Source organism: Vicia villosa, linkage group LG6, assembly GCF_029867415.1.
Source record: "Vicia villosa cultivar HV-30 ecotype Madison, WI linkage group LG6, Vvil1.0, whole genome shotgun sequence".
Lineage (NCBI taxonomy): Eukaryota > Viridiplantae > Streptophyta > Magnoliopsida > Fabales > Fabaceae > Vicia > Vicia villosa.
The window spans coordinates 30655710-30727798 of NC_081185.1; the positions used below are offsets into that span (position 1 = coordinate 30655710).

The window sequence follows — 72089 nt, forward strand, 5'->3', positions numbered from 1 at the left end:
ATAGTCTAGGTATGATATGCACGTTTATTTTTAAAATGATAAAAAAATCAACAATATACTTTTTTTATATAAATTATATAATTTATATCATTTTTTATATAAAAAGTATTTAAATCAACAATATTTTTTTTATATAAATATTAATATTACTTAGAAAAATATTTAAACCAACAGTAAATTTGTTTTCGTTATTATTTAATTTTTTATCATTAATTTCATATTGAATAATTTATTCAAAAATATATAAATAAAAAATATTATTTTAATTTGACATTTTAAAAAAATAATAAGTTGTAATTTGATCAAAATTTGTTTTTTATATTTGATTAGATCAAGATCATCAAAAATATTAATAACAATAAAAATCTTAAATTACAAATAAAATTACATATTAACTAATTAAAATATTTGAATCTACAATATATTTATTTTTCGTACATAATATTATTTTATTTTTGATATTAATTATAAAAATACTTTAATGAATAGTAAACTTATTCCCGTTTATAAAAATTACACTGATTAAATAAATGAATTAATTATATTTTTTCAGTTTTACAATATTTTAATTAATGGTTTATTCTTACCATTTTATATAATTTTCACAAAAAGTAGAAAACAAAATTTATTAAAATTTTATTACATTTAATTCACTATAAGAATAAAAAATTATTAAAAAAATTGTATGAGCAATTTAAATAATAAAATAACAAATATATATACTTTAAAAATGAAAATTATAGAGGAGTGGAACAAATCCAAACACCATCAAACTCTCCTCATATCTTTAAATTTTTTTATAAAAATAATACAAAAACTTAAATATCTCCATTTTATTAGTCTTTTTAGATATGATAAATATAATTAAAAAATCATATATTTATTTAAATTTATTTCCAAAATCTCTCTTTCTTCCATATTTGAAAATATATAGAAATAATGATGATTTATTAATATTTGGTTTTATATTTGCTAATTACATTTTTAAAAATGATCGATAAATTTATTTTTTTTTACAAATAGTTATTTCTTTTAAAAAGGTATTTAACTTAAGCTAAAAATAACTTAATTTTTTTTTAAAAGTCAATCGATTGTACAAATGTTTAAAGTTGATTTTAAAAAAATTTAATAGTATCTTAAATGGAAAATAATTATTATTAGCGATCTATTTATCTTGCTTCAAATGTTCTCGTCCCAACAGAGACCTAGTTCCTCTACAGAGTTTACATCTTCGACACTGCCGGTTCGCCGATACTTCTCTTTTTTCCAAACAGGGTTACTCATCTCCCTTATCACCAGTCAGGGTACATCAAGATCAATCATTCGAACTACTTTCATCCCCAAACAGAAATCATAAATCCCCAGCTATCTTCAAAACAAGATGAAGCATCAGGGCCCCGATCAAGATACTTCATATGACATAAACCACATTCACACATCATACAAACATATCCATACATTGCATATACTGCCTCATGATAAACTCATACACTGCATGCAGGTTTCTCATTTATTTTGAGAAACTCATCACATAATACATGCATCATGACATTGCATAAAGACTAACTGTACCTATTTCAAAATACAGGTACAAACATATAAACAAAATCTCCAATCTTCCAAGATCTAATTCAGTTACTACGAACGGTACTGACACGGTCAACTCTCAAAGATCTAATTCTATCATCACGAACGGTGTAGACACGATCATTTTTCCAAGATCTAATTCAGTTACTACGAACGGTGCTGACACGGTCAAACTTTCCAAGATCTAATTCAGTTACTACGAACGGTACTGACACGGTCAACTCTCAAAGATCTAATTCTATCATCACGAACGGTGTAGACACGATCATCTTCCAAGATCTAATTCAGTTACTACGAACGATACTGACACAGTCAACTCTCAAAGATCTAATTCTATCATCACGAACGGTGTAGACACGATCATCTTCCAAGATCTAATTCAGTTACTACGAACGGTGCTGACACGACCGACCTTCAAAGATCTAATTCTATCATCACGAACGGTGTAGACACGATCATCTTTCCAAGATCTAATTCAGCTACTACGAACGATACTGACACGATCAATCTTCAAAGATCTAATTCTATCATCACGAACGGTGTAGACACGATCAACTTTCCAAAGTCTAATTCAGTTACTACGAACGGTGCTGACACGACAAACTTTCAAAGATCTAATTCTATCATCACGAACGGTGTAGACACGATCAACATTCAACAACTACTTCTCAATACAAAGGATCCAGTCTAACGCACGACTCATCCTGGGATACTACCTGACGTACAGTGTATTCTGACAACTATCAACACAGGGGATCCGGTCTAATGTACGACCCATCCTTCAGCCTAACGCACGGCTTTCCAGACATTTATCAAATGTAAATTGGATCCGGTCTAACGTACGACCCATCCTTCAGCCTAACGCACGGCTTTCCAAACATTTATCAAATGTAAATTGGATCCGGTCTAACGTACGACCCATCCTTCATCCTAACACACGACCTTCCAGACATTTATCAAATGCAAATTAGATCCGGTTTAACGTATGACCCATCCTTCTATCTAACGTACGGCTTACCTTGACACTTATCAATACAGTAGATTCAGTCTAACGTATGACTCATCCTAAGTATATCCTTCAGATGGAGCCTAACATACGATGTATTCTGACCCTCAAGTCTATCAAGCTAGATTGCATCTATAAGCCCATCTCAATCAAGTATCTCAACATCCTGGTGGCATCTCTAAGCCCATATCCGATAATAATCTGTCAAGATGGCATCTTTAAGCCCATCTCCGAAAAGTCCCTACATCATCAAGGGCAAATTTCTTGGTATTCTAGTGTTCAATCCTCTTCCACCTTCAGATTCCGACAGGCACACAAGCTAATCTACATCCTCAAGTGTAAGAAGATTAAACAGGGGCAGCTGTCATACCCCAAAATTTTCCCATCATATTATTTACTGTTAAGCTCATTCAAGTATCAAAGGCTCAGGGGTGGACTAAGTGCACACCCTCCTAATCAAAGGCTTCATAATTAGGGTTTAGCTTCTCTCAAAGATCGAATCAAGTTCTAAGACCTAAAATGGATCCCATGGCCTCTCATATGCTTCAAAGGGTCCTCATGCCAAGTTTCAAGCTCTGATTCATAAGATTGGTCAGTCCACTGCTCAAATGGTCAACAGTCGACCAATTGGACCTAAAAGTCAACTATGGTCAAAGTATAGTCAAAATTCCTTTTTTTGGTCAACATCCTCATTTTTAAGTATCATTCATCATTTGATCAAGGGTTGATCATGATTCATCAAGAAAAGTTCATAAATCAAGAAAATCAAAAGTTTCTAAATTAGAGTTTTTGCCTAAAAATCAACTGAACTTTGATCAACCATATCTCCCACATGCTTCATCAGAAATTCCCCAACCAAAGCTTATTCTCAAGGAAATTCAATTCTCTACAACTTTGATGTTGGACTCAAGGTCAAGAAATGCTTCCGCATAAGAGATATGAGCCAATACATTACAGGTCCTTCTAGAAGCTCGCAAAAAGCTGTTTTTTGTCAGAAGCCATATCTTCAAGATAAAATCCTCAAATGGAAAAAAGGTTCCAAATTGGCTTGTAGAAGACATCTTGGGCTTTCCAAAAAGTCCTAGAACATCTTCATATGATAAATATTGAGAGATTTATGGCTTGCACAAATTGGGCGATTTTGAGAAAATGCACAAAAGGCAAAGTGAAGAATTTTGAGTTTTTAACTAAATGGGCTTATAATTTTAAACCATCCACGTGATAGCAAGCTCATTAGAGGCCCAAAGATCATAGGATATTTATTTTATGATTTTTTCTTTTATTTAATTTGAATTTATTCATTTAAATTCATTTTAAGTCAAAAGTAAATCAAATAAAATCATAAAAAAATATGTTATGAATCTTTCTCATTCATTTGTTCAGATCCCAATCATCATCCAAGGGCATATATCACGTAAAAAGGCATAGAAATAGAATTGGACAAAAAAAGAAAGTTTTGGTTCAAGAATCAAATCAAATTTTTTCCAATCAAGAGAATGATTCTTTGCCAATTCTCTCAACCCTAATTCCATCTCCTATATAAAGCCAAAGGAACTCTGATCATGGGGAGAGAAAAAAAAGAAAGGAGCAGCTAGGGTTCCATAAGAAAAAAATCTCAAAAAGAGGTGCAATTTCGATACACAGATTTAATCGAGTTTCAAGCCAAACCAACGATCCCATCCAACTCGTGACAGTCCCAGGAGCTCACTCTCGTCTTCGTTAAAGCCCAGAATGCGTGGAGAAGCTTCATACGAAATCACGGTTTGTGTGTAAACTTTCAAAAATTCAAACTCATCACTCATGCAATATAAAAGAATCTCATGTGTGCGTTTATGTTCCTGACAATATTTAGAATAGTTTTGAGTCATCATTTCTGAGTTTGAGCACAGGATTCACGTGAAGCCATGGCTAGGGCGAGGAAGCTATTGGGCTTCGTATTCACGTTTGCAGAAGGTTTCAGACTAAATGGGCATCACTATCGTATTCAGGAGATAATTTTAAGGGGATCTGGGTCGTTTTAATATATTGATGCTATTGTTTTTAAGTGTTTTTGAATTGCAGAAATTTTGAAGGATTTTCCGCGGGTAAATCCGCAGGAAAATTCCTAACAAATTCCGCAGGAAACATGGAGAAGATGATGACTCAGCGTGGTTGACCCCTAAGCTACGTGTGTGGAGTTTTGAATGGCTGGTCAGAAGTCCATATTCTCTCCCCTCATTCCATTGGACAGTCAACAGTCAACCTCTCTCTCCCTCTTCGCGTGATTGGGTATTCGTGACACAAAAAGGACCCACCTCTGACTGTGTTTGATTTTGATCATTATAGTTTTAATATATATTATTTCTTGTTTAATCCAGTAATGAATAAACGTTCAGGTTGAGTTGGCAATGAAGGGAGGCATTCTATCGTTTGTACCCCAGCTCGATCCCTGCTCGGGACATTTTGCTCCATTATTTTTCTTTGATAATTGTTGTCTATAGATCCAACGCTTCGCCTCCCTTGCACGCCTACGATGCGCCACCATTCACTAGCCAACGGATCTGCTACGACCAGATCTAAGGGCCCAGGAGATGTGTTCCATGGTACACCCTTAGAATGTTGCAACATCAGATCCAGCGCCCAGGTATGTCCAATTCTTTCAATTTATTTATTTTATTATCATTTATTTTACTTTTACTACTTAGTTTCTTTTCTTTTATTTTTTATTTTCTTTTTAATTAATCCTTTTCACTTAATTCTTTTTTTTTAAATAGTAATAATAGTAATAAAATAGAACAAATGTAATGATGATAGTTTTTTTATTTATTTGACAAAGTTAATTTTTAGGGTTAATTAGTTAGTTAACTTAGTTTAGGTTAATAAAATAATTAGGGTTTATTTTAGGCTAACTAGTTTAATTTTTAGGTTTATAATATTTAACTTTGGTTTTCATTTCTAGGCTCGTTAAAATTAACTGTAATCATAATTTTAGGTTTTCTCTTAACCTGTAAGATTTAAGACTTATCACCATGAACACCACAAATTGTTTTTAAACATAGAATTTCTTCAAACGCAATTCTATTCTCGCCCCATACTCTATGATTGTCGCGTGCCTTTAATTTTAAATATCTATTTTATTCAAATTTCGTTTTGTTATTTAAATTATTTACTTTATTTTAATTATTTACCTTTTTATTGTTTTCCTTTATTTTCGCGCCCAATTCTTCCTCTATTTTGTATCTGCCTTGCATTCCTTCTATATTTTGCCTCTATCTCCCTGCAGGTGTTTATTGTAATGGTTTAGGCTTATATCTCCGCCTTTATTTTTTTGCCCACAGGTGTTTATTGTAATAGCGTAGGACTTTTAAATTCTGCTTTTAATTTTTGTATTTTTTTAAAACTGCGTGGTTAGTAATCTTAGGGAGTGCAAGCCTTGAACTGAATTAGCATCACTTATTACAAGATAATATAACTGAATTGAACCACCTGATTATGCCACACACACACCTGTAGGGTAACCCTCTCTTGTTGCATTGTTGCCTTGTTGCCTTATTTGTGGAAAATAGTCAAGTCCCTCGATTCCGAGGATACCTAAAGCAAAGATTGCCTTTAAAGTTATCGAAATCATCATATGAGATCTAGTCCCTCGAAGTTGCCTCGGTAAAACATGACGATTGTCCCAATTGCTAAGGTATCCTCGCATGATGCCTAAAAAAGATTAATGACTATTATATCCTTCCCTTAGACTACCTACCCTCTTTATGGTAGGGACAGTCTTGTGGCGAACGATAACTTCGATGACCCTTCAACATCCAATTGAAAGACTTCCTGCCCTCTTATGGTATGGATAGACCCTTTCGCCCGAAAGACTTAAAGAACAAAAAAGACAATCTTATGGTAGGTGTTCTTAAATGCTTGCTCATATTCGAATTCAAAATTCAAAATCTTTTCCCACTCCTTTTCAAAGAATCTTTTCAAAAGACTACGCTTATTTACAAGCTAAAGTTCTTCTTCAAAGTTTTTACTATTCACACACAACACTTCAAACATTTCAAACAATTCAAAAGTGAGCTAGGCAATTAAGAGCCCATGGATAACCATGGATACAAAGGGTGCTTAATACCTTCCCTTTGTATAAATTACCACCCGAACTCAAAATCTTTTTTTAAAAAAAGGTTTTTTTCTGTTCTTTTAGCCTTTTGTAGCAACCTGCCTAAAAATTTAATGTTTAGAGAGTCGCCACCTATTCTGAAGGGCGAATAGGAAACCCTACGCAGTATAGAGATCAGGGTAAGATACTATATTCAGGTCGAGGGAAGGTGTTAGGCACCCTCAACCCTTTCCTATGGCTTTGAATCTAAGGTCAACAATTTTATGGCTAAGAGTATTAAGGTAAGGTTTATGCTTTCGAGGGTTAAATAATTAAGGGAAATAAATCGGGAAAAATGAGATTTAGAAGGAAGGGGACTCGCCTTGTTGCCAAGTGCCTACGTACCTCCTTATGGAGGATCAGAGTCTACGTAGTTCGGGGAAGGGTTGTACGCCCTTAGAATTAGAATTTTGATTTGAGATGGTTTGAAGGCTTTTTGAATGGCCTATCGTAGTTTTGAATAAGGATGAAAATCCGTAGTTTGAAATTTGTGGTTTTGAAAGGTTTGGAAAGTGTTTTGAGTGTTTTAGAATTTTGGGCGTACAACCCTGGTTTTAATTTGTACCATTAACCGCGATAATCGATTGATTCAATTACCATAGTTAACAGATTAATAGTTGTATCATCACCAATTTTAATCGATTGATTCGATTATCACTAATAATGAATTATAGTATTTTTTAGAAGTTTTAATGATTTAATTTGTATCATTACCCTTCGTAATCGATTGATTCGATTAAAAATGATAATGAATTAGAATAAAGAAAATAGGCTAATCATCGCAACCAATACGATGGTTGAAACCCTTTAGCCAAATATTATGTATTTGAATTATATTAATTAAATGACCAATTATTACCCATCGCGACCGATTAATACGGTCGAAACGAATAATAAAATTCATGGGATCTGGCAAACCCTAATATCTTATATCACCGTTCTAGGGTTTTTGTGATTTATAAATAAAATTAAATGATTTAATTAAACCGAATAATCGGGAAAATAATCGGGAATAATTATGGTCCTAATCCTATTTATATCATTCCCTAATTACATTCCATTCATAATTAAATAAATTAAGAATATTAAACCATGTAATTAAATTATTAATCAATCTAAATATTAAAATAATATAATAAATAAACATATAGAAAACCTGGTTTTTGTAGTGTATGGGCAAGCTTTGAGGGTGCATGGTAAGCCCTTGCAATCCTGGTACGTTAGATTGGATCATAGGAGATCTTGCGGCTGATAACGAGGATGTACTATAGATCCCTTCTGGCAGCGCACATAGGATTTGCAAGAGGATTAATTCAACAAAATAAATGTTGGGACCAAGAATCAAACTCACGCCACTAACGTCACACGCCATTAGCCTGTACCAACTGTGCTGCTGATTCTATTTGTCAATAAATGGTTAGTAATAATTAAATATGTAGACAGAAAGCAAATGGGAATTTCAAAGCGGTCAGACCATGGGGCCCATATGTCTCTCGCGTGTCCCTTTATTACTGGCAATAAACCTTAAATTTTATTTGCCGTCCAATCAAATGAAGAGAGAAGAATTGGAAAGTCTTGCTGGCCAATGAGGAAACGTGAACCGGCCACATGTGATGGTCAACAAATCAACATTACTATTCATCGTCTCTATCCTCTGCACCTGCGGAATTTCTCGCGAGTTTACCTATGGAATTACCTGGGGATTTTCTGTAGTTTTTTTCTTTTCAATCTGCAAGAATCAAAACCTACATAAAAGCGTTACACCATGTTCTAAACCGCCCAGAACACGTAAATAAGACCCTGTGAATCCAATGGTATGATTGGTTCGGACTAAAAAGCGCTGCATGTGAGAAAACGAAGGTGTTGAAGCTTAGAGCTTCAATAATGGTGAAGCCTTGATCCAGCACTGAAACCTGCAAGCTAGGCATCCAAACAATCGTGAACCTGAATATAAACATGAATACATGCTCTAATATAATTTATGGAACACGATATGGAAGTTTAAAGGAAGAGAAAATTTCAAACAATGGTGCACATTTGAAGGGGACGATCCAGGAGGTTGCAGCCTGCACTTTCGGTCGGGAACGATTCCTGAGAGCCTTGGGACGCGATTCTGATAATCATAAGTGATTGAAACTGGCCGAGGATCTCTTTCTCCCATGCCCTAGTTTTTTACGTTTTTTTGTGTTCATGGAACCCTAGCCTCTCCACAATTTTTCGTCCCCCTCTCTCTCCTCCATCATTTAGAATATATATGTGTATTCTAGGGTTTCTCATTGGGCTTTAATTATTGAGTTTTAATCCCTTGATATTTTGTATGAATATGCATGGAAAAAATCCCTTCTAATTTTGGTTAAAAAACCTCCCCTTCACATTTGGACCTCCTTATGACATTTGTTGGGCCTTTGTGTGATCCATATAATTAATACATTTGTCTTGATATTTTTGTAAATTTATTTGATATTTAAATGAATAAAAATTCAAATAAATAGTAAATAAAATTATAAAATGATAAATATGGATTTAGAAGTCTCCTACAAAATCATGACCATGTTTGAAGTAAAAATATTAGGCCCATTTGTGAAAGTATCCATTTTAAACCTTGAATATTCACAACCCTTTGATAAAAATGAAAACTCTAGTTTTGGAGATCTTAGATTAGGAGAGAGTGGCTTGAACAAGCCTTTGAACCTTGAGCTATTGAAGATAAGCAGAAGAGGCAAATTTTGGGGTATGACAGCTGCCCCTGTTCAATCTTCTTAAACCTGAAGAGTCAGATAGACACGTCTGCCTATCGTGATCTAAAGGTAGAAGATGATTGAACACTGAAATGCCCTGAAATTTGCGTGTGTCAGGAAAAAGTTCCGTGGGGGATGGGCTTAAAGATGCCACCCAAAATAAATACCCTCCTTCAGAATGTGAAGCATATGCTTTCTGGAAGGGGCCCTGTACTTTGATTGTTGCATAGCCTAAAAAGGCAACCTGAAATTTATGCAATGTTATGATGCATGCAATGTATGATGCAACGAGCCTCTCAAAATAAATGAGAGTGATGTATGCATATGCATTATGTATGAATGAAGTATGTAAGTTGAATGATGCATAACTATTAGCTATGTTAGTAATTCTGAAAAGAAAGATAAAACCTTTGCGTGTTATTGGTGATGTTTTGGAGAATACCACTGCCGAGGGACTAACGTGATAAACCCAATTGAGGAATCGTTTGAAAAATCTTGTATGCCTGGAAAAGCTCCTAGAAAGGATGGAATACGTCTTGAAGAAGACTTCCTGGAAAGGTTCCTGAAAGGGAATAGCGAGGACCTTTGTTGGTTGTGTAATTGGCTTGCTATGGCCAGCAAGCCTTCGCAGTTTACGAACCCCTACTTACTATAGTGCTAGTAAGTTAATCGCAGTTTGTGAACTTCTCACTTACCATAGTGCTGGTAAGCTACTCGCAGTTTGTGAACTTCTCACTTACCATAGTGCTGGTAAGCTACTCGCAGTTTGTGAAATTCTCACTTACCATAGTGCTGGTAAGCTACTCGCATTTTGTACCTCTCACTTACCATAGTTCTGGCAAGTTACATCGCAATTTGTGAACCCCTCACTTACCATAGTTCTGGCAGGTTACATCGCAGTTTGTACCTCTCACTTACCATAGTTCTGGCAAGTTACATCGCAGTTTGGACCCCAATAGGATTGCTTGCTATAATTCTAGCAAGTTCACCTGCACCGACAGGGTTATTGGCGAATATCATCGCAGAATTTACCTGTTTCACCAGGGTTATCTGCGAGTGTTATCGCAGAATTTACCTGTACCACCAATAGGGTTATTCGCGAGTGTTGTCGCGAAATTTACCTATGTTACCAGGGTTATCTGCGAGTGTTGTCGCAGAATTTACCTGTACCACCAATAGGGTTATCCGCGAGTGTTGTCGCGAAATTTACCTATGTTATCAGGGTTATCTGCGAGTGTTATCGCAGAATTTACCTGTACCACCAATAGGGTTATCCGCGAGTGTTATCGCGAAATTTACCTATGTTATCAGGGTTATCTGCGAGTGTTATCGCAAAATTTACCTGTACCACCAATAGGGTTATCCGCGAGTGTTATCGCGAAATTTACCTATGTAGAATTTTGTTTTGTAAATGCGTATGCATCATGCTTATGCGTTATGCACATGCCCCTGTTGTTTGTATAATGCGTATGTGTGAATGCTTACACATGTATATGTTGTATGTATACTGATGAAACGGTCAGACGAGGACTGACTACCAGACGGGAACTGGACTTTGTAATGGTTTGGATTGCCAATAAAAATTGGGCTTTTGTGATATGTATATGCTAATGCTAATGCGTATGCATGTATGCTAATGCTGATGCAATCTCATGGTTTTATCTCCTCAAACCCTTTGAACTTGTTTATTCCATGCTTGCACCTATACCCTGACTATGCTTATGCTGGCTTTGTAATGTTTATGTATGCTTATGCATACGCGTATGCTTGGTTGACGTAATGAGTGGAACGAAGTAATGTCTTCTGTAAGATTACCCGAAAAAGGTCTTTTGAATGGATGTGAATGTTTGTCTTGAAGAATACCACATAAAGAGTTACGGTGTAATGTATCAACCAATGTATGTAATGCGTGATTTGTATGTATTTGTGTGATGCTCCAAGGGTAGGTTATTAATAACCAAAGCGTATACAGTTCGCTGGAGTTGCAGGTCTGTTTGCTAGGATGGGGTGTGATGCTAGCGCAATTTCCCAATACCTGTCTTGTTTGAGCTCGGAAGATCGTAGTTAGGAGAAAGAATTTGTTCGATGTTGTAAAGTGCGAGAACGCCTTTTTCCTTTTGTTGTGTGTCTTGCGGATTTGATATCCATTGCCCCAGTATTTTCATGGAGAAAGATGCTTATGAAGGAAGTGCCCCAGGGAATAGCCTTGTCATATGCTTCAATGTTTAGATTGAAGGGTGTGCCCCTGATCTCCAGGTCATGGAAGGTTATCCATAGTGTTCTATCCTCTGAATTTGAATTCTTCCCATGTCTGACATGCCCCTGTTTGAGATTGCTTTGAGATGTGCCCCAAGTCGATTGAACCTTAGGAAGACTGCCCCTAGTTAATAGGATGTTCGATTGTATGCCCCTGTGCTCCTTGAAATTTTTTGCCCCTGTTTAGGAGAACCCCCTAGATGTGGTTCCCCCGACTCCAGGGTCTTTATTAGAAATGATCACCTTTGATTAACCTATTTCGAGATTTCCTCGATGCTAAGTGTATAATCGTAGATGGTGTTGTACTTTTTGAGAAGTAGCTCCAATGGAATGCGTATGCAAGTTTTGAAATCGAAGTCCGTTATGAATTAGGACTGGATGGTTTTGAAAAGAATGCTTGAAGAAGCATAGTGATTAGAAGTAGTTTTAACAAACATAGGAGTCAGTATAACAAATTCCTGCTTAATATGCTTTCGTAGTTAACCTTGCCTCAATTAGGACTTTTAAATGTTGTAACTTGGCCTGGTTCATGTTTTAAGAAACAATGGATATAAGGCTCAAAATTTTATTTATCCCACCCCTTTCTCCTTGATGTTCTCCAGATCCTAAAAATTCGCCTAATCCAATGGATGTGCTTTGTTTGCAAGAGAATCGTTTCAGTTTCGATGTTGAGCAGAAGCCTTAGTAGAGATCCAAACATTGATGAAAATATTGTGAAGATCCAAGCATGGATGCGAAGCTTTGATGATTTAGCAGTCACCAGATTATCCATTGTATTTAGCCTTTGTTTTTATCCCTTATTTTTGCATGAACCAATTCTTTTGAATTTGATCCATCGGGATGCCCTAAATTTTGCCTAAGTCGTTTTCTTTTTTTTATTCATGGAATTTTTTTGACTTAGCGGGCGCTCTTTCTCCTTCTTCTTTTGAATACTCCTTTTGAAATTGATCCTTGGATATTGAATATTGTGACTGCTATGTTGATTTTGATTTGTAAGCTTCGCCTTTGATACTTCCTCGATCTTGAATATTGTAATGAGGAAGAAGGTGTTGTAAATGTTACCTCCATTGCTTCCTCAATCTTGGATGAATGCGAGGAAGAAGATATGCTTGAACCTTATGCTTGGATTGACTGATTCTCTTGACAACCAAAATACATCATTGAGTTAGTTGAAATCTACCCTGCCCCTGGTTAAAATCAAGGTTCTTTTGAAAAGTAGAAACAAACTCCAACTCCTGGCTCGAGGGGGTAACGAGGGATTAACATCCTTATATCTCCACTGTTTGGGAATGGAAACAATGCCTGTACATCCTCGGCTCGGTCTTACCTTGAAAGCATATGTTTAGCGAGACTTAGTTATTTGTAATCGTCATTCTCCCTCAGGTTTGTTAATACTCTTAGATTTGAAATTGAAAATAGAATAGAAGCGTACGAGTGGAAAGTCGTAGTAATGCAAGAGCGGAGCGAAAGAATTGATTTCAAAACATGCATGATTATTGTATTGAATTACTATTCGAAAAGTACAACGTTTTACATCAAATAGCGTTTTGTGATCGTAGGAAATACAACTAGAAAGATACACCTATTAATCCTAAGGGCAATCTCCTTTGTGAATCCGTCGACTTTGTTTTACTCCTTAGTTTGTGGACTTGTAGAAGTAGAAGGTGACCTCGAATTCCCCTTGGGCACGTCAAACCTATCGGGAACAAATTGCTTGTTAGCGGTGGGTTTTCGTCATATAGGAACTTCATGAGTTTCCTTTGACTGAAGCTCTTTTGCTTTTTTTTTTAGGATAGTATCACACCATTGCAACCTTCAGAATTTGTAGATTCATAAGGAGAACATATGACCCTTTTGCCCCTTGGTGTGGAGTTAACACAGGTCTTTCCTCCATAGGCATCTTTGTTTAGGATTTTGCCCCAGTTGGACTAATCCTTGCCCCCAGGTTATCGTAGAGCGTCCGTGTAAGTTTGTTATGTTCGTAGATGAACCCCTTATGATTAGATACATCTTGAGTGTGTCTATGAGGGAACTCTTTGTTGAACTAATCCTTGCTCGATGACAACCTTTATTGTATTTATAATTCTGTTATGACAAGGCATGGACATGCGGCTGGCATGGGGAAAGGCATCTTTTTTTTCTTTAGCAAGACTAAGATCTTTTACTCTCCTTGCTCCGTAGTCTACGATCCTTTGATTTTTTTGGGAGTTTCGGGAAACCGGCTAGCATGGTTGGTATGGATGCGGGCGAAGATAGAAATGCAAATGTGAATGTATGAATGCATGAAAATGCAAATGCACGCGTAAGCGAGAGACTCCTTATATTGTAACTCCGTGTATGCAATGCAGACGCGTAACATATGATCCTAGGGATAGCCTTAGAGGCGACATTAGACCCTCTTGGAATCTTTACAGGGTAAATGTTATGACACGCTAAGGGAAATCCCTTGGATTCGAGAGTATGCAGAAGATAGAGGCTAGTGACTGTTCAAGACAGTCACTCAATCTCATGGCCATCGAGAGGCCAATCAACGTGTACCAATGAATTTGTCCCTCGTGGGAAGGTTCTCTATGCAGAACACAACCTATCTAAGGACGATATGGACGAAGAGCAATCCCTACAGGCTAGGGATGTGATGTGTAAATGGAGATCCAAACCCTACAAGTTAGAGGGTGCGCGGGAATAAGCATGGAGTGACCGTTCAGGACAGTCACTAGATTTCATAGCCATCGAGAGGCCAATCGAACGCATGCTAGTGAAGTTGTCCTTCGGGGAAGGACGCGTCGTTGTGAAAACACACGGGTGTGAAAGAAAATCCCCGTATGCTAGGGAGTACGTAGTAGCAAGCACGGGGTGACCGTTCTCGACAATTACCGAATTGCATGGCCATCGAGAGGCCAATTGACGTGCGTTAATGGAAATGTCCTTCGTGGGAGGACACGCAGTCGTAGATACAAGGATATAAAAGTAAAATCCCTACAGGTTAGGGAGTGCGTAGGTGGAGCGCGGAGTGACTGTTCATGACAGTCACTTAGTCTCATGGCTATCGAGAAGCCAATCGATGTGCGTAAGCGAAGATGTCCTTCGTGGGAAGGACACGTATTTGCAAGAATACGAGGATATAAAAATAAAATCCCTACAGGCTAAGGGATGCATAGATGGTGATGTCCTTCGTGGGAAAGACATGATCTTTGAAGTTAGAATCCCTACAGGCTAGGGACCACGTAGGGATACCTGCAAAATTGAAACGTATAGACATTCGAAGTATATAAATTGTAAACATATAATGAGCACAAAAGCACAAAAGTCCTAAGTTCATAGGTTCGACGTAGGGGCTCTTGGGAGCCAACCTTTTTATAGGGGGTTCTAGAAGGTCTCATGGGGTCGTTCGTAGCCTCCGAGACTTTTTGTCTCTTTGGATTTTAGAACAACTCATTTTATCCATGAGGTTCGAATTTTTGGGGTAGGTTCCCGGAGAGATCAGCCAAGTATCCAGTCCTGCCCTCAACAAAGTCAAGCCTCGTTTTGGACATTTCCGAATACTCAACCCACTCCGAGTGGAATTATCAATGAGACTCGTAGGAGATTCATACTCCCCTATTAATCTCAAAGTTAACTCCCACACTTAGGTTTGACAACAATTTTTGTAACCCAACAGATATAATAGAAATAAAAAATATTCATTTAAATAAATATTTAATTAAATCGCCGTAATGGACTTGCAGAGGAAAATAAATAAATAAATAAAATTTGAATATTTATACTAACCTCGAAATCCGGCTGCTTACGATTTAAAAAAAATGCAAATAACAGCCAATATTTAAATGTACAGATATTATTTAAGTAAACAGATGTTTATTTTAAATGATATAAATAGATGAAATTATAGATAAATAAATAAAAATTTAACGTTATTTATATTTTTTTTTAAAAAAAAAAGATAAACCTTTCCCCAAACCCTAAACCCTAAAAAATGGCAGGTTTGCCAACCCTGAAATGCGCCAAACCTAAACCCTGCCAAAACCTATAGGAGCATAGTAATCCACCGTTATAGTGGTCCCCAGCAGAGTCGCCAGCTGTAGCAACCTGCCTAAAAATTTAATGTTTAGAGAGTCGCCACCTATTCTGAAGGGCGAATAGGAAACCCTACGCAGTATAGAGATCAGGGTAAGATACTATATTCAGGTCGAGGGAAGGTGTTAGGCACCCTCAACCCTTTCCTATGGCTTTGAATCTAAGGTCAACAATTTTATGGCTAAGAGTATTAAGGTAAGGTTTATGCTTTCGAGGGTTAAATAATTAAGGGAAATAAATCGGGAAAAATGAGATTTAGAAGGAAGGGGACTCGCCTTGTTGCCAAGTGCCTACGTACCTCCTTATGGAGGATCAGAGTCTACGTAGTTCGGGGAAGGGTTGTACGCCCTTAGAATTAGAATTTTGATTTGAGATGGTTTGAAGGCTTTTTGAATGGCCTATCGTAGTTTTGAATAAGGATGAAAATCCGTAGTTTGAAATTTGTGGTTTTGAAAGGTTTGGAAAGTGTTTTGAGTGTTTTAGAATTTTGGGCGTACAACCCTGGTTTTAATTTGTACCATTAACCGCGATAATCGATTGATTCAATTACCATAGTTAACAGATTAATAGTTGTATCATCACCAATTTTAATCGATTGATTCGATTATCACTAATAATGAATTATAGTATTTTTTAGAAGTTTTAATGATTTAATTTGTATCATTACCCTTCGTAATCGATTGATTCGATTAAAAATGATAATGAATTAGAATAAAGAAAATAGGCTAATCATCGCAACCAATACGATGGTTGAAACCCTTTAGCCAAATATTATGTATTTGAATTATATTAATTAAATGACCAATTATTACCCATCGCGACCGATTAATACGGTCGAAACGAATAATAAAATTCATGGGATCTGGCAAACCCTAATATCTTATATCACCGTTCTAGGGTTTTTGTGATTTATAAATAAAATTAAATGATTTAATTAAACCGAATAATCGGGAAAATAATCGGGAATAATTATGGTCCTAATCCTATTTATATCATTCCCTAATTACATTCCATTCATAATTAAATAAATTAAGAATATTAAACCATGTAATTAAATTATTAATCAATCTAAATATTAAAATAATATAATAAATAAACATATAGAAAACCTGGTTTTTGTAGTGTATGGGCAAGCTTTGAGGGTGCATGGTAAGCCCTTGCAATCCTGGTACGTTAGATTGGATCATAGGAGATCTTGCGGCTGATAACGAGGATGTACTATAGATCCCTTCTGGCAGCGCACATAGGATTTGCAAGAGGATTAATTCAACAAAATAAATGTTGGGACCAAGAATCGAACTCACGCCACTAACGTCACACGCCATTAGCCTGTACCAACTGTGCTGCTGATTCTATTTGTCAATAAATGGCTAGTAATAATTAAATATGTAGACAGAAAGCAAATGGGAATTTCAAAGCGGTCAGACCATGGGGCCCATATGTCTCTCGCGTGTCCCTTTATTACTGGCAATAAACCTTAAATTTTATTTGCCGTCCAATCAAATGAAGAGAGAAGAATTGGAAAGTCTTGCTGGCCAATGAGGAAACGCGAACCGGCCACATGTGATGGTCAACAAATCAACATTACTATTCATCGTCTCTATCCTCTGCACCTGCGGAATTTCTCGCGAGTTTACCTATGGAATTACCTGCGGATTTTCCGCAGTTTTTTTCTTTTCAATCTGCAAGAATCAAAACCTACATAAAAGCGTTACACCATGTTCTAAACCGCCCAGAACACATAAAGACCCTGTGAATCCAATGGTATGATTGGTTCGGACTAAAAAGCGCTGCATGTGAGAAAACGAAGGTGTTGAAGCTTAGAGCTTCAATAATGGTGAAGCCTTGATCCAGCACTGAAACCTGCAAGCTAGGCATCCAAACAATCGTGAACCTGAATATAAACATGAATACATGCTCTAATATAATTTATGGAACACGATATGGAAGTTTAAAGGAAGAGAAAATTTCAAACAATGGTGCACATTTGAAGGGGACGATCCAGGAGGTTGCAGCCTGCACTTTCGGTCGGGAACGATTCCTGAGAGCCTTGGGACGCGATTCTGATAATCATAAGTGATTGAAACTGGCCGAGGATCTCTTTCTCCCATGCCCTAGTTTTTTACGTTTTTTTGTGTTCATGGAACCCTAACCTCTCCACAATTTTTCGTCCCCCTCTCTCTCCTCCATCATTTAGAATATATATGTGTATTCTAGGGTTTCTCATTGGGCTTTAATTATTGAGTTTTAATCCCTTGATATTTTGTATGAATATGCATGGAAAAAATCCCTTCTAATTTTGGTTAAAAAACCTCCCCTTCACATTTGGACCTCCTTATGACATTTGTTGGGCCTTTGTGTGATCCATATAATTAATACATTTGTCTTGATATTTTTGTAAATTTATTCGATATTTAAATGAATAAAAATTCAAATAAATAGTAAATAAAATTATAAAATGATAAATATGGATTTAGAAGTCTCCTACAAAATCATGACCATGTTTGAAGTAAAAATATTAGGCCCATTTGTGAAAGTATCCATTTTAAACCTTGAATATTCACAACCCTTTGATAAAAATGAAAACTCTAGTTTTGGAGATCTTAGATTAGGAGAGAGTGGCTTGAACAAGCCTTTGAACCTTGAGCTATTGAAGATAAGCAGAGGAGGCAAATTTTGGGGTATGACACCTTTCTATTAAATTGGATAAAATAAACGTCGGTGGCGACTCTTGCTTACCGCGACATTTTCTTTAAAGTCAGTTCACCGTATTACACCTTTGGTATAAATGATCTTATCCCTCGATTAAATGGTGATCGCCCCTTCAAATGCTAAGCTATCTCTACTGGTTGCCTCTATGACTATTCACATCTCATAGGACTTCCTACCCCCTTTATGGTATGGATAGCCTCTATGACAATTCGATGACCCTTCGATGACCCGCACGTCCAATGTATAGGACTACCTACCCTTATATGGTATGGATAGTACTATCGCTCAAGGAAAATCTTTAGAATAGGAAATACCTTACAAACTTAGGGTAGGAACTCTTAAGTGCTTGCTCACAATCAATTCAAATCAAATACTTTTCACACCCCGTTTTCTAACGTTGTCTTTTTAGACATTCTTAAAATCAAACTATTTTTCTAAACACACACGACACTTTTCAAACATTTCAAACAAACAAGTGAGTTAAGCGAACTAAGAGCCCATGGATAACCATGGATGCAAAGGGTGCTTACACCTTCCCTTTGCATAACCTACCCCCGAACTCAAGTCTTTTAAAAGGTCTTTCCTGTTCTTTTATACCTTTCTTAATTGGATAAAATAAAAGTCGGTGGCGACTCTTGCTCACCGCAACATTGTTTGCGAAATAAAATAAAATTCAGTTCTCCCACCGTATTACAACAACAATACTAGGTATAGGGATACCCGTCTGGATTGGTTGTGCCTTTAAAAACGAGCAAAAACATGCCTTTGTTGAAGTTTGAGATAGTTGTGTCTGTACCATGACACGCCTCCGGGGCGAGGCGTGCTTTGTCGTTGTCGAACAGGACGTGTCGGCTGCTAGTCTAATGGTCAGACCTACCTGTAATATTGTATCAATTTCTCAGCATTCCAAGGTCGAGCAAGTTGTCCCCCTTGTAAAGTTTCGAGGTAATAGGCCCCATTGTCCATTTTTGCTTGGACGCGGTACGGGCCTTCCCAATTTGCGGCGAGTTTCCCTTCGCACAAGTCTTTCTAATTTATGCGCAGGACTGGACTGTCGACTTGAAATCCGTGTTTTATAACTTTGGCGTTGTGGTGCAAAGTCACTTGTTGTTTAAGTCTAGCCTCGCCTAGGGCAGCCCCTGAACGGATCTCTTCTACCAGGTCGAGCTCTTCTCTCAGGGCCTTATCATTCATCTACTTGTTGAAAGGGGATTCAGTTCTGTTAGTAAACATGGAATCCATGGAAATAGGGAGAGAAAAGCTTCAACAATTTGTATTGATGATAACAGAGTATTACAAAGTGAATAAAAAAGTTACCTTCTAATGAGGTGGTTACATCTATATATACTATTATCTAACTAGGAATAATATGTAACTAGTCTCTATTTCTAATACCCTCCCGCAAGTTGGAAGTTACACACAACACTTCCAGCTTGGGATGAACAATGCAAATCAAAAGAAAAAAATATACAACTATAAATGCCGGAATACATCAGCTACATCAAAGCCATAACCAATGAACAAATTTGTAGTTGTTGAGGTGCATAGCTCTTAGAATTCTTCGACCAACTTTTGGGTCCCTTCAAGCTTCCTACAACGTGTCCAAACATCCAAAAGCCAAAAGAGAACTCAAACTATTAGCAGGATAGTGAAAAATAACAATTGCAGAACTGTGTGCTACCAAAGTCCCTCCAACAAAGTAAATGTGTAAGCAATGCTTCACCAAGTCAAATCCAAACAATATTTGAACTCAGGAAGTAACTTATTGAAGCCAGAAGGCAAACACTTAACCATTAATGGCTTAACCACTTAACAAAAGCAAAGATCAATAAAGCCAACAAAGGGCATGCTTAACCACCATAAGGCATAAGCGAGAAAGAGAATATGAAGAATGCTTAACCACCATAGGGCAGAAGCTAACATAAATGCTTAGTCATCAAGAAGAAACCAAACTCAAGGTTTAACCACTCGGAGGAAGCAACAATCAAACGCTTAACCATCAAGCATAAGCCACGACTAAAGGCTTAAACACTTGGAGTAAGCAAGAAATCCAATTAAGGAACAAAGCTTAATCATCAAGAATACTCAATCACTCAAGACAAAAGCAACATAGCACTGCTTAACCATTTATGAAGGATGCATCACCCTTAACCAGCATGAACAAAAGCTACAATAAAGCCAAAATAGGCTAAACATCTGCATGAAATAGGGCAGCAAAGAGTAGATCAAACAACCCAAAATTGTCTTCAATCTTCACAATTGTAGATAAACCAAACACCAAACACTAGGTGGAGCCTATGTAACAGAAACTGAATTTAATTCCTTCAAGAACAAAAGGCTTATGTTGCAAATGTTTGGGGCTTTACATCTCAAATTGAAGATAAATGGAAGACCAACAAAGACAAACCTTTAAGTTACGACTATGTGGCAACGGTGCAAAGCATACCTATGGTGTTTGCAGATGAGAGTTGCCGCTATCTCCGAGGAACTACCGAACTACGATGAGAGTCACCGCTATCTCCGACAAACTACTGAACCACCATCGTCAAATAGAGAGAAGACTCAACCAATTACGTGAAATCCTTCAAAACATGTTAAACTAAAAACTGAACTGCAAGAATCTCAATCTGAAATTGAGATATCAGAGGATCGCATACAGAAACGGATGCCTACACCGTCAAATCGCAACACCAGAAAGTCGATGCCGGTATCAAAGCTCAATATCGGAAACAAAGGCAAGATCGAAAACGTCAAACAAATCTGCAATCTTGAATCTCAAACAGATTTGATGTAATCGCAAATTGGAATTGTGAGAATCATCAAAATTGAAAATTATCCTCTTCGTCATCTTGAGTCATCATCGAAGATTACTCAGTACAAGAAACATAATTTAAATGATAAGCAATTGGAAACGGAAATGGTAATAAACTGAAAATCAATCAAAGATGAAATCTCAAACCCTATAATTTGGGGGAAAAGGATGAGAATCAGAGAAAAATGCAATTGAAACGGAATTGTTGTCTTGAAAATTTCTAGATGAAACAAGAATCCATATCAAAGAGAATAAAATCAACGAAAGAGAAAGAATACAGATCTGAGAGAATAAAGGAAGATTGAAATGAAAATGGAAATTTGAGAAAATTCTCTAGAAAGTGCAGCGGAACAGATTTTCAAGGTGGATACCATTGTTGCTCTAATACCATGTTAGTAAACATGGCATCCATGTAAATAGGGAGAGAAAAGCTTCAACACTTTGTATTGATGATAACAGAGTATTACAAAGTGAATGAAAAAGTTACCTTCTAATGAGGTGGTTACATCTATATATACTATTATCTAACTAGGAATAATATGTAACTAGTCTCTATTTATAATAAGTTCGCCAACATGGTTCCCTAATTTCCATGGGGATTACTGCCTCAGTTCCGTAGGCTAATAGGAAAGGAGTTTCCTCGGTGGTGGTGTTGTACCCAAACATTTGTCCTCCTATCTTTTTCTAACTGGCTTAGGCTTTCCATTAGATCATATGCATACATACTTGTCATTGGTTCTCTAATCACAAGGTCAAGGTTCCACTCTTTCAAAAGCTACAGCAAAAATGACTTTTCTGTCAATCGATACAGTGATCAAGACTTCAGGTTTCTTGAAGTGCAGTACGGTCCGCAGATTTTCTCAAGCTCTCTCCTCTAGTTTCTTGAAGTGCAATACTAGTAATCAAGTTTCTGTAGTGTGGTCTCCTCCAGCTGAAGGTTGGGTAAAGTGTAATGCTGATGTCAACTTCAACAGGACTTACCGCTCTACTAACAAATGTTGGTGTTTTCGTGATAACTTGGGTAGATTCATTACTATAGGAATTGCTTGGGATATAAGTAGTATGCCATCTATAGAAGTTGAGACTTTAGCTTTGAAAGAAGCTGTTTAACCTGCTGTTACCATGAATTTGGATTATGTGATATTCGAAAGCGACTCTCAAGTGGTAATTCAAGGCATTCATTCTACAACTATTGGTTCGTCTGAGTTAAATTTTATTCTTCTTTCTATAAAGCGTTTGTTTGCTTTTATTCCAAACTTTGAGGTAAAGTTTATTAAACGCCAAACGAATATGGTTACCGACTCGTTAGTTAAGACGACCCATTCTTGATCTAAGCGTAATATCGTTAATGTTATTCCTCCTTATAGTGACTTTCATTTGATAAATGATATGAGTTAAGTTTCTTCTTTGTTAAAAAAAAAATGGAACCAAAATAAAAAACTCAGTATCTATTGACATTTGACATTATGACATATTTAAGCCACAATAAAATATTAAAAAAATGGTTCATTTCATCCGGCTGAACCTCTCTAGCATTCCTCAAACGCCAAAATCCCCGCCGTAAGCTAAACCAGTCTGGACCGAAGCTGAGTCGAAGAGAAAGATGACCTCCTCCGTCAAAGACGATAACCAAAGTAACTTCTCTTCTTTCTCTAAATTCATTCACATTTCCCCAATTTTTTTTTTATAATAATAGTAGTAATCATTATCAATTTGTTCATAGGTAAAATGAAGAGAAATTCTGTTTAGGTTCATATTTAAACTAGGTTTGACTTAGAAAATGTGTGGTATTTCTTTTATCCACAAAATTCTCTCTTATAAAGATGTTCATATCAAATTCCTTGAATTTTGAAAACCCTGACATGATACACTTTGAGTCTGCAGGATCTGTTAAAAGAGTTGCTGTTGTTGGTGCTGGGGTAAGGTAGTGTGGTTGCTTCACTTCTTCGTATTTTTAATTATTGTTAATTTAATCAGAATGATAATTTGGATTATGTTTGGTTTGGATGGATTTAGAATTCATATCATTGTTACATGCACTTAACTTGAAATTTTTGTTCCTCACAAACTGATTAAATTATCTCGGTCTAAATTTGTTTTTCGGGTATAAAGTGGGCTTGCTGCAGCTTACAAATTGAAATCACATGGTCTGGATGTAACTGTATTTGAAGCGGAAGGAAGAGCGGGAGGGAGGCTAAGAACGGTTTCTCGAGATGGGCTAGTTTGGGACGAGGGAGCTAATACAATGGTAAGGTTACTAGTATAAGCGTGCATAGTTATTTAAATTTACTGTGCATGTAAGTAATGAGAGATTCAGTTCTGAGTGTAGATTTGCCACCAATCCATAGATTTTGGATCATATTACCTAATGGTCCATACTCAGTGAAATTTCGTTTCCAAACGGTTGATTTTTTCATCCATGATAGTCTTGTTGTGCTCTAGTTTAACGAGCTTCTTCACATTAGAGGAAGATTTCTAACAAGTCGAATTTAGTTTTGGGAAAATTAAGAGTAACCTACCCAATATTTCTGCCATTTTTTAATTTAATAATAACATACTATCCTCCTTGCTTTTAGGTTAAAATAAATCAAAGTTGTAGCTTATGACATCCCATAGGTAGGCTAATAGTGAGGCATGCTATATTGCAAGCTTATCAAGTATCAACCCTCTACTTTCGAAGGCACATGCTTCCTAGATGACCAAGAGATATGAATCTAACAATTTTTATTTTTTTTATAAATCCAACCCAAACATGAAGGGGTTATGTATTTCAAAATAAAATTCATGTATGGAAATTGAAAATGAATTATGGGGTATATTTGTAATTTACCCTTTTTCGATACATGCTTTCAACATACCAGCATATGTTCTTATTTTTTCCTGTTTTGTACTCTGCAGACTGAAAATGAAACAGAGGTTAAAGATTTGATTAGTTCTCTTGGACTTCAAGAAAAGCAACAATATGTAAGAATTATTTTACGTCTGACATAATGTCAGAGAGAACATGTTTTCCCAAAAATATAAAGCAATTTCTTTTCATTTATTTCCCTGTGATGACTTCATTCATTCTAATATTGGTGATTGGCCTATCGGGGATTGCATATCTGTTCTGTTTATAAGACTGATATTATGTTTATTGTTACAGCCACTGTCACAACATAAGCGCTATATTGTGAAAAATGGGACACCACTTCTGGTATGTCTTGCCAGTAACTTCTGTCATTCTAAAATGTGTTTCTATTTTTCAATTTTGAAATAATTGAACTTCGGAAATAGGTTTTCAGTTTTTGCAGAAATTTGTCTCAATAATTATGGAATGTGATAACTTGTTATACCAGGTACCTGCCAATCCTGCTGCACTATTGAAGAGCAAACTGCTTTCTGCACAGTCAAAGGTTTCTTTCTCACATCTCTAAGCATCTATCAGCTTTTTGAGCTTTTGTAGTTTTCTCTCTTAATGTCATGAAATGCTTTCTATTTGATTAATGTTACTTAAACATGTTTTCATTCACACACTTCTCAAGCACTCCCTTGCAAATTTGTTATTTGTGTTTCCCATTATAACTTCTTGTCAAAGGTTATATACCTCATATAGCGTGTGCCAATATCTTTTCTTTTCAATTTCTCTGGTAACTATCAGACGGAAATGAGCAAGTATTTCATTAGAGTGAACTAGGGAAGAATTCCCCTTATTACAGTATAGATAACCAGTGTTATCAAATTGCGGCGCCATGGCCGCTATGGCCGATATACATGGCGGTTTTTGGGCTAGCCGCAATGGTAAATATCGGCCGCTATTGCGGATTTTTCCGCAATAATCTGCAATAACAGCGCCGCAAATCGGCTGGTATGGCGGGATTTTGGCTTTACGCAATGGACCGTCATCCGCCATCGACAACACTATAGATAACAGATCTTTGAGGGTCTGTACCTCCCATTGCTGAAAGCCCTAGTGCTGACAATTCAATTAACAACTCATCCTCTTCTCTCTTCAGTTCTCTATTTACTTTGTGATCCTCCTTAATCTCTATAACTACACGAGTTTACTAATTACCTATCTGTCCAAAGAAATCAGGTTTGATTGCTTCCTTTCATTTATCCATTCCTCCATAAATAGTACAAACTCGATTACTACTATTAATGACACAAGGGCCAGTATTAACTACAGATTGGTTCTAATCTGAATTTTAATTATACACACTTCCTTGTTAATACAAACTATGGTCGAAAACTGATAATGCTAGATTCCCTTTTGACACCCCCCTCAAATTGATGCGTCTGGTCAGGAAGCATGGATTTGCTAATGAGAAATCGATGACAGGAACTGTGTTGATGAATATATCTGTGTAGAAAATACTTTTGATATATTTCAATATTGTGAATAGGATACAATATTTCGTTTAAATAGGATTTTCTAAATCAAATGGCCTGACTAATGGGCTAAATGCAATTATTACAAAATCAATCGCAAAAATACAATATTTACGACACTATCTCTCAAGCTAATGAATGGATACCTATCATTCGCTGCTTGGAAGTAACTTGGTCGAATAATTCTGTTGGTACTTTATGTCCGGGAGAAATGTAAGCTGCAGTTGTCAAACTACTTTCCAACTTTTCCTTAATGAAGTGCCGGTATAAGTGAACAATAGAGGAGGCAGGGCCGTCTCTAAACAAGTAAACATTTTGATGCCTTGGGAAGAACTATAAGAGATCTTAGTATAGTCAAATCTTAATATAGTCAAATTATTAGTTTTTGTATTATTCATCTCTTTTCGAGCTACAAAACAGATTATAAATTTTTAAGGCTTACTTGCAGTTTTAGTCCACCTATTTTTACTTGCTCGCGTAATTGATTCCCCATTTTAAAAATCACGTAATTGATCCCTCAAAATCGGAAGCTCACCATAGCTCGAAACTCAAATTCAGTGGAGGACTTCAAGACTAGGACTTATTACTTTTCCATGAAACCAATGTATAACCATGAAATATGGGTCAACCAATGACATTACTACACCCGAGCAACATAAATAGATGTTCTGTAGGAAAAGGGATTTCCGAAAGAAAAATATGTTTGAAATCTTCTGCAAAAAAGTTGAGATGACCACTGCCGAAAGCATTTCTACTCTACACCTCTACCGAGGAATCTAAAATTGTCAATGTTCCGATATGATTATAGCTATATGGAGGACTCAACTCTTTTTTGGTCATCGTGCATGCCTTGCAATATGTGTCAGTCACATGTTAGTGACATGCCTCTTATCAGGAGGACCTGTGTTAGAAAGAAGAATATAAATCATTAAACAACTGTCAAAAGCAGTTGTCTATTTTGTAAGTAAGGTGTAGCAGCTTATGTCACTACCTCTACTGACTACATTAAACAACTGTCAAAAAGCATATCCAGGTATCTGAGAGGTACAAATTTTTTCTAAAAAGCAAACCCATGTGGCTAAATACAACTAAGAAGCCAGTCTCCCCTAAATGCCGTTTAGTTTGCATCATTATGTGATGCTGATTGGGCATCTGACATTGATGACAAAAGGTCTACTTCCGGGCTTGCTTGTTGTCGCTATGCGAAAACATTTGGGGTATGACATTTGTTAGTTTGGTCAAATCTTATTATGTGACAGTCCAAAAAGCAAACCCTGGTGGCTAAATACAACTAAGAGGCGAGTATTGAAGTCTAGCACATGCTGCCTTTGAAGCTCTTTGGTGATGTAGGAGGGCTGCCTGCGCGTATCGAAGAAAAAGCAGCACGTCAGAAGGTTCGGCAGGATTTGCACAAGTTTGACGTCCGATGTCAGAATTACTCGTATTATACCTTTTCGGAAAGGGAATCGGCCCAGGAGTTAAACTTAGTGATATATAGATTTTTAAGCCATTTAAGTTCGTTTTAGGCCAGAAATCAGCAATTTACTATTTTGTTTTATTTAGTATTTGATTCTATTTTGGATTTGATTCTATTTAGGATTGATTCTATTTTGGATTTGATTCTATTTAGGATTTGATTATATTTTAGATTTGATTTCGTATTAGATTAAAAGTCCATTAAGGTCTCTTTAAGGCCATTAGGGTTATTTTCTTTTATGTATTTAAAGACGTCTGACATGGGCATAAGGATTATCTTTCATATAACAAAATTTGAAGTTTTCTTCGTTCTGGTGATTCCAGCTTATCTGACATGTTTTGCGCTTGCAACTCTGCGTTTTTATTCTATAGGTTTAGCGCTTGTTATTTCCTAGGGTTTCCGACGGCCTCATTTGGGTTCAATCTCTTCTACATGAGTTTTAGGTTCAGGTTTCCACTCCTACCATTTGATGTAATAATCAAAGAAGGATTGCTTTATGTGAAATTCTAGTCCCGCACTCTAGGTTAAAGCATATAGAATTAGGCATCTATGTTCGGGAGAAAGTTCTAAATAAGCGGTTCATTGCTGATTGTATTCTTCTTAGAAGCAAGTGGTGGTTGGTATTCTCACGAATCCTCTGTCTAAACTTCACTTTTCTGCAATCCAACAGCAAACGGAAGGTGCTTAGCAGTTCAAGGCATCACCCCACAGCTGGAGTTTTTGAAGCATGCATAGTATATATAGGTGTCAATAAACCCCCTACATGACAAAGCCCTATTAATACGATTATCTTTGTATGCGAATCAGATTAGCTTGTATTGTCAAGCTGTTAGCAGTTATGTAAGATGTTTTTTTTTTGTTACAACTTGAAGATGTTACTCATCTGATTTCACCCTTTACCATATTAATACCAATCTTTTCTTTCAGAGACTTGGAATGAAATAAGTCATAAAACTCGACATATATCATTTTTATGTTTTTTTCTAAGTTCTCTCACTCGAGATATATGGACAGTATAAAACTTCTAAAGCTTTGACAATCCTCACCTCTTGAGCTAACATTTAGGGTTGACTTGACTTGGGCTGTTTTATCTCACTCTCCAAATCTTACGATCAGAGATATGGAGAATATAGAACTTGTAGAGTTCGGACAATCCTCATCTCTTGAGCTAGCTTTTGAGGTTGACTTGGCTTAGACTTAACCCAAGTTCAAAGACTTGGGAATTTGGAACGAGATTCACTCAAAGCAGTTGATGACAAACTTCAGATTAAATTTTTTTATTATTATAATTCTAACAACAATTGTTATTATGCTCCAAATCTTATGTATTCCCTATTATTTTATAATTCTGTTTGTGGTGTTAATTACGTCTTCTAAATATAACTACTTGTCTTCTAAATATAACTACTTAATGATATTCATTTATCCTGCTGTTAAAGGATAGCTTGCACACTTACCTTTCTAAACTTGCAGATCCAGATCTTTTTTGAACCTTTTTTGTGGAAAAAAAATGGCTCCTCTACTGTGTGTGATGAAGATTCTGAAGAAAGGTTTGATAAACCTTAATAATGAATGACACCTAGTTTTACAAAACCTTGCTCTCTGTATAGTTTATATTTTACTAAGCAAAAGTTGTTGGTTGTTGTAAGCAAAAGTGACATCTTTTGCATTCTTTCTGTTTTCTTTTTCAGTGTTAGCAGATTCTTCGAACGTCATTTTGGGAAAGAGGTATATGTCACACTACCTTGAAATCACTCATTTGCCATTTTTCTGCTTATGGCTAATCTATTCTATGCTTACAGTGCTGCATATGTTTTCCAGCATTTTATTTATTGAATGAGAGAGAAAAGACATTATTGTGAAACCGTGTATTTCAACAACTCAGAGGAGTCTATTTTATATAGGTTCGAGGGAATACAAACAAATGGAATATATGAGATATTATTCCTATTTGCATGATATCATACAATATAATATATCTACAGTAACTTCAAATATCATAATATAATTTCAACACAACCCCTCAAGCTGGAGCAAATAAACCATATGCACCGAGCGTGATGAAATGAAAAATAACCACATAACATGTGAATGAAAAGTCATTTTGATAAAAATAACAAATGGTTAAAAACGAGTGAATTAGTAGAAGGACCCTAAACATTCGATTAATATAATGAACTAAAACATAAAGGGATGAAGCTCGTTTATTGGAGAGGTTCGATACCAACTTCTGAAATTTATGGTAAGAGGGATATCTGTGGTAGAACAAACACGGGATATGGTGGATAGTTGGTAAAGGCCTTTAGACCCATATCTGACACCAATAGTCCTTCCCAAATTTTGGTCTGCAAAATAACAGTGGCTTTAGTAAAGGTAATCAAACAATCATTGGAACTAGTTAACTGAGTTACTAAAAGTAAATTCAAGGGACACCTACGGAAATAAAGAACATAACTCTAACTGTTATGAAAGGGAGTGGAATGGAAGTATGAATCCCTTGGGATAGAGTTTGAGCGCCTTTAGCTGAAGTTACTATAAGTAAATAACCAGATATAGAAAGAGAAGAGAAACTATCCTTACTACTAGAGATATGGTCAGATGCACCTAAATTAAATCAAGAACCCAATGACCAAGAGGGAGAGATTGCGATATGCAGACAAATGAATTGGGTGTGAGTGTGTGACCAACGATAGTTATTGATCCGGAGAAATGAATAAACAAATATGCAAACCACTCAATAAAATCTTCATACTTCGGAAAATAGGCCTTCAGAGGATCTGTACTACCGAAGGAAGCCATGATCGGTCCAAGGAACAAAAAAAAAAACTGGCAAAAATAGTATTAGAAATGACACGTGCAAAAGCTGTGAAGTCATAGGTGGTCTGTGTGGGCCAGAAGTTACAGGATTTGGGACTATCGAGTGTTGGTGTTTACTGCGTTTTGAAATGCAACAAGAACAGTGGTTGCAAGGTCTTTCACACACCTATGGCGGTTGCTAGATGCATGGAAGCGTACGAGTGAAATTTTAATGGTGTGGTGCTCGGCTAAAAAGGTTGCGGGAGACAATTGGTGCTGACGCTGGGAGAGCGGAATAAGTGAATGGTTTAGTGTGAAAGTGATGGAATGAGGTCACCACCATAAAGAAGGAAGGATAAACTGCAGTTGGAATACAGTTTCCAAAAATAAATCACCAAAAGGCCCTATAAGAACAGATTTAGGGTTACCTCTATTAGATCTAGATAGTATGATGAATGAATGAGAGAAAATATATCCATAATTTTGTGAAATTGTATTTCAGATACACAGTGGAGTCGATTTTATATAGGCAATAAATAAGGAGATATTATTCTATTTACAAAATATGATATTATATGCCTATGCAGTAACAACAAAAATCAAGATTTATTTTCAACAGTATTATTTCGTTTAGTATTTATTTCTTCTTTTTTCTAACAAATTATTTGTAGATTGTGGACTATCTCATCGATCCTTTTGTTGGAGGTACAAGTGCAGCAGATACTGAATCTCTTTCTGTGAGTTGCTTCTCAATGTTTTAAATATGTTTGATATTTCATATTAAATAATATATCATGTAAAAATTTTCAAATATGAATTTTTGTCGTATTAATATCGGGCAACCATATAAAATGTTAATTTCCTTCTTTCATATTTTTCCAACAGATGCGCCATTCTTTCCCAGAGCTATGGAGTTTGGAGAAAAGGTATTGCTTGCAACTTTCATATGAGTTTAAATTAAATTACTCATCTTCTCATTTGCCCCTACACTGATCCCCACCTCTCCTTTTATATAGAAAATGGTTACTATATGGTGGATCCTCTCTATGTTTTCAGGTTTGGCTCCATTATAGCAGGGGCTTTACAATCCAGCTTATTTGGTAAAAGGAACAAAACTGGCGAAACTAAAGATGCACCAAGAAAAAACAAGCACCAGCGTGGTTCATTTTCTTTTCATGGTGGGATGCAGGTATTGAATCATTGTGCAAATATTTCTTCTTTGAGGAAACCTTGTCCTGTGCTTGATTAGAGCTACTCACCATTTTGAATAAGGTTTCCATGTTAATACATATCTTTCATCTCATTTGTTTAATTGTGTATCCAGCACAGACACTGACTGATACATTGTGCAAAGAGCTTGGCAAAGACGACCTTACGTTAAATGCAAAGGTTTTGACACTAGCTTACAGTCATGATGGAAGTTCCCCATCGGAAAACTGGTCTATTACTTGTGCTTCTAACAAAAAAACACAAGATGTTGATGCAGTAATTATGACGGTTAGTATGGTTTCACTTCTTTTTCCGTTTTGTTCTTTCCCCGAATTCTCCAAATTATGCATGGAAATGTTAATATGACAAACAAGCGAACATAATTCAGGGAAAGGCCTGGCTTGTACATGTTCAGATCCAAATAAATTAGAAAGACCCAACACGGCAAAAGCCACGAATTGTTGTTTCAATTGCTCTTTTCTTGACGGTTAAAAAATAAATAAAATAAAATAACAGCTCTCTCTTACCGGCTTACATAAAGTTGGATTTAAATAAACAAAAGTGTTTTTTTTCCTTGAGGTTGGGTTTATTCAAGACATGTAAAAAGAGAGAATATGTTACAATTGGTATTTAAAAGCATAAATACTTTTAAGTAGATAAATGTTCATTAGAAAATTTGAAGACAAAAATCATGGTTGGTTTCAAATAAATTAAAACGTATGCTTGGATAAGTAACTTCTAAATAGATAAGCTTTATAAGATAAAAAAGAAATTGTGAAAAAGGAAAGAAATTGTTAAGAAACAACAAAGTCATATTGAGGCATAATAGTTTGCCTTCGCAACAAAAGCTAAGTCATATGATTTTGTCAAGCATTTGCTTTATTTTTTAGCTAAATAAACACAGATAACATATTTGATCCACAAAAAAAATAATACTATTAAGTTTGCATTTTAAGGAAAAATACATAGTAGTACATATAATTAAAGCCAAATACCAAATAATATTGACAAAAAATTTACATTTTAAGGTCAAGGCAACATAGGATTGTAGACTTGTAAACTCCCCAGGAAAGTTGACAGTTTACCAGTTTTATCGAAGCTTACATGAAGTTTTATGAGTTTTCCACGCAGAGTGATATTCTCGTTTTGCATTGTTAATTTCTACTGCTGATAACTTTTGATGTTTTTTTGATGACACAGGCTCCTCTAGGTAATGTCAAAGACATCCAGATCACCAAAAAGGGAACCCCCTTTTCACTTAATTTCCTTCCCGAGGTATACAATTTTCAGCCTGACCTTGATTTCAATTGATTTACTTAAAAATTTATTGATTTACATCTCATGCTCGTCGTATACGATTACTACTTGGTAAGGATAATAAAAAATGCTATAGCATAGGTCTTGTTTTTTTAACAACAGAATCAACACCTATTGTAGGTGACCTATTTGCCACTTTCAGTCTTAATTACCACCTTTAAAAAGGAGAATGTAAAGAGACCTCTGGAGGGATTTGGAGTTCTCGTCCCTTCAAAAGAGCAACAAAATGGTTTTAAAACTCTCGGTAATGCTTCTATTAGTCTATGGCTTAAGAAAACTAAAACAGGTCAAACTGTTTCTGCCATAACCGCTGACTTATTTTGCACAACAGGTACACTTTTTTCCTCCATGATGTTTCCAGATCGAGCACCCAGTGATATGCATCTCTATACCACCTTCATAGGGGGAACTCGAAATAGGGAACTTGCTCAAGCTTCAACGTACCTATATTATTTTACTCTGGTTCTAATCATATTTTTTGCACACCCATATACGTGTCTATGACTATTGTGTTCCCTATGCTTGTAAATTGTCATTCTCATCTAACTAATTTTTATGTAAGAACTAAGAAATCAAACAAATAGTTTAGTAAAATTCTACAGAAGTCGATTATATATGAATGGTAATAGGCACATTGGAGTGACAATAGACACTCCGGAAAACCATATATGCTGTCACTCTCTTGTTTCCCTGTCTTTTGTTTCCGTTTCATTATCACCATTGTTTCATTATCACCATTTCGTTACTAATTGGCTCATTTACTCATTGCAGTGATGAACTTAAGAAAATTGTCACTTCTGACCTAAGAAAGCTGTTGGGAGCAGAGGGAGAGCCTACATTCGTCAAGTATGGCATCAATTTATTTTCAAAACTTTCTCTATTTTTATATTTTTCTAATGCTACTCATTTGCAGCCATTTCTACTGGAGTAAAGGCTTTCCTTTATATGGTCGCAACTACGGGTCAGTTCTTGAAGCAATTGACAAGATGGAAAAAGATCTTCCTGGATTTTTCTATGCAGGTAAGTTCTTATGCAATGGTTCATATACAAATTAAGCTCTGACCCCTGGTTAAAGAGTACTAACAACTCACTCTAATGTTATTGAGCATACATATACAAGTTAAGTTCTTATGTTAGTAATGAATGATGAAACTTTGTAGGTAACCACAGAGGTGGAATTTCAGTTGGTAGAGCAATTGCCTCAGGGTGCAAAGCAGCAGATCTTGTAATTTCCTACCTCAACAATGCTTCAGACAACACCGTGTCTGATAAATGATCATATAGATGTAGGAACTGCATGCATTCTGTTTACTAGATTTCCTTATTTCAGCATCTGTAAACAATGTCATGAAAGTACATCTAAATCAAAGTCTAATGGTGTTTCTTTTCTTTCAATTTTAGTTATTTTAATAAAATTGTTTTTCTATTTTGCCTTCTTAGACAAACTGATTTTGTAAGGCATTTTCAATTTGTTTCTTTGAGATCATGAATATTTCAACTTAGTCACCAATAAAGTAAAATGTTTTTCAATCTTGTCTTTTTGTTAATGTTACTTAAATTTAATGTGGACATCCACAAATTAAATCGCTGACTTGACTTTGTAAGACATTTCAATTTAGTCTCAGACGCTAAAACTTTTGGAAATTACTTAAGGCACCTAAGCTTTCTTCTCCACCCTAGTGAAAAATAAAAAGTACTTTTAAATTCAGAAATGTAACTTCGGACACACTCCAATCCTATACAATTCAGTATTTTTTGAGCCATGCAAATAATCGGAAATGCATCTCCCAATATGTTATGAAATTGCATATTCAGAACCTATTGAACTAGAAACAAGTATAATAAAATGAAATAGATGCAGAAACGAAGATAAATACACATAGATAATCGCTATGTCATACATAAAAAAGAAACATTACATAGATAACTGTTGAAGGAATCTATATGTCACCCCTTATTTTAAACATGATATCCCCTCATTTTGCATTATTTCCAAAATACCCCTGACACTATTAACTTAAATTTTTTATCTTTTCTGAACAAAAATTACGGTGGGAGAAAATCACTCAAAAAGTCATTTTCCGGTACTTTTGATCAAATTTCTGGTACCTTTTTTGTCCGATATCGGAAATTATTTGATTTTAACGAATTTTCGGTAGTCATATACTAGAAATTTCAAATTTTTAGTGTGATTTACCGGAGATTTTAAAAATTCGTTAATTTTACATAACTCATTACCCTGTACCATACCAGATATTTCACATTTCCGGTAGAAAACCCAGTACCAGAAATTTCTTTAAAACTTGAAATTTCCGGTATGGCAGATGAAGTTTTATATCTTTGCGGTCCTGAACCGGCAACTTCAACTTCTTCTACGAATTCATGTAGTGATCTTACGCAGTACTTCGCCACAGATACGGTATGTTTACTTTACTTACACAATTTTTTTTTTGTTTTTATAAATTGATGCAGTTATCTGATTGTACGTTTTTGTGATTGACAGATTTTTGAATCACGAGATAAGGTTCTAGAATGAGCACGTTCAATTGAAAAAAGTCTTGGTATTGCTGTTGTTACAATTCGATTCTTCTAATGGAATGCGAGGGAGGAAAGATAAATTGATTATGGGCTCTGATAGAGAAGGAAATTACAAAAAGAAAAATGAAGTCGCGATCCCTTCTTATGGCAATTCTACTATGAGGCTTAGATGCCCATTTAGGTTGAGATCTGTTCCGAGTGGTATTGGTTGGAAGGTGGTGGTTAAATGTGGGATGCATAATCATAGACTAGATAAGGATTTGGTAGGTCATGACATCTTGGGCCGTCTAAAAGATGATGAAAGAAAGTTTGTGAATGACATGACGAAGTACAATATGGCACCAAGGTACATCGTGTCTGCTTTGAAAGACAAAGACCCAAGAAATATTACGAGTACTACCCAGATATACCGAGTTAGAGCAACATACAGACTGGGCAAGAGAGGTGCACTAACAAAAATGCAAATGTTATTGAGCCTTATTCACCAAGAGAAATACATGTGTTGGTCTAGAAATAAGGAGAGTTCAGATATTGTGGCTGATATCTTCTGGACACACCCTAACTCTGTCAAGTTGTTGAATATGTTTCCTCTGGTGTTGATTTTTGATTGCACGTACAAAACAAATAGGTAAGAATTTTAATTTTAATTTCTCCCATCTTAAAAATAAGTTGAGTGAGCTGGTTGCTGAATGCGTTTTTTAATCGTGCAGGTACCGACTACCTCTGCTTGAGATTGTTGGTGTTACATCAGCAAAATTGACGTTTTCAGTTGCTTTTGCATATTTGGAATATGAAAGAGAGGAGAACTTAACATGGGCACTAGATAAGCTTAACGAGTTGTTCTATTATGAGAAGTTGCTACCAGATGTCATGGTGACGGACCGGGAACTTGCATTAATGAATGCCATTGATTCTGTGTATCTAAATGTGTCTCATTTGCTGTGTACGTTTCATATTTCAAAAAACGTTAGCATGAAATTTAAAGAGTATGTGAAATCAGAAAGACAAGAACATGTCATGGATCAATGGAACAACATGATGTATTCAAATACAAAAGACGAAGATATCATGGATCTATGGAACAACATGATGCATTAATGTCAGTTGGAATATGCTGATGCTTCACAAGGGAGTCGGACTACGAAGAGATCATGCACACAACCAAGTGGGACTCAATCGTCATCCATGTCGATTGGTAAGCAACCATCTACCAATTCTACAAAAGGCAAGTACTTGTCACAGTTTCCGACTTTCTTTCATCCATACATCGATGACATTGTTGATGTTGAACCAAATAGAAATTATGGTTTCCGTTGTATTTCATCTGCATTAGGATGGGGGAAGATGCATGTTATGATGTTCGAAGACAGTTTCATACTCAAATCCAGCAACACACAGATTTGTTTTCCAAGTTGTTCTATGACACTGTCTCTGATGTTAGTACTTAATTACTCGTAAAACACTTGAGTGTTCAGGGTAAAGAGAAATGAATGTCGATTCCACATATGGGTTACCCTATTTCTTCTAGATACAGTGTTGTATTTGTTTATCTTTCCATGTTAATGAACATAAGATTTTCCCTTCTTCTCATAGCTCCATCCCCATACACGAGTCGACATACAATCATTGTTGTTGCTTTTGTCAACCGTAATCATTTGGTTCAGGTGAAGTTGAGATCCGATTGTCCACTGCCTCCCGTCACTGATTGTTGGAAGAAGAATTGTTCTAATAATGCAAAAGCATGGGAAACAGCATATGCGGGTCGGTTCAGACACTGTGAAGAATTGTCTAGGAAGTAAGACATTGAGAAGAATTGTTCTAATGATCCAAAAACTATAGTTTTATTGTAATGCATCTATGTATGACATTTATTCTATTTATATATTAATACGGTTCATTATTTCTACATGTATTTTATTCAAGTTTTAAAAAAAAATAAGTCTCAGTATTACCAGAAATTTGAAATTTTCAGTACCAAAAATTTTACCAGAAATTTCAAATTTGCGGTAATTTTATAAACTGAAGTCATACCAGAAATTTCAAATTTTCGGTACCGGATATTTAAAATGTCTGGTATGTTTCTAACTTATTACCGGAAATTTCAAATATCCGGTACCGGAAATTTTAAATTTCCCGTCTGTATCATCTGGCGCGATAAATAGGTAAAATCAACAAAATTTCTGGTACGGAACCAAAAATTTAAAAATTTCCGGTATTTTAAAGGGATAATATGGTAAAAACACACCCATTGGGGGGTGACATGTTAATTTCTCTAACTGTTAACATAAATTGAACAATACATTTAAACATCAAGTATACTGTAACACCCCGATATCCGCTACACACATCAACCGTGTCGGCCAACCGAACATGTCACCAGCTTAATCAATACTCCCCCTAGGTCCGCTTACCGGCTGCCCAGGAAATATTGTTTTTGCCTCCCGCAGGAATTGAACCAGGGGGAGTATTGATTAAGCTGGTGACATGCTCGGTTGGCCGACACGGTTGATGCGTGTAGCGGATATCGGGGTGTTACATATACCGTTTCAAAGTTTCAACATCTTTAGATTATTTTCGATTGATATTGCAATCGTCACATCTAACTTGATTCGATATTTTGTTTCGTAATAGGTAAATGTATTTCAGATAACCCTTAAATTTTCATCCATTTTTAGTTCAAAATTGCTAAAATGAATCTTCCCTTCATTGTCAATCGAGGGTGAACATTACTTGAGTTTCACAATTTTTTGATTGTTTGAATATTGTAGGAGTATCTCCAATCATGGATTGCATCGAAATATTCTTTTTTTTTCTATATAGTCGTGTGTATGATTCTTTATGGCCCCTCAACGCATTGATAAGTTGTTGGCGGAAAAATGTATAATCCTCCTTGTCGCTACCGCGAAAATTAACAGAGTCGCCACTAACATATTTATCCTGAAAAGGAAGGGAATGCCAGCAAACCACAAAACAAAACAACGGTCTCTCGACCAGAGAAAAAGGGTAAGGGAGTCGGTTACGCGAGGGGAAGGTATTAGCACCCCTCACGCCCATCGTACTCGATGGTATCCACGCTTGTGTCTAAAACTATGGGTGTGTAAGCAAACTGCGCTAATTTGGACTAAAATGCATGCAAAATGTAGGGAAAAGAAAGAGTTATACTCGCATGGGCCCTACCCCGCTGCCTACGTATCCTTTTTGAGGAATCAGAGGTACCGTAGCTCGGCTAACTAATTTTGTTTGTTTTATGTTTTTTAGGTGAACGAGTTACATTCGCACTCCGCTGCTCGACCTTTGGAGACTTATGCTGGGAATGGAGCGGAAATAACAAGCTCTTAAGAAAAGAAAATCAAAGAGTGTGGTTTGTGTTTTAAAAGATGCATGAGGAACACCTAAGCTAAGGGGGGAAAGCTTGCTACCTAATGTTATCATACAAAGGGTACAAGTCTAAACTAAACTAGCAACCTACAGGGGATAAGGGAAACAAACAATAATGTCACACAAACGAGCTCCGCTCGTAAAGCAAACAAAACCAACGGTACTGACCGAATGGTAGAAAAGCGGTCTCGCCATAGCCAAGGGGAGCAACTCAACCCAAGTCAACCAAGCATTAGACCTCGCGAAAATGATCGGGCCATAGACAAGAGGAGCGAGTCCCTCTCAGCAACCAAGCCGTCACGGATCGAAAAGGAAAACGGTGCGTGCGTACACCGAGCATCAACGTCGAGCGACGCGAGCTATAGGAAAGGCGGGGGTCCGGCTACATGAACCCTTTTCCTGACATACTCGATAACAAGATCTTGTGTAGGTTCAGAAGCGAGCCACGCGTAGCGTGCGCATACTGAACAGACTCGATGAGACTAGGTGGGGGTTGATTGCTAACCCTTTTCGCGTGCCTTCCATGAGGACTTAACGGAGTTCCATATAGGACTTATTACACCGTGACTCCCTGCCGCAAAGCACAAATATAAACACACCAACAAAAACAGAGCCTCTTTCGAGGGCTTGGCCAGATGCATGTCTAGGTCCTACTTCTCATGTTAAAGGATGATGCGAGAAAGCGATAAAGTGCGAGAAAAATAAAATGAAACAGGATCAATACCGAACGGATGATGATCCGTAAACTAAAGTGAAGAGAGCAAGGAACTAAGAATCCCGCGAGTGAGCTAGCAAAGCAAAAGCAAATGGTCAGCACACCGATTAGCCATGAAAGCACACAAAGGTCGACATGCACGTCGAGTACAATCACAATACACCTGCAAGAGGAACAAGCAAACCAAACACGCAGATATAAAGTGATAGGAACGTGTCTCCCGGATGAGAACACGATACAAGTGAATAGGAATCGTGTTCCGCGAGTAAAGCGGAACACTCAAGCAATAAGCGCCGGTCGGTGACTATCCAAAAGCCTTGCACACTAGCACACAAGTTAGAGATAACAAACACCGCAATCGGAATTGCGTTATTACTATAAGGCGAAAAGAAACGGACAGGTAATGTACACACGGAATGAATAATGAAACATCAAAGAGAAATCAAACATGGATGATCTACAAATTATTGAAAACTAAGCATCTAGTAGGATAGTACGTCTCATAAGCTTTCCGTCGATATAAAGAACGTGCAAATCGGAGCTACGAGTAAAAAGTTATGCAAGATTGAAGTTAGAAAAGAAAGCACAAAAATTACACACAGGAACCGGTTCCTACACAGGACAACCCGATTCCTAGTACTAAAAACCAGAGGCAGAAAACTGGGAACCGGTTCCCACCTAGGGACAACCCGACTCCTGGTACTAAATCACAGAAGCAAGCACATTTCAAATTACTGGGAACCGGTTCCCACCTAGGGACAACCCGGTTCCTAACACACAAATCAGAGGGCAAAAACAGCGCAGGAACCGGTTCCCACCTAGGGACAACCCGGTTCCTGGTACTAAAATGCAGAGAATCAACAATTTTGGATTGAGTGGGAACCGGTTCCCGCCTGGGACAACCCGGTTCCTGGCGGAGCAAACCAGTTTTTATGCATTTTTAGGACCTCAGAGCCATTTGCATTCAATCCAAAACCGTCCTGACTCGAAATCAAAGCGAACAAACATTGAATATTCAGGCTATACGTAAATCCGCAAATCAAATGAGTCACATATCAACAATTATGCTAAGTGCGACGCGTCGAGCAAGGCAAATATCAATCGAAAGCGTAACACATGCATTTATACAAACACATTGAGTACGTCGCAAACAACACCAATGAACATCAACAATTATGCACACAAAATCATCAACGAATCACGGATTCAAACACGAGCATCACAATTCATCATCAACGGATATCAATTACATGCAATGAACATTAAATCTAAACACAAATCACATGATCATTATCAATTCAAGCAAAAATGAACAAATTCACCGATCAACCATCATCAATCAAGAACAAGAGGTAGATCTAGATTCGAATTCACATAATAATCAACAATTAAGCACTTAATTCAAGATCCGAAAGCTTACCGGATGAAGATCTAACCAAAGTGCGAACACGAACTCGATATGAACGCGAACACGACACGAACGCGAACACAACTTGAAAGCGAAATCCGAAGTGAGAGAGAGGTAGAGGCGCGCGAGATTTGAGGAGAGAGAGAAGAAAATCAAACTTCGAATCTTAATTCTTCAATCCATGTTCTTGATCTTGATGAAGATTGATGAGTTTTTGATGAAAGTTTTATGTAATTTGTGGTTTTGATTCAAGAGAATTGAGAGAAAGTGTTTATGAATTTTTTGGGTGAAGTCAAGTTATGAGAGTCCTCCCCCTCTTTTGTGAAGAGCAAAATGTTTATATATTGTCAACGCGAAATGTCCAAATTGCCCTCGGTGCGTCTTATTTTGGCTCGTTTTTAAGGAAACTCGGTTCGGCTCTGAATTCCGGAACGAAACCAATGCCACTGCGAAGGTGACCAAATTCGTGAATCATCGCCGCGAGAATCGTCTCAATCCGATAAGCGACGAAGAAACTACGCGCGTTTGAATGACGAGAAACGTCGATTCATCTGGTGCGACCGTGCGAAACTTTGTGAGTACCGCTCAAAGAACTCGATAAAACCCCATCTTCGGCTCAGAATCTGAACAAACACGTGTGACGAAGAATCGAAGCTAACGAAATTTCCGAGAGAATTCCGCCAAAATGGACTTCATACGATAAAAATCGAAGGAGTTATGAATTTTCGAACTCGGCGCGACATACTCGAAAACACACTTTTTACCGAAACAACACGACGATCCTTAAAATTCTGGGAATTTTCCGTGCATAATTGGCCTTCGGTCCGAACATATGAAATCTTGGTAATGATGGTACGGAGCTCCAGTTAAATTTTCAAGCGAATCCGACGAGCGGATTGAGAGATATAAATTTTCCGAGATCCGAAACCCTACATTCAGCACCGTTTTTCACTGCGAAACCTCAAATAATTTGCAAATCTGGTGACCTTCCTCAAATAATTGGATTCCGGGCCGAACACGAAAGTTGTAGATATCGTCGAAATAGTTGAGGCCACGCAAGAACTTAGCTCATATCACTTTCCAAATATGACTTGTGAATTTTCTCGTATTTCCACTGTTTAAACCATTTTTCACACCTTATCTTCTTAAACCCATGAAAACTCTTTATTATTTTTATTCAATTTTTGAATGACGAAATAAACGTCATTAATAACTTATAGCTCAAATAAAGAGGGAAAATTTTGGGGTGTAACACTCTTTTCCTTTATCGAGCAAAGCAAAAACAACTCGAAAATTGACAATCCGTTCAATGTATTTGTTCATAAAAACCGGCATCTTGTCGATGAATTGAGTTTTTGGTAAAGGCGGTGAAAGAGGTGATTTGCTAATGCGAGTTCCTTTAAAAACACTTTTTTGAGACTTTGAAGATGGAGAATTTGGAAAAAGTTTGTCAACATGTTCAAAATACGAAGAAGACCGCATTGTTGAATTATTTGAAAAATGTACTTTCAACATATTTTAACAAATCTACATATTTCTCACACACCTTCCTGAAAAGTGTAATGACTTTAACATATAATTCTTTCGTAGAAGAATTTATTATTAAATTCCATGCATTCATTATTCTTTCCACAATCACGCTAGCTTTGACAATTATTCAGTCTTCACCCTTAATTTGTTTGGTCCATACCAATGATTTAACTCAACTTCTCACATTTTTTGTGATGTGATACCTACAAAGTAATGCGTATGAAGTAGGAAAAACCTTTGCAAATGAATTCATTAACGCGCTGTCACGATCGGTGACAATGGATTTTGGCGTGTCTTCTTTATCCTTTAACATTGCCTAACACACTTCTAAAGCCAAAGTAATGTTTCCCCCTTCTTCTTTCTCCAGAAATGCAAACCCGACATAATAAGTCTTCTTCGTAGAGGTAACCCCATCAATTTCCAATATTGGAAGCTTGTATTTGTTGGACTTATAAGTTGAATCAATGATGAGTACAATGGAAAAGTGTTGAACAACTTTATAGAATCAGGACGAGTCTAAAATATATCTCAACAATTACTCCATCCTCACACATTCGGTACCTATATATGATTTATTATCATCCAGAAGTTTCAACAATTGTTGCATTTCAGTTCTATCCCCCCATAACACCTGTTGTTAAGAACACAAATATTGTATACTTACTTGATATTTGAGATATTTACGGGTCTTTGCAAGTATATTTTTGGGCTGCACCATATTCAATGTCATGTCCGAAACGATTCTCTTCTCTTCTAGCAAAAGGCGACATGCAATAGGATGACCAACTAAATTCTCATACATGTAATGTTTATGTAAACCACAAATCACATTAAATCACCATGTGTTATTTGCCAAAAGATAATCATGCAACTTAAAGGGGCACTCACATTTTCTCGAGCCAATGCCATCTCGTTTGAACTTTCAGAGAGGCGTTATATACTTGTCACTTCTTTCCCATGTCATTGTCACAAATGCGCATCTTCTATCTAAACCATTATCGCACCTTCTGATACAACACCAAATCCCAATTTGGATGCCTCCGTGTGAATCCATTGGAGCATATGTTCACGAAACTCAAACTGTTGTCGATTCGTAAATTGGTTGCCAACATCTACCTCCTTGACATCAACTTGTTTCATATCCGTAGACAAAATAGGTTTGGGGATAACATTAGGGTGCACCATATCTTACGCAAGCAATGACATAAAATAATCAAAAATCTGATTGAAATGAACTCTAAACTAATTTGGAAATGCATTTCTAAATTATCTTACCATGAATATGAAAATGCATTTCCGATGCAACATGTTTATTTTTCTCAGATTCCATAAAAAAATTAAAAATGTTCTTGTTTGAAAGTTATTTCTTGAACACACCACACTGTATTATGTATTATGTTTTTCATATAATTTCATTCAACAAAAGACTAAAGAAGTAGATTCGAAAATTAATATCCAAACAATCCAAAAAGTAACTTTAGGACAATATTCATCATTAGAACCAAGATCATTAGGAGTTGATCCGTCATAGAAATTGTAATACCTTAAATCTAGTTTCTTCAATAATGATAGACCATATAAAGAAGGTAAGATGAATACAATTTGGAAGTTACTTTTTAGATTGTTCAGATGTTAATTTTCGAACTAATTTCTTTGATTTTTTGCTACTATATTGTACAAGCTAGTGCGTTCAAAATTAATTTTCAAACATTCATAAGTTTTGAGAAATACATAGAGGCTTAGTTAAAAACCCTTTTTATTTTACCCCATCCATTGTGTTTAGTAACCGACATTCTGTTTCGCATAATGATAAAATTTGAAAATATTTTTAAAAATTTAAAATTATTTTAAGAAATTTGAGGTGAAGTCTATGGTGAAGGTTCAATTAACTCCTTTACCGGTGAGACTTAAAAATTATATCATTAGATATAATTGATGGTTTAGATTTGTATAGATTAAAATTAAAATACGCACACATTTTTCAGTGAATCATATCTCTACATCTTATATTTCAAATCTAATATATGTAATGTGTGTTCTATCCATGACTACAATGACATAAATTTTCATTTTAACGCATTTTAAGAGGGAAATTTATTTGGGATCTTACATAGCTTGACATTGTTTAGTTTGCAAAAGAAATGTTTACATTGATATATTATTAAAAACTACTACTTTCTTTCCTTGCTTTATTATGCATTGTATTAAATAAGACATGTTTTTCCTCTCAAAATCCTTTTCATTCTTCCCACAAAATCCTCCATATATCAATCAATTAAAGTATATTGAGTTTTTTGTTGTGAAGAATTTGTTGTCTTTTTCACGAATGTTACAGTTGAAGCATGTTTTTTACTGATGAGAGAGGGTCAAATTTGTTAGTGGAGAGAGATAACTTGAAATACAAAGTGGAAAGAATTATTCAATACACAAATAAATATTCCTTAGAATTAAATGGTACTTGGGTGAGAAACCTAATTGAACCCTCACCCTAGAAGCCAACCACCCTAAATTAAAGTATTCAAACTTTTAAAAAATAAATTGTGAGCGTACGTCATAGATCATTTTAATTGTCAACGTTAAACTTAATAGACATGTCAACACCATTAACGACATTTACAATTAACAACATTTAGTAACATACATTGACGATAAAATTGAAAAAAACTTACATATTCAATAATCAAATTGACATATACATAAACTTAAGTACTAAATTGAGAATCACTATAAGAAAACTACTCAAAGGCATCAGACAAAAATGGATTATGAAAAACAAAAACAAATGCTAGAAAGTAATTAGCATTGGCTTAACGCTATTGTTAGATATACTCCTCAAAGTTTGATGCTAACAATTGTGTCTAATTGATATTATGCAATGTATGTTTTAGGAGACATTATTGTGAAGTTACAATCATTGATATACGGTGAAGACATTTTTAGATTTTTGAAGCATTACTAATATGGTTCAATGTTTGCTATTGAGTTTGCTTTAGCGAATAATAATTATAGCTTATATTGTTTTTAAATAAATGTAGAGAAAATCAAACTCACTCACATGTACATGTCTAAAAGAGTGAGAAAATAATATCGTTCCTACCTGGCCGAGGTAGGAGTTGAAATCGGCCCAATTAATATAATAGTTCATAGAACTAGATCACGGTTGATTCGGTATGGTCACTATCCCACAAGAGGAAGATGGTTAAAGCTCAAAAGGAATTGATATTTGTGATAAGGTTGATGTCAAAAAAATGACATCACAAGTCCACTACCGAGTATAAAGTTCTAGAACATGGTAAACAAGGATAGATATGCCCTAAAAAACATCGAATTCAAGCATAAAATGAAGAGGGGACTATTGAATATCAGAACAAATTAAATCTTGACAATTTTCAATGTGAATGGTTTTGGTTAAGCACATTTAGAAACCCTAATGAAATTGACGCAGTCGGAAGCCGCCCAAAGGAATAGCAAGCGCTAAACCTTGAATGAAAACATGGTTGCAAGCGCAAACCCTATAGATAAGCTCTGGAGTCCACCAGAAATAAAGAAAACTTTGGATTCTATTATAATAAAAGAGATAATCCTTATGGCCATGCCAAAGGTCTTTAAATACAGAAAACAAATAAACCCTATTGGGCCTTATGGGCCTTTAATCCAAAACAAAATTAAATAAAACAAATAAAATAGATATTGCTTAAATATTAAAACTAAAATTGCTTAAATATTAAAATGCTTTCCGACGTGCGATTTCTTCTTTGATACGCACAATCCTCCTACATCAGTCTCCTTCACTTCTGAAGAACTCGACCCCGAGTTCTCTTCTTGATAAAGAACTTCATCTGGCAGCTTGCTATAATTGTAAGTACCAACTGAAAACCTCTCCTTACGCCGAAACGCCATCACATCTTCTCCCACATTGAAAACTTTAACTTCCATGTGTTTATCTCGCATAGGAGGCAAATCGTTTGCCAACTCATCTGCGGTCAACTCCTTGAAATCCTTTAGGCTATGTTTGGGAGTTTGGAGGGGAAGGGAGGGGAAGGCTTCCGAAAACGAATTTTTAAAAAAATATAGAAAAATATTTGATATTTTTTAAAAACATGGTTTTGTTTAGAATGATAAAAGAGTCATTATTATTACAAAATTTTTAATTTTCAAAATAGTATAACAACCTAAAAGATGTTTTCAAAATTTATGTAAGCCCTTCAAAACCCTCCTTCAATACAATTTTTGAGTTCCCCCATTTTATGGGGTTTTTGGTGTTATGAATAAACTCAAACCCTCCAAAACCCTCCTACCCAAAATCTTTTTATCCTTTTCACCTAATTCTTCCTATTTTCCAAAGTCCTCCCCTCCCTTCCCCTCCAAACTCCCAAACATAGCCTTAGGATCCCTAGCAGTTCTTCTGGAATTGTTTTCTCCTTTACAGCATTCATCAACCCTTTGATCACCACTGGACAGAAACATTTAGTTTCTTTTACAGCCTCATCAAGCTCCTTTTCACTCTGCATCATCATCAAGAATCTAGGATTCTTTCCTCCTGGATTCTTATCAAAGTGCAAAACAGGAGCCATAGCAATTTTATGTGTGCCCCATGTAAACATCATCACGTTATCCCGTCCTCGATAAGTGATATCATTATCAAACTGCCAAGGCCTACCAAGTAAAATATGACAAACATCCATATCAAGAACATCACAAAGTACCTCTTCTCTATAATGTTTTCTGATGGAGATAGGAACTCTGCAGGTTAGTGTTACTCGAACTTAGGAGCCCTTACTTACCCAACCGAGGTTGTACGGCTTCTCATGTGGTTTTGTGGACAGCTTCAAATAATCTACCAATTTTTTCGACACCAGATTCTCCATGCTGCCACTATCCACAATTAGATTACACACTTTGTTCTTGATAGAACAATGTGTCTTGAACAAATTCTTGCGCTTCCCTTCATCTTTGGATGCTAGTAACATTCGCTGCAACACAAAATTTACCCTCTCATCAGATTCTTCCACCGCAAACTCAACATCATCATACTCATCGTTCTTAACTGTAGAATCTTCTCTTTCCTCATCTTCCGCCCTTTCTTCCACAACAGCAGTGACTCTTCTTGTTGGACAAACATTTGATTTATGGCCTCTTCCGTTACAATGATAACATGTGTCTATAACGGGTCTAGCATATGGATTATTTGGCCTCTGAATTGGTGATTTACCATGCTGCACACTGCTAGAGCTGCTAGCCCCCTTATTCTCAAGATTGGAATCCCGGGGTGTTGCATTCTTTTCCTTGTCACCTGCTGATTCACAGTTACTTTGGGGTGAATACCTTTCAATAGACGAGAAATTTCGAGGGGATTTCTCCATCAATTATGCCTTCAAAGCCAAACTGGATGCTTCAGCTACGGTCCATACAGTCTGTAAACCCATCTTCTCCTGCAAGATTCCCTTTAGGCCACTGATGTATCGAGCCACTTTCTGGCTTTCTGATTCTCCCAATTCATTGCGCTCAGAAAACTGCAGGAACTCAGCTGTGTATTCGGTCACGGTTCTCTTGCCCTGAACACACTCGATGTACATCTTATAAAGAATCTGCTCATAATCCTTCGGTAAAAACCGCTCCAGCATCAATTGTTTCATTCTTCTCCAAGTTCTGACTGGCCCCTTTCTTTGTCTTTGCCTTTGAACAACAAGTTTATCCCACCAGACAGCTGCAGTACTTTTAAGCCTGATCGCAACCATCTTGACTTGCTTGTTCTCAGGGACACCCATAACGTCGAAGAACCTGTCGACGTCGATCTGCCAATCAAGAAACTCCTCCACTCCCATAGTCTCGTAGAACAATGGAATACCAGCCTTCACTCGATAGTCATGGTTGTTCTGTAGATTCCCACGATTATCCTCTTCATCGTAAGGTTCTTCATCAGAACTCGAATCTTTGACACATTTTCCACCCCGTAGAACCCTAATCGGTTCCCCTCTCCTGTCTCTTCGCCGATTCCCATTAGTGGCGTTGTTCGTCTAATTTGCTAAATTCGCCATCTATTCAGTCAAAGTAGTTAGAGCTGTAACACCCCTCTAATAACCCGCGGCAGTTAAATAAGTATTAATCAGAGTAAACATGCAAGAGGTGTCACAATTCATAAAATGAAGAAAACACACGTTGGTACATATCATGCATTCACTGAAACAACTGAAATTATAACTCATTAAATAAAATCATGCTTTACACAGCGGAATTAAAAGCACAGAGTCAACATCCATCATTAATGTATCCGACTCAACCAACAAAGCCAATTAGAGTTATAATCAACTCAAAACAAACGTGTTCCCAGTGTTACATCTACCAGAGCATGACACCGACACTATAACTAAAAACCGACTTATGAGCTAATCCTCACCAAGTCGCGCCGCTATCCTCAATCTGAAAATAACAACAAGTAAGGGTGAGTCTCATCACAGTTAACCAATGTTATTGCATCATAAGTAATAACATATCATAGTTATATCATTTCACCCAATTGTTTCATATTCAGACAAATCAATCATTCATACATCCACAGATAAACAGACAGTCAACATGTAACGTATATCATCATGCTATTAACAAATCATGCACATGTATGAAACTGACACTATGCATGTGGTACCAATCATCACCAGTGGAATCATCCACCGACCGATCTAACATCATCCAGATACGGCCCTGCCAGCACAAATTCCACACAATGGGAATTCTGCCCCTCGCTGAATCCTCTCATCATATAGGATTCAACCCATGTTTATGAATGCATGCAACATATATATATATATATAACATACTTTTATCATCACCATTCTATGAGTAGCATCATCTATACTCATTTTATCATCATCATCATCAATACTAAGCATGTTCATATATACATTGACATCATTCAATACAATCAATCATCAGTAAACCACAGAATCACATCACGAGGTTTACACAATCTCAAACAACATACAAACAGGCCTACAAATCGAAAGTTACACATCATCGAACTTTCCAGAAAAATCACAAAACAGAAATTTCACATACAGGAAGTCATACGCGTATCATAGGGCCCATACGCGTCCATACGCGTATCCCCTTGCCTCATACGCGTATCATACGCATCACAACAGAATCAGATTTTGCCTACAAGCAACCTCATACGCGTATCAGTCTTGCCATACGCGTATCACCAGAATAATTTTCCTCTTTCAAAATTTCCATACGCGTATGAGCATCCTCATACGCTCTCATACGCAAAACACCAGTACGTGGTATTTGGGACAGGGCAACTGCGTATCATACGCGTATAGCCCATTGGGAGTGTCCCCCATACACGCGTATGGCACTGTTTCATACGCGAAACACCAGAAAATGCCCAGAACCTGCAGAATTCGTAACAGTCCAAAACCCATTCGTTTTTACTCATACCAGTCCACGATTTTGAGTCTAAAAACCAGAAAAATCACATCTAAACAGCATACGAATTCGTCTATAACCATAGTATATGATCCCATAATCAATTTCATTCATCATACCCTAAATCTATCAGTTATTAGGGGTTAACAATCCAAATTCAATGATGAACACAGGTAAAAATTCAGAATATAGAATCAATGGATCCAATCATACTCCTAATCCATACTATCACCCATAATACGATAAAAGAGATTAAACGGAGAGTCTCCCCTTACCTCAGATAAAAGTCTTAGTTCTTGGTCTCTCCCTCTACAGTTCTCCTTCACGTTCCTTGTTCCCAATTCTGTTCTTTCACGTTCTTTCTTTGTTTCCCAATTTCCAATTATTTTATGAAAAATAATAATATTGAGATTAGTGAAAGCTTTACTAAATTACACCCCCTCTTCTTACTAATCTCACACATGGCCCAAGTGCCATAAACCATTATTTATTCATTATTTCCTCAAAATCCTTAATAATTCTAATTATTAATTAAATATTCCAATTTAAATTAATAATAAAATTATACGGGTGTTACAACTCTCCCCCACTAAAAGAGTTTTCGTCCTCGAAAACATACCTCAGGTAAAAAGTTCTGGATAAGAGTCTTTCATCTGACTCTCTAGCTCTCAAGTAACATTTCCCTCAGCAGGTCCTCCCCAAGCTACTCTGACCAAAGCTATTTCCTTGCCTCGCAATTGCTTCAGCCTTCGATCCTCAATCCTCACAGGTAAAGTCTCAACCGTCAAGTTATCTTTCACCTGTATATCATCTACTTGGATCACATGGGACGGATCTGAAATGTATTTCCTCAACTGAGACACATGAAATACATCATGCAAATTTGCAAGCATCGGCGGTAAAGCGATACGATAAGCCACTTCTCCCACTCTTTCAGAAATTTGGAATGGTCCGATAAAACGCGGAGTCAACTTCTTGGACTTCAACGCCCGACCAATCCCTGTCATAGGAGTAACTCTCATAAACACATGATCTCCCTCTTGAAACTCAAGTGTTTTCCTCCTCTTGTCATGATAACTCTTCTGACGACTCTGAGAAGCCTTCATCTTCTCCTGAATCATCTTAATCTTTTCCGTAGTCTGTTGTACAATTTCTGGACCAATCACAACACTCTCACCAGATTCGTACCAACACAACGGCTTCCTACATCTCCTACCATACAAAGCCTCAAACGGAGCCATACCAATACTCGAATGATAACTGTTGTTGTAGGTAAACTCAATCAAAGGCAGATAACTATCCCAAGTACCTCCTTTTTCCAACACACAAGCACGCAACAAATCCTCTAACGACTGAATCGTCTTCTCAGTCTGTCCATCAGTCTGCGGATGATAAGCAGAACTCAATCTCAGCTTAGTACCCAAAGCTTTCTGCAAACCTTCCCAGAACTTAGATGTAAACCTCGGATCTCTGTCTGACACGATACTTGAAGGAATACCATGTAGACTAACTATCTTCTCAATATACAACTGAGCTAGCTTCTCCATTGGATAATCCATTCTCACCGGTATAAAATGAGCAGACTTCGTCAACCTGTCTACCACGACCCAGATAGCTTCACAATTTCTGACAGTTCTCGGCAAGCCCGACACAAAATCCATTGAGATGCTGTCCCACTTCCACTCAGGAATAAACATCGGTTGCATCAACCCAGACGGTTTCTGATGCTCGATCTTTGACTTCTGGCAAGTCAAACAAGAATACACAAACTCAGCAATTTCCCTCTTCATTCCCGGCCACCAAAACAACTTTTTCAAATCATGATACATCTTAGTAGCACCAGGATGAATACTCAACCCACTACGGTGTCCTTCTTCCAAAATACGTTTTCGGAGTTCATCAACATCAGGAATAAAAAACTCTGTCACCCAACTTCAGTATACCATTCTCATCCACTCTGAATTCACCACTCTTGTCTTGATTAACCAAAGTCATCTTGTCGACCAATTCGATATCAGCCTTCTACCCTCTCTGATTTCTCCAAGAATACCATTAGTCAGTTTCAGCATACCCAATTTGACACTAGTAGGAGTACTTTCACACACTAAACTCAAGTCTCTGAATTGTTCAATCAAATCCAATTCCTTCACCATTAGCATAGACATATGCAAGGTCTTCCTACTCAAAGCGTCAGCAACCACGTTTGCCTTACCCGAATGGTAATTCAAACCAAAATCATAATCTTTCAGAAATTCTAACCACCTTCTCTGCCTCATATTCAACTCTTTCTGATCGAAGAGATACTTCAGACTCTTATGATCACTGAATACCTCAAATCTCGAACCATACAAATAGTGTCGCCACAACTTCAAAACAAACACCACAACTGCCAACTCCAAATCATGAGTCGGATAATTCCTTTCATGCACTTTAAGTTGTCTCGACGCATAAGCGACCACTTGTTGATTCTGCATCAATACACCACCTAACCCCATCAGTGATGCGTCACAATAAATCACAAATGATTCTGTCGGATTCGGCAAAATCAAAATAGGAGCACTAGTCAATCTCCTCTTAAGCTCTTGGAATCCTTCTTCACACTTTGCATCCCAAATAAAGGCTTGTCCCTTCCTGGTTAATTTAGTTAACGGCAATGCTAACTTTGAAAATCCCTCAATGAACTTTCTGTAGTAACCTGCAAGGCCAAGAAAACTACGAATCTCAGATACTGACTTCGGAGCTTCCCACTGAGACACAGCTTCTATCTTTGTAGGATCAACAGCAATACCATTCTTAGAAATCACATGTCCAAGAAAACTGACTTCTTCTAACCAGAATTCACACTTCGACAATTTGGCAAAAAGTTGCTTCTCCTTCAACAGTTCTAACACAGTTCTGAGATGCTTTGCATGTTCTTCCTCATTCTTAGAATATATCAGGATATCATCTATAAATACCACCACGAACTTGTCGAGATACGGATGAAAAATCCTGTTCATATATTCCATAAAAATACTAGATGCATTAGTAACTCCAAACGGCATCACAGAATACTCATAATGTCCATACCTCGTTCTAAAAGCAGTCTTCTGAATATCGTCATCCTTCACACGTATCTGATGATACCCAGACCTCAGATCAATTTTACTAAACACACGTGCTCCAACCAACTGATCCATCAAATCATCAATCCTCGGTAATGGATACCGATTCTTGATAGTGACCTTGTTCAATTGTCTGTAATCTACACACAGCCTCTTTGAACCCTCTTTCTTCTTTACCAGTAACACAGGCGCACCCCACGGCGAAACACTAGGACGAATAAATTTCTTCTCAAGCAATTCCTCTAACTGCTTCTTCAGTTCAGCCAATTCAGACGACGACATACGATACGGCGCCATTGACACTGGACTAGTTCCCGGAACCAAATCAATAAAAAACTCCACTTCTCTTTCCGGTGGCAATTCATTCACATCTTCTGGAAAAACTTCTGGAAATTCACACACCACAGGCAATTCGCCACTCACCACTTTCTCCTTCATATTCATCAATGCGAACAACATAAACACTGTTGCACCATCTCCGATAGCTTCATTCACCTGTCTAGCTGTCATTTCCAGACTATCAGAACTAACCTCTTCAGGAAAAATCACCGTCTTCGCAAAACAGTTGATATGAACACGGTTGAATTCCAACCAGTTCATTCCCAGGATTACATCGAGTTGTTTCAACGGAAGGCACACTAAGTCCATCCTAAATTCTCTACCAGAAATGTCAACCGGACAATTCAAGCATGCAGACGAAGTAGTTACTGAACCCGACGCAGGAGTGTCAATAACCATACTTCCATTTATATCAGATATCTCAAGATTTAACCTCTCAGCACAATCCAAAGAAATAAAAGAGTGAGTTGCTCCAGTATCAATAATTGCAACTAAAGGTGTGCCATAAATGAAACACGTACCTTTAATCAACCGGTCTTCTGGAGTAGTCTCAGACCCAGTCAAAGTAAAAACCTTTCCTCCCGATTGGTTCTTCTTTGGCTTAGGACAATTAGGACTGATGTGACCCTCTTCACCACAGTTGTAGCAAGTCACAACCCTCTTCTTGCAGTCAGCAGCAATATGACCCACTTGGTCACACTTGTAATACTTCTTCTGATCAACCTTGCATTCATTCCTACGATGTCCCATCTCACCACAATTGTAACATCTGACACGAGCACTGGAATCTCCCCCACTGGGTTTCTTCCAATCAACAGGTTTACCTCTACCATATGGCTTACCTCGATCCATATGTTTCTTTCCTTTTCTGTCAACCAACTCGCGAGAGTGAGATGACCTCAGCTTGATGTTATCTTCCTCAAAAATCCTGCTACAATCTACCAGATCAACAAACCTCCGGATTCTCTGGTACCTGATACCCTGCTTGATCTCATCACGAAGACCATTCTCAAATTTGACACATTTTGAGAACTCACTGGCCTCATCATCATTGTAATGCACATAGTACCTTGCCAGTTCCACAAACTTAGCAGCATACTCCGGTACTGACATATTACCTTGAACCAGCGCCAGAAATTCAACTTCCTTTCTTCCCCTGACATCTTCAGGAAAATACCTCCTCAGAAATTCCCTCCTGAATACAGTCCAGGTAATTGCTGTACCACTAGCATCCAGCTCAGTTCTGGTTGACATCCACCAATCATCAGCTTCCTCTGATAACATGTGAGTGCCATATCTCACTTTGAGATCCTCAGCACAGTCAATGACTCTGAAAATCCTCTCGATCTCCTTAAGCCATTTTTGAGCACCTTCAGGATCATGCGTGCCCTTGAACAATGGAGGATTGTTCCTCTGGAAACTGTTCAGTTGTCTGTCAGCACCAATCGCAGCTCCATTGGCATTCTCTCCTAGCACACCAGCAATCATGCCCAGAGCCTCAGCGATAGCATCATCGTTTCTTCCTCCTCTTCCAGCCATTGTTCTGCTTACACAAACAATCCAGTCAGAACGAAAGTATCGATAAATAACTCGTATTAGTCGCATACACAGAAAGACTGACACTAAGACTCTGGTCACAACGACCGACTATGCTCTGATACCACTATTGTAACACCCCTCTAATAACCCGCGGCAGTTAAATAAGTATTAATCAGAGTAAACATGCAAGAGGTGTCACAATTCATAAAATGAAGAAAACACACGTCGGTACATATCATGCATTCACTGAAACAACTGAAATTATAACTCATTAAATAAAATCATGCTTTACACAGCGGAATTAAAAGCACAGAGTCAACATCCATCATTAATGTATCCGACTCAACTAACAAAGCCAATTAGAGTTATAATCAACTCAAAACAAACGTGTTCCTAGTGTTACATCTACCAGAGCATGACACCGACACTATAACTAAAAACCGACTTATGAGCTAATCCTCACCAAGTCGCGCCGCTATCCTCAATCTGAAAATAACAACAAGTAAGGGTGAGTCTCATCACAGTTAACCAATGTTATTGCATCATAAGTAATAACATATCATAGTTATATCATTTCACCCAATTGTTTCATATTCAGACAAATCAATCATTCATACATCCACAGATAAACAGACAGTCAACATGTAACGTATATCATCATGCTATTAACAAATCATGCACATGTATGAAACTGACACTATGCATGTGGTACCAATCATCACCAGTGGAATCATCCACCGGCCGATCTAACATCATCCAGATACGGCCCTGCCAGCACAAATTCCACACAATGGGAATTCTGCCCCTCGCTGAATCCTCTCATCATATAGGATTCAGCCCATGTTTATGAATGCATGCAACATATATATATATATAACATACTTTTATCATCACCATTCTATGAGTAGCATCATCTATACTCATTTTATCATCATCATCATCATCAATACTAAGCATGTTCATATATACATTGACATCATTCAATACAATCAATCATCAGTAAACCACAGAATCACATCACGAGGTTTACACAATCTCAAACAACATACAAACAGGCCTACAAATCGAAAGTTACACATCATCGAACTTTCCAGAAAAATCACAAAACAGAAATTTCACATACAGGAAGTCATACGCGTATCATAGGGCCCATACGCGTCCATACGCGTATCCCCTTGCCTCATACGCGTATCATACGCATCTCAACAGAATCAGATTTTGCCTACAAGCAACCTCATACGCGTATCAGTCTTGCCATACGCGTATCACCAGAATAATTTTCCTCTTTCAAAATTTCCATACGCGTATGAGCATCCTCATACGCTCTCATACGCAAAACACCAGTACGTGGTATTTGGGACAGGGCAACTGCGTATCATACGCGTATAGCCCATTGGGAGTGTCCCCCATACGCGTATGACCTCATCCCATACGCGTATGGCACTGTTTCATACGCGAAACACCAGAAAATGCCCAGAACCTGCAGAATTCGTAACAGTCCAAAACCCATTCGTTTTTACTCATACCAGTCCACGATTTTGAGTCTAAAAACCAAAAAAATCACATCTAAACAACATACGAATTCGTCTATAACCATAGTATATGATCCCATAATCAATTTCATTCATCATACCCTAAATCTATCAGTTATTAGGGGTTAACAATCCAAATTCAATGATGAACACAGGTAAAAATTCAGAATATAGAATCAATGGATCCAATCATACTCCTAATCCATACTATCACCCATAATACGATAAAAGAGATTAAACGGAGAGTCTCCCCTTACCTCAGATAAAAGTCTTGGTTCTTGGTCTCTCCCTCTACAGTTCTCCTTCACGTTCCTTGTTCCCAATTCTGTTCTTTCACGTTCTTTCTTTGTTTCCCAATTTCCAATTATTTTATGAAAAATAATAATATTGAGATTAGTGAAAGCTTTACTAAATTACACCCCCTCTTCTTACTAATCTCATACATGGCCCAAGTGCCATAAACCATTATTTATTCATTATTTCCTCAAAATCCTTAATAATTCTAATTATTAATTAAATATTCCAATTTAAATTAATAATAAAATTATACGGGTGTTACAAGAGCCGTGGTAAAAGCCGTGGTAATTCCCTCAAGATCTGCTTTGGTCACCGGTTGATCCGCCATAGTTGTTAAGCTACGAAAAAACAGGAGAAAACCCGCTCTGATGCCAACTGACGCAGTCGGAAGCCGCCCAAAGGAATAGCAAGCGCTAAACCTTGAATGAAAACAGGGTTGCAAGCGCAAACCCTATAGATAAGCTCTGAAGTCCACCAGGAATAAAGAAAAATTTGGATTCTATTATAATAAAAGAGATAATCCTTATGGCCATGCCAAAGGTCTTTAAATACAGAAAACAAATAAACCCTATTGGGCCTTATGGGCCTTTAATCCAAAACAAAATTAAATAAAGCAAATAAAATAGAAATTGCTTAAATATTAAAACTAAAATTGCTTAAATATTAAAATGCTTTCCGACGTGCGATTTCTTCTTCGATACGCACAATCCTCCTACATCAGAAATCCCTATAAAAAGGACGATAATCGTCAAATTATGGTACACACTCTTAAAACCCTAACATTTTATCATTTGCCTTGATCAATCATTGATTTGGACCTAAAATTGTTTGACAAATACCCCAGGTGCATAATCAAACGGAAGCTTCATCGAATGTTGTCATCATATCAAGTTTCCAACTCACTGTTGATATATTTTGGTTCAAACAGATAAGTTGCGCCATCTGTGGGAATCACTGTGTATGACATTATCGTTCACTTAAGATAAGATGACGTTTCCCAATGTTAGGAGAGATCCGACCGATCAACAAACAAGGTTCCCCGAAAAACTCCCTCATTCGCTAGACGTTTGACCATTGGGAACACCTGTCCACCATGAAAGACAATAGTGGATTGAAGGAAAATAACGATAAAAATATGCAACGATCTTTTATCCTTAATTAAAAGTTGATCCTTAGGAATGAGCATGATCAGTGATAGAATGTTGATATTTTGTGGAGATTAATCATTGATGGAGAATCCAGAGAATGATCACGAGCGTTGAATGAACAACAACACCTCTACTCAGTCCACACAAACAATTTGCCTTCAATCTTAATGCCACCTGTTTTGAATGAAAACTGAAAGAGAAAACACGTCTACGGTTTCAAAAATATAACCACATCAAGTATAAATACTTCAACACAAGAGTTCTATTTATAGAATTACTTGTGTGGAATACAAGTTGAACAAACTAACTTAAGTGTCTTGTACTTACGATATAATGTATTCCCTTTATATGTGTCATACTTTACAATTCACTATTCTTGTAATGAGCATCTATTCTTAAATTCCAACTCAATTGACAAATGTCAATATTGTTAGACTCTAAACACCTCCATTCGAATTTGAAATCTAGCATTTATGCATATAAATTTATAATAGTTCATTTACCAAAAAAAGAACTAAAATAATCAAGAACCATTTTGCGGTTTACTCCATTAAAATAGGAGGTAGAAGTAAAAGGGAATCTGTCTCCCATGCATAAGGGGTGCATGTGGTCCTCAAAGCAATACAAACAATAAAGCAAAGGAATGGTGGTGAGTAGAAGTAAATTTAAACTTTGTCTTTGATGGAATCTTAACTTAAGTGCCACACCACACCACATTCTATGCATTGCATATTACGAGTACTAATCTACTTAAAGACATGCTAGTTCTTTATTACCATCAACTTTTTGTTTTATATTTTGAACTATTTGAGCTAAGAATTAAAGAAGAGTAAATTACAAAGTATTTATATATATTCACCTCATCATAAGTAATGGAGACAAAATCTGTGAGTCACCATGCATGTAAGTTAAAGATTAATAAGACTAATTAACCTGCTACCTTTCACTCATATAATTCCAATAATCACACTATTATTATGATGGGGACCGCTTCAAAAAGGAACATGTGAATATGCAATGCAATGGCATTCCTACAATTACGACAAGAATATGATATGACATGAAGTGGATCCACTGAAAGCGTAAATACAAACAAACGATAAGAATATAGTATTAAGGTTCGACACACACGAGACATCACAACAATGTCTCAAAACATGATAATGCCACCATACTTTGTTTTCATTATTCCTAAATTCAGACAGATAAAATGACAGTAGAGACATACTCCCTCTCCCTCCCATAATTGATTATAAAGTATAAACGGTTTTTTTACCCTAATAACCAACATCTTAAGCTTTAATACCTTAATACCCAACTTTCTTCCATATAAGATTTTTCATCTCTCGAGGGATTTCAGTTTGAAAGATTAAGCTGGAAAAAATATGGTCGTTTCACATAGCCCACATTCAAGTCCTTCATATTAAATATTCTTTCAACCATATTCTATACACGTTATCCCCCAATATTTTGTCTCACTTATTGAATTACATCATTAGCATTTTGATTTCTATTAACTAAAGACATATTTTGGTAGGAGGCTCATAATCCCATAGTTATTATCCACACTTGGGTTAATGGTATTCACCCATTGGTTTGTTCAGTAGTTGATATGTGGTTGTTATGTTTTTGATTACCAGGTTAAGTATTATGGAGATCTGATAAGTGGTCATGTTCATCGTCTCATGGTTTCTATCATCTATTTTTGTTTGAATGAATGCAACCTATTGAATACATGAACTCTATTTTAGATAAAGTACCGATACCGATACTCATTTCTCAACAAGTTTAGATACTTTAATGATTTGAGTACGCTATAATATTGAACACACTGAAATTTAATTACTAAGATTCCTATTTATATTAATTCGAATATAACTGTCTTCTGTTTAGAAGATGACACATTTTCATCTGTATGCGCTTTGTCTCTCACAAGTCTCCACACGTCCTTTTTTAAGAACGGATAAAGCCAAAATACCGTTATTCACCAATTTCAAATTTTTCCGTGTTTCAAAATCTTTCTACGTCCCAAAGTAACATAAGCTCGTCACCATGGCTAGCTCTTCGCTAATCCCCAGTTGAAAACATCCAAATGCTCTGTCGAAGTTAGTCTCTTCTATGAAATATTTTCTTTATTGTCTTGACATCTCTTCCTTAGTGAGCGTCAAATTTGCAGCTAACATATCGACAATACATTGTATGGATGAGACAAGTGGCTTAATGCTTGGGACCATCACACTTGTCCATGTGGCACTTTATTCTCTTTTGTCTTTTTGTTGAGTTAATGATCTTAACTCTTTATAAAGGCTTTCAATGGGGGACTATTTCCCATACATTTATTAGCATTTTACTCACTTCCACTTTTTTGTCATTTTGGAACATACTCTTTGTAATTAATATTCATAAATTACAACAATCATCCACTTGTTCTAATAATGACAAATCCAATTCCATAATATAGAAAGTAAAAGAATGTTAATACAGTTAAGTATCTTTCGATTTGAACTTAACCTTAGTCAAGACAACACAAAGTCTAATCAGAATGTTAGGTAGCTATGCTTTAAACTGTTATCCCATGTTATTAAACCAACTCTACCATACACACACTCTTTAATGGTTCTACGCCTATATCTCTCACCTAACACTATTTATGGCCACGTGCTTTTCCTTTTTCTCATGAATTATTCATGAGAGAAACTCCAACTTTCACTTTGAAACGACACCATCTCGAAATTCATATAGGTGAAGTTCAATTTATATCTATTTCATGAGATACATATCGTCGATATAGAACTTCATTTAGAGTTATGAAAAACTCAACTCTCAATATGTAATAGTCAAAATTGTCACAGAATATTGTACAAACATCCAAATCAACGACTTGTTGTTACCTATTGAATCTTAGGTTAAGATTTGTTAACTTCAGATTGGGTTGTTATCGTTGTCGGAACCCTTATTCAAGGAGTTTCAATCCCATACCTCTCAAGGTAGTCTTTACTAAATCTCTAACCAGTGGTTTAGTAAATAGATCATCCAAATTATAGCTTGTTTGTATATAAGTTAGTGAAATGATCTCATCCTTAATCAATTTTCTCACGAGAGAGAGTCTAAGACCTATGTGTATAGACTTTCTATTGTATACTTCACTTAATGCTCTAGCTAGGGTGACTTGACTGTCACAATGTATCAACACTTTTGAAACATTTTACTTAGCTAATGAAACCTCCAACAGAAGGTCCATCAACCATTCTGCTTCTATTCCAACAGACGCAAGAGCCACAAAACCCAATTCCATGGCTGAGAGAGTAATGCATGTTTATTTCTTGCTCTTCCAAGAAATCACACCTATAGCTAATGTAAATGTCCACCCACTTGTAGATTTATAATCTCCAACATTCAATATCCAACTCGCATCGGTATATCCTTCTAATATGACAGGAAACCTACCATAATGAAGGCCAAGATTTTTGGTCTTTAAAAGATAACCGAAAATAATAGTTTTTGCCTTCCAATGTTCATCATTTGGATTGTTACTAACTGCAAATGCTATGTCAAGTCTGGTGCATTGTATTAAGTAGATTAGACATCCAATTGCACTTGCATATTCCAATTTGGCCACAATTCTTCCATTGTTCTTTTGAAGTTTGACACTAGGATCAAATGGAGTGTTTACTTCCTTAAAGTTGAGGTGTTTGAACTTATCCAACATTTTCTCAATATAATGTTTTTGATTAAGTTAATAACCCCCACTATTTCGTTTTACTTTGATCCCTGATATAGTGACAACTAACCCAAGATCTTTCATCTTGAATGTGGAATTTAGAAATCCCTTTGTTTCTAAGAATCCATTCATTTCATTGCTAATGATTAACATGTCATCAACATATAAACACAAATATTACAATGTTTCCACGCACTTTGTTTACAAGCATTTGTCTCAAGAATTTGGAATAAACCCATTTGAAAGTATGAAGGAGTCAAGCTTTTGATGCCATTGTTTTGATGTCTATTTCAAATCGTATATGGATTTAACAAGTTTACATACCCTTTGTTCATTTCTAGAATGCACGTAACCTTCTGGTTGCTCCATGTAGATTTCCTCATCGAGATCTCCATTTAGGAATGTTGTTTTAGCATCCATTTAATGAACAATAAAGTTATTCAAGGAAGCTAGTGCAAACAATATTATAATTGTCGTTGTTTTTTCTACTGGTGCATATGTGTCAAAGTAACCGACACATTCCTTTTGTCTAAACCCTTTTACTACTAATCTAGCCTTGAAAGTGTTTAATTTACCATTCCTATGATATTTTTTCTAAACACCCATTTACACCCAATGTGTCTTGATCCCTTGGGAAGATCGACAATTTTCCAAGTGTGATTTGACATAATTCAATCAATTTTGTCTTGGAGAACATCCTTCCAAAAGGAAGAGTCCCTTGAAGCTACCGTTTCTTTATAGGTTTCAGGATCATCCTCCACTTGAAGAATAATAGGAATATAATGAACATCATTCTTGTAATTTTCTTCAACTAGAAAAAAATAAATAAGTTGAGAATCGACTTCATTTGGTCCTAGATCCTTAGCCTTTTGGGCCCTTTTACTTATCCTAGGTTCGGGTTGTGTTTCAATATTCCGCGGAGAATCTTTCTCACGAGATTCTTCGGGATTCTCAGGTTCCTTATCTTTTGTGATAAGATTTTTGAATAATTCTACATCTCGGGATTCCACAATTACATTAGACTTTGAATTTAAAAGCCTATACACTTTGATGTTGGGTTCATATCCTATGAAAGCACATCTGATCCCTCGAGGACCTAATTTAGTTCTTTTGGGATCCCTATTCTTGTAATATGCCACACACCTTCACACTAAAGTAACCAATATTTAGTGATCTTTCTTTCTATATCTCATATGGAGAAATATCAGTTATTTTCAAAGTAATCATGTTCATTATGTGACATGCGAATAATAACGCCTCACCCCAAAAATTAAATGGAAATTCAGAACGCACTAACATAACATTTATCATTTCTTGATATGTTCTATTCTTTCTTTCATCCAGGCTATTTTGTTGTGGTGTACGAGGCACATACCATTCATGTATAATGCCATATTCTTCACGATATGCATCAAATTCTGCAGAAAAGTACTCACCGCCTCTATTGCTTCTAAGTACTTTTATACTTTTTCTTAATTGATTTTCTACTTCTGCTTTATAAGCCTTAAAAGCATTAAAAACATCATATTTATGCTTTAAAAGGTATACATGTGTGAACCTAGAATAATCATCGATAAATGTTATGAAATAACGGTTTCCTCCACGGGTCACCATGCCAGTAAATTCACACAAACCATAATGCACAAGATCAAGCACATTTGGTTATCTTTCAACACCTTTGAAAGGTTTCTTGATCATTTTTTATTTAACACATATTTTGCATTTTTCAAAATCATGAATGTTACATGAGATCAATCCGAATTTAATCTATTCATAGTACTAATACGAACATGTGCTAATCTAGAGTGCCATAATGAAATAAATTCAAGCATATAAGCAGAATTAAAATTTCATTAATAATATTGGCAGTAGTACAAAGTTTAATCATTCCTTCAGCAGAATATCCTTTTCCTACAAATACACATTACAGGTTAATATTGGCGGTAGTACAAAGTTTGATCATTCCTTCATATACAAGTCCTCACTAACAAGGTTCTTATTCATGCCGGGGACATGAATTACATTAACAAGAGTGACTTTATTTTCGGAAGTGAAGTTAAGTTTGACGGAACCTGTTCCAACGACTCTAGATCGTACTTCATTTTCCATTTGTACTTCTTCTCCATCCTTAACTTCAGAGTATGTTTTAAATGCTACTTTGTCATAAGATACATACTCGGTTGCACATGTGTCATACCACCTCCTTGCATTTTTCCTTTGATTACAATAATTTTGCTCACCGTAGTGATTATTTAATCATCAACATGAACAATATTAACCTCTTTTTCGGGCTTGTTGTGCTTGCAGTCTCGAGCATACTGGTCTGATTTGCCGTATACATAGCATCCATTTTTTGTACCCTTTGGTCCACCAGAAATTTTGAACATGTTATGTTCCTTCTTAAGGCCAACATGGTTCTTCATACCATCATGTTTTGTGTTTTCTTTTGCAGTAACAACATTAACTTTAGAAAATCCAGCAGACTCAGATTTTTCTCTATCCTTCATCTCCTCCTCGATTCGAAGGTGTTCTCGAAGTTTCTCCAACGAGAGATCTTCAGAACTATGCAACAATTTCTTTCTGTATCCTTTCCATGAAGGTGTAAATTTTGCAATAATTGCACCGGCTTGGAAAGCTTCAGGAATGTCTATTTTTATGACTTTTATTTTATTCACGAGAACCTGTAACTCGTGTACTTGTGCAATAATCAGCTTGGAATCCAACATTTTAAAATCAAAGTATTTAGATATTAAATTTTTTTCCATACCTTCTTCTTCAGCCTTGAATTTGAATTTGAGTGCTTTCCAAATCTCTGTTGCAGATGGAGTATCGGTGTATTGATCATAGAGACGGTCATACATTGTGTTCATAATATGTCCACAGTAGAGTAATTCATCTTCCTTTTGTTTCTTTCGTTCCTTTTTCACTTCATCAGTATCGTTTTCTGTTGGTTCTGGAATTGGTTCCAAATCAAAATCCAAGATATAATGAAGTTTCAGGGTAGTTAAGAGAAACATAATTTTGTCTTGCCAGCGGGTGAAGATTGTTCCATCGAAACGATCCAACTTGACAAAGTCCTGGTTTATCAATTTGATGCTTTAGACTGAAGCGTCGGTGGCCATAATTTGACATACTATAAGACTGTTAGATAACCCTTCGAAATTGAATGAATATAGGCTTGAATCGTGAATGAAACACTTTCCTTAAAGTATTTCAAGCACTCTCGAATATCTTAGAGTTTTGATGAAGGAATACCCATGATAATTCAGCCTTTATAAGTTTGTATAAGACAGATGCAAACTCGAATGCAGTGAAGAGTGTATGAAATTTATTCTAGAGGATATGAGTTTGTTGTTACTGAATTTCTGAATCCGGAATGAAGTATTTATAGGCCACTTTAGTATTGTTTCACAAGGTAGCGGCCCTTGGTGAAATAATTTTCTTTTTACCAAAAGTTACATTGTTTGGCCTACAACAACATATTCTAAGAGTTGCATGTTTTCATTATGCAACAAATGTTGCCACTTTTGAATTCAAAATTCAACACACAAGCAACAACCAAAATAAAAGCAACGGTAATAGGCGGCCGACCAGCTACCGACGCCTCCTATAAGCCACCACTATCGCCTCTACACCTTCGGACCCAGTCTCGTAGCCGGTGTTGCGGTTAAGTAGTTGTATGGATGAGACAAGTGGCATAATATTTGGGACCACCACACTTGTCCATGTTTCACTTTATCCTCTTTTGTCCTTTTGTTGAGTTAATAATCTTAACTCTTTATAAAAGCTTTCAATGTGAGTGAATCTTTCTATATGAGACTACTTCCCTTATATTTATTATCTTTTACTCACTTTCACTTTTTTTTAATCATTTTAGCATACTCTTGATAATTAATATTCATAAATTACAACATTCTCCATGTGTGAATGAAAAAGCCAACATTACTGGTTTCTAGTTGCTCAAAATAAATACCCAAGTTTGTGACCCAACATTGGCAAGAAAAACAAGTAGTTAGGTTTTGAATTACACGAGTGTCTTGAACGGATGGTACAAATCCTGGTGGCATACGATAAGAAGCTAATGTAATGTTTACTCTTCAAATAGGATAATTACTTGCAGAGTAAGTGTCATTGTTAATTTAATGGACCATCAGGTTAATCACTTACCTTTGGAGATACTTGATCAATATTGTGAGGCATATTAACCTCTTGATAATTTGAATTATCATTTTAATTACTATAAAGATTATGATAAATGCTATTTCTTCGTGGATTAGCAATTTTATCATTTCATAAACACATCAAAGTAATTCAAATCAAATTATTTTTAACTTAGTTTTATAGTAGTTTTATCGGAAGTGTCATTTTGTTGACTAAAAATATATTTTTTATAAATAAAAAAGCTCGATGAGCAATTTAAAATTTGAGTCAAATCTTATGGGGCTTGTTAGTAAGTTTTTAGTTTGGATATTACACTTTGATGGATTGATTAATAACAATCAAAAGGTCTTATTTTATAATTTTTTACTAGCTGTGGTCTAAAATAAATTTCAATAATTGGGGATAAATATATTGGGGTTTATAATGAGGCAAAATAATTGACCAATTTCTCATTGCATCCTTACTCTTTCTCTTAGGTTTTATGCGAAATTTCTAAAATTTCTCATGTTTTTGGAAATACATCTCCGAATACAGCAAATTTTATTTTTTTATAAATAAAATTCAGAGATACATGAGAGAACAATTGCAAACCAACACCAACACCAACATTAACATTGCATTAAATAAAAACATTCATTATATAGATAATCACGATAATAAATTCAACATTACATAACCATTTCATCGGGACATTGCAACATAATGATTATATCTTCGACGGATCTTTCAATCTTCACATCCACTTCAATCAGACTGTTGTGAAAAACGATACCAATAACAAAGTATAATAGGGAATTAGAGAGGAGAAGAAGAACACAAGAATTGGTTATAACTGCTATTCTTTCACTTTCTCTTAAAACAAGATTACAAGTTTACAAGAATAACAAATAACCTCTCTCACCCTAAATTAGGATTTGCAGCTTAGCAATGATGAGAGACTAGTATGCTATTTATAATAAAACCTAACATACTAACTAATGGGATTTTTCAGCAAGGCCCATTACACAAGCCAACTTAATAAACAAGCTAACTTAACAAATTAGGGTTTAAACACTAAAACCTAATTTAACATGCTAACAACCCTAGCATCTTCGACATCTGCATGCTAGACCCATCTTCGACTACAGCATGCACACTTCGACACCAGCATGTGAACAATCCTTCGACTTCATGCTTAACTCTGTCGAACTGTCGAACCAAGAAGCTACCCTTCGACAATACTAGAGTTCGATCCAATATCTCACAAATCTCCACCTTGGACCTAACTCTACAACGTCAAGGAACAAACTAGCTTTCTTCATGCAGCTTTATCAACTGCATACAGTGGAAAAACTTGCAACTCGGCAATGTCTTGGTGATCATATCAGCAGCATTGTCTTCAGTCGAAACCTTCAGCACTTGGACTTCTCCACGCTCGATTACTCCTCTGACAAAATGCAGCCTCACATCAATGTGCTTAGTTCGCTCATGATAGGCTGAATTCTTCGACAGGTGTATTGCACTTTGACTATCACATTTAACAGTGATACCTCGACCTTGAAGTTTCAGCTCCTTCGCAAAACCTTCAAGCCACAATGCTTCTTTCACAGCTTCAGTTAGGGAAATATACTCCGCTTCAGTGGTTGATAGGGCAACAACCTTCTGAAGTGTTGCTTTCCAACTAACTGCAGTGCCAAACATAGTGAAAACATATCCAGAAATAGATTTTCTGGAATCAATACAACCTGCATAATTAGAGTCGACATATCCTCCTATTACTGCTTTACTATCTTCACCAAAGGCTCCATCATAAATTAGGACTCTATTGAGAGACCCATTTATGTACCTTAAAATCCACTTCAATGCTTGCCAGTGAGCCTTTCTAGGATTCGCCATGTACCTGCTTACAAGACTTACTGCATATGCTATGTCGGGTCTAGTACAGACCATAGCATACATCAAAGAACCAACTATATTAGCATACGGAATGCTATTTATATAGGCTCTTTCAACATCAGTACTGGGACACTGATCAATACTCAGCTTGAATTGAGGGTTTGTTGGAGTCACAACTGGCTTCGAATTCGACATACCAAATTTTTTGAGAATCTTTCGTAGATATGCCTCTTGAGATAAGCATAACTTCGAATTCTTTCTATCTCTTCGGATGCCAATTCCAAGAATCCTGGAAGCAGCTCCCAGATCCTTCATATCGAACTCCTTATTGATTTCAGCCTTCACCCTCGTCACATCTTCAACATTGTTGCTTGCTATGAGAATATCATCCACATAAAGCAACAAAATAACAAATGAATTACCAAGTCGAAATCTGAAGTAAACGCAGTGGTCGAACTGACTTCTAATGAAACTTATGCGTGCCATGAACTTGTCGAATCTCCTATTCCACTGTCGAGGAGATTGTTTCAGCCCATACAAAGATCTCTTTAACTTGCACACATAATCTTCCTTCCCCTTTTCGACATACCCTTCAGATTGCCTCATCAGGATCGTTTCATCTAGATCTCCATACAAGAACGCAGTCTTCACATCCATCTGTTCCAGTTTAAGATCGAACTGTGCTACCATGGCAAGTAACATTCGAATGGACCTATGCTTCACAACAGGAGAAAACACATCATTGAAGTCGACACCTTCTTTTTGAGTGAAACCCCTTGCAACTAACCTTGCCTTGTATCTTTTCGACGTCACTCCTTCAATTCCTTCCTTAACTTTGAAAATCCATTTACAGTTGACTAACCTTGCCCTAACAGGTTTCTTGATCAGTTCCCAAGTATGATTATCATGAAGAGATTTCATCTCATCTTCCATGGCTTTCAGCCATTCAGTCTTATTTCGACTCCTCATAACTTCCTTGTAGTCTCTAGGTTCTTCGTCTAAAACCTCACTTGCAGAGATTAAGGCATAAGCTATAAGATCTGCATACCCAAGTCTCTGAGGTGCCTTGATGACTCTTCTCGACCTATCTCTCGACAATAGGTAGTCATCGTCAGTTTCCTCAACTTCCTCAGCATCTTCTGCTTGTTCTTTGACTTCATAAGGGATATGCAATTCAACATCAACATGCTCCACCTCAATAGGAATCTCTACCTGTTCCAGCTCTTCGTCATATGTTTCTGTACTTCGATCAACATCATCAGTTTTCTTAAAATCCATTTCAGCTTCATTGAAAACTACATCTCGACTTGTGATACACCTCCTGTGACCTGGCTCTAGGCACCATAGCCTATAAGCTTTGACTCCTTCTGGGTATCCCATGAACATTCATTTCAGAGCTCTAGGTTCGACCTTGTCTTGCCTAATGTGAGCATAGGCTACGGAGCCAAATACTCTCAGTTTGTCGAGATCTGGTGGATGTCTCGACCAAACTTCTTCAGGTGTCTTCATATCTAACACTGTCGAAGGACATCTGTTTATCAGATATGTTGCTGTTGAAACAGCCTCAGCCCAGAACACCTTCGTTAACCCCGCACTAGTCAACATGCATCTGACTCTCTCCAAAATAGTTCGATTAAACCTTTCAGCCAAACCATTTTGCTGTGGAGTACCTGCAGTAGTTCTATGCCTTGCAATACCAGAGGCAGCACAAAAACTGTCGAATGCCTCATTGCGAAATTCAAGGCCATTGTCAGTTCTCAACCTCTTGACCTTTCTGCCAGTCTGATTTTCAACCAGAGTCTTCCAACTTTTGAAATTCTCAAAAGTTTCATCCTTAGTCTTCTGGATGAATACCCATAATTTTATGGAATAATCATCTACTATGGATAGAAAATACCTTGCTCCTGAATGTGATGGACACCTTGCAGGCCCCCAAAGATCAGCATGGATGTAATCAAGGGATCCATGTGTTCTTTGTTTGCCTTTGTTGAACTTCACTCTGCAAGATTTTCCAAGTACACAGGGTTCACAAAACTTCAGCTTTTCGACTTTGTCTCCACCAAGCAGATTTTGTTTCCCTAATTCGACCAGACCCCTTTCACTGACATGGCCCAATCTCATGTGCCAGATTTCTGTCTTCGACAAAGGTTTCGTGGCTGCAACATTTGTCGAACCACTTACAACTTCAGCCTCAAGGGTATACAAGCCTTGTTTCTTCACGTCTCTCAAGACTTACTTCGAACCCTTCATGACTCTTAGGATACTTTTCTCTCCTTGGAAAACATATCCTTTCTTGTCGAATTCACCAAGAGAAAGCAGATTTCTCTTCAAATCAGGAACATACCTGACTTCAGTCAACAACCTTATTGACTCATCATGGAGCTTGAATCTAACAGATCCAATACCTGTAATCTTGCAAGCCTTGTTATTTCCCAGCAATACTGATCCACCATCTTGATCACATAATTCCTCGAACAAGTCTTTGTTTGGGGTCATGTGCCAAGTGCAACCTGAATCCATAATCCACTCTCTTCTCGAGTCACTGATTGAAACCACAAGAATATCAGATGATTCAAAATCATCTTGAACAATGGCTGCATTGCCATTATCCTTACCTCCATGATCTTTCAGGCGTTCATGGCACACCTTTCTTGTGTGACCCTCCTTCTTATAATGATAGCATCGAATGCCAGATGCTTCACCACTGTAAGACTTCGACTGACTTTTGCCCTTCTTGTCGAACTTACCATTCTTTCGCAAGAATTTTCCTTTAACGGCCTAACCTTCACCAACAGTCGAAGATTTATGCTCCTTTCGTTCATTCAAGTCCTTAGAATACAAGGTTGATTGAACTTCTTCAAACGTCAGAGACTCCCTTCCATACAAGAGAGTTTCTTTGAAGTGAGCATGTGATCGAGGCCAAGAACACAATAGTAACAGCGCTTGATCTTCATCATCGACCTTCACATCAATATTTTCAAGATCAAGAATCAGCTTGTTGAACATATCCAACTGCTCAGCCAACACTTTGTCTTCAAACATCTTGAATGAATACAAAGCTTGCTTCAAGTAGAGTCGATTTACCAGCGATTTGGTCATATACAAACTTTCAAGTTTCACCCATAACCCTGATGTCGTCGTCTCCTTTGATACCTGTCTGAGACCTTATCACCAAGGCTCAACAAAATTGCGCTGTGTGCTTTCTCGATCATATTCGTCTTCTCTGCTGCCGTCAATTCTGCATTCATGGCTGCCTCTCCCTTCAACGCTTCCAAACAACCCTGCTGAACCAGTAGGGCTTTCATCTTCAAGCGCCACAGACCGAAATCATTCACTCCGGTGAATTTTTCAATCTCATACTTTGTTGAAGGCATCTTCTCCACGCTCACCGCATTAATTTGTTGTGAAAAACGATACCAATAACAAAGTATAATAGGGAATTAGAGAGGAGAAGAAGAACACAAGAATTGGTTATAACTGCTATTCTTTCACTTTCTCTTAAAACAAGATTACAAGTTTACAAGAATAACAAATAACCTCTCTCACCCTAAATTAGGATTTGCAGCTTAGCAATGATGAGAGACTAGTATGCTATTTATAATAAAACCTAACATACTAACTAATGGGCTTTTTCAGCAAGGCCCATTACACAAGCCAACTTAATAAACAAGCTAACTTAACAAATTAGGGTTTAAACACTAAAACCTAATTTAACATGCTAACAACCCTAGCATCTTCGACATCTGCATGCTAGACCCATCTTCGACTACAACATGCACACTTCGACACCAGCATGTGAACAATCCTTCGACTTCATGCTTAACTCTGTCGAACTGTCGAACCAAGAAGCTACCCTTCGACAATACTAGAGTTCGATCCAATATCTCACACAGACCATTGTAAGAGTGGCAAAACGGCCCGGTTCGCAGAACAATGTCTGTTTTGCTCGCACTTTTATGCGAGGCGGATTAAGATTTTGGATCTGCATTATCTAATGCGTCTGCTCGATCTATTTTTTTAAGTTTTTACAGACGCAAACATTAATATAAATTTTTAAATTTTTAAATTTAAAATAATCCAACTAACTCTACTTTCAATTTTGTTTTTTTAAATAATCAATATTTTAAACTCACACTCTTAACTAAGCTTAAACTTAAAGATAATACTATATTGATATCTAAAGGTTAAGGGGGTAACTTTTTCTCTAACGAGTGTTGAGTTGATGTTGAGATTTATGGTGAACTTCACAAAGAGCAATGACTTTTGAATGTCAACTTAGATGGAAAGAAAATGTGATATGGGGTTGGTTTGTTAGAAGAATGCTACACTGACCGGTGTAATTGTCATGTTGGTTGTTTATTTTTTATTTATGTGTACTTGTCTTGTTCTATTGTACTTCTGAATAATGCTTCTTTGATTATAATTAAAAATAAATAAAAAGTAAAAATAATTTAAATAAAAAGTAAATATATTAGTGAGTGGGCCCACGCAGATGTTTCTGCAATCTTGCTTCAAATTCTATGCTTGCAGACAGTTTAAAACAACCAACACCAACAAACCAAGGGAGTACTTGAAAAATTGATTAGGCTGAAAGTCCATTATCAACATCCGGTGTCTGTAGGTTGTTGTTTCCTACACCACCAGGCACCATCCAGTCTTCTTCTCTACTCTATCACGCCTCTTGTGCTGTCATTCTCGCATTAAAGCCAAGGACCCCAAATTCACATGATGCATTCAATGCTCTTTTATATTATCTTCATCTCAACATTCATTCAATATATCACAAATATTTAATTATTTTAGAATACTATCTCCATTTTTCATTTTCATACAATAATTATTATTATTTTTTTAATATGTATGAAAAGTTCAAAACGACTTATAACAATAAA

The 72089-nt window shown here is 36.6% G+C and overlaps 3 protein-coding genes across 4 annotated transcripts; all 3 read left to right on the forward strand.

Annotated features, from left to right (window-relative positions):
• The first annotated feature begins 22799 nt into the window (after positions 1-22799).
• On the forward strand, positions 22800-33879 carry LOC131609072 (protoporphyrinogen oxidase 2-like). Of its 2 annotated transcripts, none has more exons than XM_058880712.1 (18): positions 22800-22948; positions 23199-23238; positions 23427-23562; positions 24213-24278; positions 24460-24510; positions 24653-24709; positions 28636-28712; positions 28854-28890; positions 30630-30695; positions 30844-30884; positions 31015-31147; positions 31288-31455; positions 32368-32442; positions 32605-32728; positions 32816-32924; positions 33256-33330; positions 33398-33504; positions 33645-33879. In XM_058880712.1, the coding sequence occupies exons 1-18, from the start codon at positions 22918-22920 to the stop codon at positions 33758-33760; spliced, it is 1509 nt and encodes a 502-aa protein (XP_058736695.1). In that variant the 5' UTR covers positions 22800-22917; the 3' UTR covers positions 33761-33879. The 2 variants fall into 2 exon arrangements, with proteins under 2 accessions (XP_058736695.1, XP_058736696.1); XM_058880713.1 differs by having other exon boundaries at positions 22846-22948; positions 23199-23233.
• Positions 33880-35108: 1229 nt separating this feature from the next.
• LOC131613481 (protein FAR1-RELATED SEQUENCE 5-like) lies at positions 35109-36120 on the forward strand. The gene is made up of 2 exons (XM_058885148.1): positions 35109-35650; positions 35733-36120. Exons 1-2 carry the CDS (start codon positions 35109-35111, stop codon positions 36118-36120), a joined length of 930 nt encoding a protein of 309 aa, XP_058741131.1.
• Positions 36121-36207: 87 nt separating this feature from the next.
• LOC131613482 (uncharacterized) lies at positions 36208-36821 on the forward strand. Its single transcript, XM_058885149.1, has 2 exons — positions 36208-36458; positions 36551-36821. The coding sequence occupies exons 1-2, from the start codon at positions 36208-36210 to the stop codon at positions 36819-36821; spliced, it is 522 nt and encodes a 173-aa protein (XP_058741132.1).
• The last annotated feature ends 35268 nt before the right edge of the window (positions 36822-72089 follow it).

Coding starts and splice junctions, on each gene's coding strand:
- LOC131613482 (XM_058885149.1), top strand. CDS start 36,208: ATGTCGATTGGTAAGCAACCATCTACCAATTCTACAAAAGGCAAGTAC. Junction 36,459..36,550: donor TCTATGACACTGTCTCTGAT/GTTAGTACTTAA, acceptor TATTTCTTCTAG/ATACAGTGTTGTATTTGTTT.
- LOC131609072 (XM_058880712.1), top strand. CDS start 22,918: ATGACCTCCTCCGTCAAAGACGATAACCAAA. Junction 24,279..24,459: donor TTCAAGAAAAGCAACAATAT/GTAAGAATTATT, acceptor TTATTGTTACAG/CCACTGTCACAACATAAGCG. Junction 28,891..30,629: donor AACGTCATTTTGGGAAAGAG/GTATATGTCACA, acceptor AATTATTTGTAG/ATTGTGGACTATCTCATCGA.
- LOC131613481 (XM_058885148.1), top strand. CDS start 35,109: ATGGGCTCTGATAGAGAAGGAAATTACAAAAAGAAAAATGAAGTCGCG. Junction 35,651..35,732: donor TGCACGTACAAAACAAATAG/GTAAGAATTTTA, acceptor TTAATCGTGCAG/GTACCGACTACCTCTGCTTG.